This window comes from Oryctolagus cuniculus, chromosome X (genome assembly GCF_051225735.1).
Source record: "Oryctolagus cuniculus isolate XC-2025 breed Fujian yellow rabbit chromosome X, ASM5122573v1, whole genome shotgun sequence".
In the NCBI taxonomy this organism is placed as follows: domain Eukaryota; kingdom Metazoa; phylum Chordata; class Mammalia; order Lagomorpha; family Leporidae; genus Oryctolagus; species Oryctolagus cuniculus.
Genome location: NC_142888.1, coordinates 124,473,237 through 124,545,325, shown reverse-complemented (window position 1 = coordinate 124,545,325; position 72,089 = coordinate 124,473,237). Strand labels below are relative to the sequence as shown.

General features: G+C 39.1%; 1 protein-coding gene across 1 annotated transcript; it reads right to left on the bottom strand.

Moving 5' to 3' along the window:
- Positions 1–51,631: 51,631 nt before the first annotated feature.
- LOC100352616 (RNA polymerase II elongation factor ELL2) lies at positions 51,632–53,419 on the bottom strand. Its single transcript, XM_002720532.5, has one exon. It carries the CDS (start codon positions 53,417–53,419, stop codon positions 51,632–51,634), a length of 1,788 nt encoding a protein of 595 aa, XP_002720578.4.
- Between the last annotated feature and the right edge of the window lie 18,670 nt (positions 53,420–72,089).

Sequence of the window (72,089 nt, the reverse complement as noted above, 5' to 3'; positions counted from 1 at the left end):
GAAATAAAGTTTTTAAAAGAGTACTAAGATTTATAAAAGAGCCAAATAAAACATTTAAAATTTAAAGGGAGAAAACTCTAACAATTAAGACATATTAAAGGTATTTCTGTTTGTAGAAACTGTTGGCTACACTATTCAGTCCAACACTTGAGTAACTAAAGAAGCTGGATCTATATACACACAGACCACATCCTCTGCCACCACAGATTCTTTTTATTTTTTAAACAATTTTTTGTTTATATATGGTAAGCAAATTTCATGTATTTCATATATACAGATTTAGGAGTATAGTGATATTTCCCACCCAAACCTCCCTCCTGCCCATGCTCTCACCCTCCCTCCTCCTTCCTTTCTTATTCTTTCTTTTAATTTTCACAATGGCATACTTCAAGCTTATATTATAATCATAAGATTAACCCTCCACTAAGTTCTTAGAGCATCAAGTAACTAATAAGAAAGTATGGAATTAACAAGCAAAAACTACTGAAAAAAATAGGAACCCTGAAAATAAATGAACATAAAGCTATATTTTTTCTAAAGTCATTTTGTGATTTCAAAACACTTAATCTGAATTTTTACTTTCATGACATCACATAAGTTAAAAAACGTATAACAAGATTGGATTAAGACTGCAGAGTTGGGAGGGAGCTTGCTGCTTGAGTCTAGAAGAGTTTTTAAAAAGGTGGAAAGAGTGCAGTCTCAGGGAAGAGTTAGGGAGAACACAGCAGAGGAAACTCTGTGCAAATCAGAGGGACACAGTAGACCTACACGGAGGGCATGGATGCCCACAACTCAAGACCCCAGCAGCCAAGATCCTCTGTACCAGCATTGGAGAGAGGTGAGACCAGACTGCAGCATCCCAAGGCACTGGCGGAAAAAGCTGCAGGAAAAGCCTTGAGGGAATCCAGCTTGGATCCCCATGGGGGATAGTGTACCCACCAAACTAGAGGAGAAAGAACAAAGGGGGGAGCCCATTTTCTCCCTCCCCAATCATCCTGCAAAGTCATCCTGTAACAAGCTGACAGAGAACAGGTGCCATTTTGGACACACATAACAGCTGTGCCAGCTCATGGCTGCGCCCAGCAACCAGAAAATCAGAGACTCCTGAGTTTCGTGGGGAGAACAGACAGGAAGCTGGGTGCTCATGCCTGTGTGAAGCTTGTGTGCCAAGACTGTGACAGCACTGAGGCTGCATGGGAGGACTCAGGAAGTGACTGGGACATTGGACAGTCACTGTGGGAGGCTCCACATGATCAGGGCTCCCTGGTTATCTGGCGAGGGACATTGCTGGGGAATCTGAGCTTACACTAAGGACTGCACAGATCCCTTGTGTGGTCCTTGTGGCAGAGCAGATGAACAATATACTCACTGGGGCTAGAGCCCAGGCACTGGTCTCTTTAGAGTAGAGGAGCTCAGCTGAGTCTATGCCAACAGACAAGAAGAAACCTCCCCTCTGAGAAAAAAAAAAAAAAAAAAAAAACACCAGGAGTGTCGCTCCCCCTCTTCATGGAGGAACGACACTAAACCCTGCCTAGGCTTCATATCCGAGTCACGGCACCATTATGTCGCTCCCCCTCTTCGTGGAGGAGCAACACAGGACCCTGCGCTGTTATTTCGTCTGCTCGGCCCTCCCCGGGTTTGCTGCTGGTTCTTCCCGGGTTGGCTACTATCCCTTCCACCTCCGTGGAAGGGCAGTTCCCCCTGGCCACATTCCGCACTTCCGCAGGGGAGCGGCACACCGCCGGCCGGCTCTTCTCGGGGGCTGCACAGGTGTTCCTTCAGATAGATGTTCCCCTTAGATGTTCCTGGTGCATGCCGTCTCTCTCCTCCTTTATAGTCCTCCTCCGCCAATCCTAACTCGGCTGCCCACACGCCGAGTACGCTGCTCTCCTCCAATCAGGAGCAGGTCCTACAGTTTATTGGTTGAACTGGAGGCAGCTGCGTAGAAGCTGTTTTCTCCTCTCCCAGCGCCATATTGTGGGAGAGCAGATGCATAGAATAAGTCTTAATTCCAGTAACTCAGTCTAGTCCGGTTTGCTCCCCACAAAGAGAATTACCATGCTAAACCTGGTTGTGTCACCTCAGACACCCTTTACCCTGGAGAACTGAACAGAGCTCCCTGGCCACAGCCAACACATGCATCTAGATATTTCATGAAAGCAGACACTCCACTAATCCACTCAGACACAGTGCAAAGATAAGAGCTGCCACAGCAATAAATAAATAAATAAATAAATAAACCAACAAGTATCTCCACAAAGACTGAATAACAAATGCACCAATTCAAGAAACAAGAATAAGGAAGACAACATGATGCCCCCAAAAGAACACACACTTCAAAACTAGATTTTGATGATGAGATTGAAGAAATGCCAGAAATGGAATTCAAAAAAAAAAAAATTGGTCATAAGATTACATAGAAGTAATCAGCAGCAAATGCATGAACTATGGAAATCCATATGTGACATGAATGAAAATTTCTCCCAAGAAATTGAGATCTTAAAGGGAAATCAAAATGAAATGAAGAAATCAATAGAACAAATTAAAAATGCAATGCAAAGGCTTAACAACAGAATTGGTGATGCAGAACAAAGAATATTGGACTTAGAAGACAAAGCACAGGCATTACACAGTCAGACCAAACACAAGAAGAAGAAATTAGAAAACTGAAAAACAACTGTTGGGAATCTGTAGGATACTATCAAATGACTCAACATACGGGCACCAGGAATACCTAGTATGAAGGTATGGAAAAAGAGAAAGGAATAGAAAGCTTTTTAGTGAAATAATAACAGAAAATTTCCCCACTTTGGAAAAAGAAATGGACAGCCAAGTACATGAAGCACACAGAACTCCTAATAGACATAACCAGAAAAATTTTCACAATGACACATGGTAATTAACCTCTTCACAGTCAAACATAAAAAAAGATTCTAAAATATGCACTAGAGAAATGCCAGATTGCTTTCAGAAGATCTCCAATTAGACTCACGGTGGACTTTTCATCAGAAACCCTACAGACTAGGAGAGAATGGCAAGATAAATATATTCTTAGTCTTAAGAGGAAAAAACTGTCAACCCTGAATACTACACACTGCAAAGTTCTCATTTATGAATGAAGGTGAAATAAAGACCTTCCATTACCAAAAGAAATTGAAAGAATTTGTCACCATCCATCTAGCCCTATGGAAGATGCTTAAGGGTGTGCTGCACACAGAAACACAGAAACACTACAGAAGAAGGTAAATGAAGAGAATCTCCCAATAAAAGCACAAAGGAAATCCAAAGTGAAAAATAGGAGTATTTATGGAAAAATGGTAGGGCCAAGTTGTTACTTATCAATAATCACCTTGAATGCAAATGGGCTTAACTCTCCAGCTAAAAGACACAGACTGGTTGATTGGATTATAAAACAAAACCCATCTATTTGCTGCCTACAAGAAACACACCTCACCAACAAAAATGCACGCAGACTGAAAGTGAAAGGATGGAAAAAGGTATTCCATGCTAACAGAAACTGAAACAAGTGCTGGTGTAGCCATTCTAACATCAGACAAAATAAACTTTCACACAAAAACTGTTAAAGAGACAAAGAAGGACACTGAAATGATTAAGGGATCAATTCAACAAGAAGATGTAACTATAATAAACGTATTTGCACCTAATTACAGGGCAGCTGGCTATTTAAAAGAAATGTTAAGGGATATAAAGGGAGACATAGACTCAAATGCAATTTGAGTGAGTAATGGGTGATTTCAATACCCAACTTTCAACAATGGACAGATCAACCAGACAGAAAATCAGCAAGGAAATAGAGTTAATCGACACTATGGACCAAATGGACCTAACAGATATCTACAGAATTTTTCATCCTACAGTTGCAGAATATACATTCTTCTCACCAGTGCAGGGAACATTCTCTAGGATTGACCACATTCTAACCCGTACAACAAGTTTTAGCAAACTCAAAAAAATCAAAATCATACCATTGATCTTCTCTGATCACAATGCAATGGAGCTGGAAATCAGCAACTCAGGAATCCCTAGAATATGTGCAAGTAAATGGAGACTGAACAACATGCCCTTGAATGAACAGTGGGTCATAGAAGAAATCAAAAGAGAAATAAAAAAGTGTGGAAACAAATAAAGACAATACAACATATCAAAACTTACAGGATACAGCAAAAGCAGTGTTAAGAGGAAAGTTTATAGTAATTGATACCTACATTAAGAAATTGGAAAGGCACAAAATAAATGAGCTATCAATGCATCTCAAGGATCTAGAAAAATGTCAGCAACTTAAGACTGGGTAATACAACATGATGGAAATTAATATCTATAAACTGCAGCAGGGTAGATTTTTTAAGCTTGGACACACAAAAAGCACTAAAAATTAATGAAAATACTAACAAATTCAATAGTATAATGCAGCTAAAAATACAGCAAAATGTCACTCCACTCCCATAAGACTGGAAAATATTAAAACATGAAAAGGACCAAGCAATTATAGGCATGTGAAGTAAGGAGAATACATAGACATTGCTGGAGAGATTGTATACTGGTATAACCACTTCAAAATATTTGATATTATCTAATATGGTTGAAGATGTACATATATGACCCAGCAATAACACTCCTACACATATATTTTACACCAGAGATATCAAAGTGTGGTCTGTGTGGAAGTTTCAACAATAAGGCAGGGGCAGCAAACTGTTACTCTTTTAATTCTTTACTGTCATACACTTGCAAGAAAAAGAAATCACCTTAAGTTAAGAATGTTCTTGATAAAGCAGTAAAAGGTATTAATATATTAAATCAACTTTTGAGTACAATTATTTTTAGTAGTACCTTTTTTAAAACTTATACTAGACATCAAATTCTGATTGTCTTAAGGAACAGTCACGTGACTGAATTGTAATATATCTGAGATGAAAAAGGAGAAACTACAACTGACACAACAAAATACAAATAATCACTAGGAACTATCATGATCAACTATATGCCAACAAATTGGAAAATCTAGAGAGGCCGATGCTGTGCATAGTTGGTAAAGCCATTGCCTACAGTACCAGCATCCCATATGGGTGCCAGTTTGAGTCCCAGCTACTCCACTTCTGATCTAGTCAAAGTGGAAGTTCTCATGGGCTTTTTAGCCAGATCCGAATGCCCTAATGGCTGATTCTGAGGCCAGAGTGTTGTTTAGGGCATTTGCCATTCTATGAGTCTGCTGTGTATCCCACTTCCCATGTTGGATCATTCTCTCCCTTTTTTATTCTATTGGTTAGTATTTTCAGACACTAGTCTTGTATATGGGATCCCTTTGACTCTTAGACCTATCATTATGATCAATTGTGAACTGAAACTGAGCACTTTGACTAGTGAGATGGCATTGGTACATGCCACCTTGATGGGATTGAATTGGATTCCCCTGGCACATTTCTAACTCCACCATTAGGGGTAAGTCCAACTGAGCATGTGCCCATGAGAGTATTTCAGGCATGGAAAGCCAAGACACTGTGGCAAAAAAAAAGTTGACCTAAATGAAAGATCTCTGTGAGTGAGATCCCAGCAGAAAGAACAGGCTCAAAGAAGGAGGTACCTTTCTCTGAAGGGAGGAGAGAACTTCCACTTTGACTATGACCTTATCTAATAAGATCGGAGCTGGTGAACTCAAGAGGCTTCCATAGCCTTGGCAGCTCATGACAAGAGCCTTGGTGATTACTGACGTCATAAATAAGAGTGTCAATTGTTAAATCAACAACAGGAGTCACTGTGCACTTACTCCTCATGTAGGATCTCTATTCTTAATGTGTTGTACTATGTGAATTAACGGTATAGCTAGTACTCAAACAGTACTTTATACTTTGTGTTTGTATGTGGATGCAAGCTGTTGAAATCTTTACTTACTAAATAGATCTTCTGTATATAAAAATAATTGAAAATGAATCTTGATGAAGAATGGGATGGGAGAGGGAGTGGGAGATGGGATAGTTGCGGGTGGGAGGGAGGTTATGGGGGCAAAAGCCACTATAATCCAAAAGTTGTACTTTGGAAATTTATATTTATTAAATAAAAGTTAAAAAAAATAAATAAAAAATAAAAAATAAGAAAAAACAAAAATAATAACTTGATAGTGCTAGACTATTCTCTCACATTATTACATAAACTTCATGAAATTCTATTAAAAATTCCAACAAGGTATTTCATGGAACTTTACAAACTAATTTGAAAATTTACATGGTAAGATCAATGACTAAGGCCAGACTACTTTAGAGAAAAAAGAGGGGAGTAGAGGAACTTTCCCTAATAAGAATTAAGGCTCATCATATAGTGAATAGTTGATAGAAGGATAGAAAAACAGACAAATCTGAGAATACAGAAACAAAAAATAGACTCATTCATATAAATATAAATTATTTATGTTTGATTATGTTATTATATGACAGGGAGGAAATTATGAATTAGCCTACAAATGATGCTGGAGTATATAATTATCTATATGGAAATTAGTAAAATTTAATCCCTACCTCACATGATCACCCCAAGTAAGTCAAGTTTCATAAATTCTCACATTCATTCTTTTTTTTCAAAAGTTATTAAGCTCCTACATTGTGCCAAGCACAGTTCTTGATGCTGATGGCATATCTGATAACAAAACATCCACTCATCTCTGTTATTGTGAAGTTAGCATTCTCACTGGAGGAAGCAGATGATAAAGACGAATGTAACAGATAAGTAAGTTACATATACTATTAGCAGGTTATTAGTGATATTAAAATAATAGAGAGTAAAGTAAGGGGGATTGAGAGCAAAGGCAAGGGGATGAGGAATACTGCATGTATTTATTGGTCACTTAGGAACATGTTAGGGACAAATCTAAACTCCAAAAGGCTCAGAATATGAGAATATTTTTACATGAGTTGTCACAAGGAGGAAATCAGAACACAATATGTTTTCAATAATCACATGAATAAGGCATCCTCATTATGTGAAGATCAGTCAAACCCTATCCCTGGCCACCTCAGTGCATTCTCAGTAAACATAAATGAAAAGAGGTCAAGGTTGTAAGAAAAAGTTGCACATTTTAGCAATATCATGTTCTGTATGAATAATGACATAGATACAATCAAGGTTGACTGAACAATTCATTAGCACCAGGTATCAACCAGAAACGATGTTCTCCCACAGGAAAGAAGCTAGCCACCTGGTATTAGATTGCTTATTTGGGACCCTCTCTAATCATTGAAATGTAAAATAGATAGACTTGCCTTCCCTGCATAACGCTTTTGCCAGCACTGTCAGCTATGTGTTTTCACCACTGTGGAATTTCATAACACATGGATATCAATTAAGTAAACCAAAAGTCAATAAAGGCCAAAGGACTGCACAAGTCTTACCCTAGATCTCAGCACTCAGAAATAACAGGCATTCTAAAAAAAGTATAAGGAACAGGCTGGGGGTTAGTTAAGGCTCCAGCATGATGTGAACCCCTGTGAGTTTGAGATGCTTTGAGCCACTAATTAATGCCAGTATGTGCCATTAATTCCCATAATCAGAATATACATGTCATATATATATATACACACACACACACACACACATATATATATATATATATAAAGTCAACATTATGTCTACTTTTTATGGTCACACCTAATGGCCAACTTGGCAACATTTTTACTTCTCATTCCTGTAACTTTAAGCTCTGTTACTTTAGTTAATTCAGTATGACGAACACGTCAGCATGTGTTTGGATCTTGAGGCAGTAAATAGGATAGCTCTTAGGAGAAAATTGAAAAGAGCCCATAAAATTGTAGGGCAATGAGTAAGACAGAGATTGGCACTAGATAAAGATTTCTCCTTTCTGCAGTTAATCTCCCAATTGCAATACCAAAAATGTGATGCTTTAATTATCATATATTTAAAACATACTTCAATATATGGCATTACAAATTTCCTCTATATTATTCTTATTTATGTAAATGCTCTAATCTCCCCTTAACTGTTTGTGAAACAATTTTTCAAAAAAAATGCTCAAGACCTATAGAGATAATGAATTAATATTAGCATATTTTCTTTATTTTTTTTTTTGACAGGCAGAGATGCACAGTGAGTGTGAGAGAGAGAGAGAGAGAGAGAGAGAGAGAAAGGCTTTCCTTTTTCTGTTGGTTCACCCCCAAAATGGCTGCTTTGGCCAGCGCACTGCACTGATCTGAAGCCAGGAGCCAGGTGCTTCTCCTGGTCTCCCATGTGGGTGCAGGGCCCAAGCACTTGGGCCATCCTCTACTGCCTTCCCGGGCCACAGCAGAGAGCTGAACTGGAAGAGGAGCAACTGGGACAGAACCGGCGCCCCAACCGGGACTAGAACCTGGGATGCCAGCGCCACAGGTGGAGGATTAGCCAAGTGAGCCACGGCGCCAGCTATATTAGCATATTTTCAACAAGGCTTTATATAGACAGACATGTAGGTATTTATACATATCCCAAATATTTTTCTAAGTAGGGAAGATAAATGGTGATAGGATACTTAGCATATTTTTAAGAGAATTTGTATTCTATTCCAGGGAGACAAAAGGTAAAAAGAATAATATCAAAGAATGAAGAAGGATTTACATAAATAATGTAGGGTGATTAGATACAGAATATCTAATTTTATATTGGAGGGTCATAGAAGTTGTATCTTTAAAGGTGACAAGTAAGCTAGGATTTACTGTTTTTTTTTTTTTTTCCCTTGTGATAAGAACAGTTAATATGAGATCAACTCTCAGTATTCATAGGGAATTTTCTCAGGATTCCCCATGGATCCTAAAATCCATGGATACTCAAGTTTCTTATATACAATGGCATGATAGGTCACTGCTTGTGACACTGATATTCCTCTCCCTCTCCCTCCCTCTCTCCCTCTCTCATTCCCTGTTACTTTCTCCCCCTTTCCCACCTCCTGCCTTTCCCTGTCTCATTGTACTTTTCAATAAATAAATATACATTCAAAATTTTTTTCCCAGCAGTGTATATAAAAATCAATTTTCCAAATTCATGCCAATCATGGATAATATCATTCTTTATATATTTCTCCCTGCATGAATTTTTTGGCCTTTTAACTTGTCATTTATTCTATCAGAGTATAATGTAAGGTCATATTGAAAAATTTAGAAAATATAACCAAGAGTACATAAAATAGACACTTAACCTATCACACACAGAGAACTTCACAGAGAATCCACAATTATCAAATATGGCTGATAAGGAGGAGATTCAGGATACTTGTACTTAAATTTAAATAGGTTATAAAATCAATATAAATGTAAAATTATTATAAAAATAGAGTATAAGTGTTTGACAATAATATGGGTCTAAATAATATATTAATAGGATATTAGGATGTAAAAAATTGATAGAAGAAAAATACTCTATATTCTTTGATTTCTGTGTAAGAAGAAAAATTAATATGCAAATGGAATGCCATGAAAACACTGAGGCTAGAATCTCTATTCAGCTCATTAGCCTCCCATTGCTAATTTCTGCTGTGTTCCTGGGAATCTTGCCCTGTTTTTATGCAGTTCTGGAGTTGACCAATCATATATTTTTTTTTTTGTTAAAAACACAGATTTGGAGTTTCCCCTTCTATGATTCTCTTCTCTCTGGTGATTTCACTTCTCATATTCATTCACTGTGGTGGTCTGAAATTCCAAATTCTCCCTCTTTAGTGCAGTCATATTGCCACTTGTTTTCAGCAAATTGGAAGATGTTTTCAGCAAATTGCAAAGGGAAAGGTAAGAATGAGTAGAGCTGTTTATGTGTATTTCCCTTCTTTCAGGGACTATATCCTTTTAACAGTCTTTCTTCTCCAGTCCCAGAACAATTCAAGACACTGTCCATCCAAGCTGGGTGGTGCAGAGAAGAGTGTCAGAGGCTGAGTGCTTATCATGAGGATCAGAAAGCAAATGGTATAATGTGAGTACACATACAAAAGTACTACTGAGTGCAATCTGAGCCCAAGTAGAGATACGATGCCATCCAGAATGTGTTATCAACCTGGTATACTACAATATTTTAGAGACAAGAGATCGAGATCAGATTTCTGACTCCATCTCTTCATCTATAATCTTGACAACATCATGTATCTCTTGGATACTGGCAACAGTTCTGTGTATTGGTAACATTGATATCCATGCTAGAGAGTTGATCTGATATGATCTTAAAATGAAATTGAAATGAATGATTATAATCCAGAATAAGTCAAAGTAATTGGAAAATGGCAAAGCATTATATAATTGTCTATAGATAATAATGATTTATTCAGAATAAACAGAAAATTTTTGCATAACACATCACTAATCAGTACTTAGCTCTTTTTCAAAGTTTGTGTAACCCCACAATAGAAGCACAACAGGCTTTGGAATTTGTATCCCAGCTCTGCCAGTTACATGATATTAGAGAAGTCACTTAACTTTCTAGTTTCAGTTTCTACATTTGAAATAATTATCTAACTTTATTTTGAGAAATAAAGGGACCTACATACACACACATGCACACACACTCAGGAGTAAACGGAAAGTTATAATTATTAATACAAGAAAGCTAATATTATATTGTCAATTTCTAAAATTTTCACTTAGTATCACTGGGGTATTTATGTACAAATTCATTTTAATGTTACATTATAAGGCTATATTTGCAAATGATTTTAATTTTAAAAGCATCTTAAGAAATTCACATATTATGCTTCATTAAAAATTGAGAATTATCAGGAAGATATTATAAAAAGGATGTCTAATAACTGAGTAATACCAATTCAAATTAAGCACAGTACATGAGCAAGCCCAAATTAATAGTAGAGAAATAATATTTTCATATCTATTTGTAATGGCTGTCTTTGTGGAAATAACAAGAAATCAACAGCAATTTACTTAGCCACCTCACTACTTTAGTAACTGTAAGTCTATTCATTTAAAATGTGAAAGGTTGACAATTTTAATCTATAGTTGAAATGTTAATGGTGTGTTAATCTGAAAGCAAGTCATTTCCTATTTAAATGAATGGATTTTGTCCAGGATAGAGGTATAATCTCTAATGATGTGGTAAGTCATTTAGAAATAATTTAAATAGCTCTGGAACCAAAGGACCTGTCACTGAAAAATATCAGACAATAGTTTCAGCAAAATGTTTAATATAAAATATATTGCAGGTCAGTGAATACTTATTGTTCTTGGTTATAATAATAACTATTTATGCTGGTAATATATGTCTTAATAAATATAGACAACCATGGAAAGAAGATGGTAAAAACTGGTATACTTGACTGATCTTCAACAAAAATTTTCCTTCTCTCTGAACTTGGAAATGTACTTGTCAAGAATTTCCTGAATCATTATAATGTCAAGAGGAAATCCAAATGGCCAACAGGCACATGAAAAAATGTTCAAGGTCATTAGCAATCAGGGAAATGCAAATCAAAACCACAATGAGGTTTCACCTCACCCCGGTTAGAATGGCTCACATTCAGAAATCTACCAACAACAGATGCTGGCGAGGATGTGGGGAAAAAGGGACACTAACCCACTGTTGGTGGGAATGCAAACTGGTCAAGCCACTATGGAAGTCAGTCTGGAGATCCCTCAGAAACCTGAAGATAACCCTACCGTTCGACCCAGCCATCCCACTCCTTGGAATTTACCCAAAGGAATTTAAATTGGCAAACAAAAAAGCGGTCTGCACCCTAATGTTTATTGCAGCTCAATTCACAATAGCTAAGACCTGGAACCAACCTAAATGCCCATCAACGGTAGACTGGATAAAGAAATTATGGGATATGTACTCTTTAGAATACTATACCGCAGTAAGAAACAACGAAATCCAGTCATTTGCAACAAAATGGAGGAATCTGGAACACATCATGCTGAGTGAAATAAGCCAGTCCCAAAGGGACAAAGATCATATGTTCTCCCTGATCGGTGACGACTGACTGAACACCAAAAAGGAAACCTGTTGAAGTGGAATGGACACTATGGGAAACGGTGACTTGATCAGCATAGCCCTGACTGTTAATGAACAACTTAATACATTATCCCTCTTAGTAGTTTTTTTGTCTGTTCTACTTAATATGACTGGTTTAATTCTGTAATTAATACACAGTTATTCTTAAGTGTTGAAATTTAACTGAAATGTGATCCCTGTTAAACATAAGAGTAGGAATAAGAGAGGGAAGAGATATATAATTTGGGACATGCTCAAGCTGACTTGCCCCAAATGGTAGAGTTAGAAACATACCAGGGGACTCCAATTTAATCCCATCAAGGTGGCATGTACCAATGCCATCTCACTAGTCCAAGTGATCAATTTCAGTTCGCAATTGATCATAATGAAAGGACTAAGAGTCAAAGGGAGCACATAAGCAAGTCTAGTACCTGCTAACACTAACCGATAGAATAAATAAAGGGGAGAGTGATCCAACATGGGAAGTGAGATACTCAGCAGACTCATAGAATGGCAGATGTCCTAAATAGCACTCTGGCCTCAGAATCAGCCCTAAAGGCATTCGGAGCTGGCTGAAGAGCTCATGAGAGTATTTCAGGCATGGAAAGCCAAGACACTCTGGCAAAAGATCTCTGCGAGTGAGATCCCAGTGGAAAGAACAGGTCTTCAAAGAAGGAGGTACCTTTCTCTGAAGGGAGGAGAGAACCTCCACTTTGACTATGACCTTGTCTAAACAAGATAAGAGTCGGAGAACTCAAGGGGCTTCCATAGCCTTGGAAACTCATGACTGGAGCATAGGGGGATTGCTGATGCCATAGACAGGAGTGTCAATTGGTAAAGTCAACAACAGGAGTCACTGTGCACTTACTCCTCATGTAGGATCTCTGTCCTTAATGTGCTGTGCATTGAGATTTAATGCTATAACGAGTACTCAAACAATATATTTCACTTTGTGTTTCTATGGGGGTGCAAACTGTTGAAATCTTTACTTAATGAATACTAAACTGATCCTCTGTAAAAAAAAAAAAAAAAAAAAAAAGAAAGAAAGAAAAAGAAAAGAAAAGAAACTATCAACTCCCAACTTGACTCTCACTGGGATTAAACATGACAATAGGTCTGATCTGATTTCATCATCATTTAAAAAAAATCATCTATTATTTTTCACTTTATGTTTCTGTGTGGGAGCAAACTGTTGAAATCCTTACTTAAGGTATACTAAGCTGATCTTCTGTATATTAAGATAATCGAAAATGAATCTTGATGTGAATGGAAGGGGAGAGGGAGTGGGAAAGGGGAGGGTTGTGGGTGGGAGGGACGGTATGGGGGGGAAGCCATAGTAATCCATTATTCGTACTTTGGAAACTTATATTCATTAAATAAAAGTTAAAAAAAAAAGAAGAAATGAAGAACAGTTCTTATAAGAGAAGTATGGTTTTAGTTTGATTATAGAAAGTTTAAATGAATGTTTTACCTGTTACTACATCCATTTGACTTATCTCATTTTCTGTTATAATTGGCTTCATTGCAAGTAAAATGCCATAAGGGTATCATGCTTAAGAACAAGGAAACACAGGACATTTTTAAAAATAACAGCATTCCCTTAACATACACTTCATGAAACTTAATTTAAAATTGCTCCACAACTATAGATTGAGAAGGCAAGTGAACTGACTTTTCAACACAGCATTGTCAACATAAGACTTTTTAGCACAAGTATATTTCAAGTATATTTGAGACATAATAAAACTGAAAATCATCGAATATTTATATGTAATTCAAAAATAATGGGCTATTCTGTTTTCTTTTTTATTTGTTTTGATTGCTGCTGCTATTGTTTTTGTTCTGTTTATTTTGCTTTTAGACTAAATCTGCCATCTTTAACTCGGGAACATTACTGTTATTCTATTCTTGGCTTTGCTAGTTGTTACTATTATGATCTTTTCTATAATTTTTAAGATTTATTTATTTATCTGAAATGCAGAGTGACAGAGAAGTGGGGACGAGAGATCTTCTATCTGCTGGTTAACTTTCCAAATGCCCACAGAGGTTGGGGCTAGACTAGCCCAGGGATGGGTCAAGCTGAAGCCAGGATCCAGGAATTCCATCCTGGTCTCCCATGTGGGTGACAGCATCTCAGGTATTTGGGCCATCTTCTGCTGCCTTCTCAAGTGCATTGGCAGGAACCTGGATTAGAAATGGAATATCAGGGACTCAAACTGGCACTCTGATATGAGATGCCAGCCCTCCAAATGGCAATTTAACCCACTGTGTCACAACACATACCCCTAACACTAGGATGTTGGTTTGACCACTTTGTCTCGAGTATGCAAACTTACCAGTTTCCATTTTCATATTTCTACTTTGAGGACTGGGACTATCAGCACATTCAATTAACTACTTCCCAATGAGACATGGCTGCTAAACAATCAATTGATTACTTTAACAAATGTTATAATTTGGCACCTAACATCTAAACTGACTAATACAGCCACAGTTATTTAGAGAAATATAATTATATCAGATTAACAGTAAATTAGAGATGTATTTATTTATCTGAAATACAGAGTTACAGAGAGTAAGAGTGAGAGAGACAGGTCTTCCATCCACTGGTTCACTCCCCATATGGCTGCAACAGCCAGGGCTGGGCCATGCTGAAACCAGGAGCCAGGAGCTTTCTTCACGTCTCTCACATGGGTGCAGGGGCCCAAGCATTTGGGCCATCTTCCACTGCTTTCCCAGGCCACAGCATAGAGCTTGATTGGAAGTGGAACAGCTAGGATTCAAATTGGTGCTCATATGGGATGCCAACACTGCAGGTGATGGCTTTACTCTCTATGCCACAACACCAGCCCCTGTAATGACCTTTTGAAAACAGCCAAATACCCCTCCCAACTATTTATAAAATGTTTTAATTATATGACCCTCTCTGATAATTATATTTAATTATATTATCATTTATGTTATTATTATATATTAATATATTACACTACATTAATTGTATTTAATTCTATTATCCTTCCTGAGGCCCTTTGCTTTGTATACCATAGTCTCAAAGTAAACCATTCTCTTTATTTCCCTGTTGCAGTCATTTTATAGATTCCAGTGTCCTTCTAAGTCATTCTTAAAGATTTTGTCTCTCAGTTCACTGTCACTCTCTCTAGTACTAATTCAGCCACAGCTATTGCTAATTGCTTTATCCACATAGATCAAGCTTCAGATACCCTGGAATGTCACCTCTTTAATGTCCATTTCTCAAGTGATCATTCTTTCAATGCAATCTTCTCCCCCTACTTTCATGAAATATATCCTAGGTTTTGTCATAATAAAAAATATAACTGCTCCAAAGTTTCACTTGCAAGAATCTCATTCTGGCTACCATCCCCTACCTTTGCATACCCAACTCTAATTATCCCATCCACATCAATGCTCATTAATTATTTTTATTAACTATTAATTACCTTCTTACGTCCTCAATTTCCCCTGTACTAAACTCCATAGTTTACCAGTGTTCATATGAATTATAATTAATTATTTAATAGTATCTCTTTTTCCTTGACTTACAGAAACCAAGAAATATCATTCTATACTTTCAAAGTTAGGCAAGGCCTTAAAACTGCTATGATGTCATTTCTATAATTACCTCCTTTCACCACTGTCATAAGAATCTGTTTTGCACATCCTCCTCCTAATTCAAACACCCAGCACTTCCTTCCCAACTTTCACTCTTAGGTGACAGTATTGCTTGGACAATAAAGGAAGAAGACAGAGGGTGAGGGTAAAGAGATAGTAATTACATAGAATTTCATCAAACTAAAGAGCTTCTGACAGCAAAGGAAACAATAAATAGGTGAAAATATTTCAGGCTATATATCTGACAAGTGATTAACATGTATACTATATTCTATGTGATATAATTTGCCTGAAAAAAGACCTTGTTCAGATTATTGGAACATTATAGCCGTTTGTGTTTTTCTTACCTTGTAGTCTGGTTCTGAATTAAGAGAGAAAAAGAAAGTGATTATGATACATTGTAGTTTGTGTGTGATATATGTTGACACATTTTATTAAAAGGACATCTTTTTCCACACACATAAAAAATCCAAATATAAAGAGAATTAAACTAATAGCAAAAAACAAATTTTCCATGTGGAGTCTAAAAAATTGGTGATCCCACAGAAATCAAAAGTATAATGGTAGATACCAGAGGCTGGAGAGGGAGGGGGGAAATATTGGTTAATGCATATAAGTTATAGTAGGAGAAATAAGTACTGGGGTTCTATTGCATGGTAATGTGAATATAATATACAGTATATTTCTCTATTAAAAACACAGAAAGACTAGAAGATATAATTTTGAAAGTTTTCACCATAAAGAAATGTTAAATGATTAAGGAAATAAGTATGTTTCCCTGACTGGATATTACACAATGCATATGTGTTAGCATCATATAGTACATCATAAATATGTACAATTTTATGTACATTACTTTTTTTCAAGACATCTTTTGAGTATTGTTTATAGCCCTTGCATATATTCCTGCTGAACTAAGGTCTTTTTACTTTTTAATTTGTTAAAACTCTTTATTTAGCATAGCATTGTCTTTGACTACAATATAAATTTAAAATGTTATCTTAAAAATTAAAGAGAGAGAGAGGAAGATGGGAGAGAGGAAGGGAAGTATTATATTCTTAAAACTGTATCTATGAACAACATTGAATTAGTTCTCTTTATACTAATATTGCATTAACATGAAAATTGTGCTGTAGTAATTATCATACATTTTCTGTGACCCAGAGAATCTAATGTATTAATAAAGTCCTTAAAAATTTAAAAGAGGTAGAATCAGACATTGATTTTCAGGAAAAACACTCAAGTTAGAACAGTATTTCATGTATTTTCCCACAAATATACATACATATCTAACTTTTTTGTGTTAATATTGGTACATTGCCTGTGATCTATTCTAGGGCCATCTACTCCAGTTTTGCAGAAGTCCTTAAACTAAAACAAAACAAAACAAATAAAACACATCACTCTCTGAACTCTTCCTCTTTCCAAAATCAAAAGTTATTTCTGCATTGGATTTTACCCTTCAATAAGCATCCTATAATTACTTATATATATTTATTAAAGATTTATTTATTTATTTGAAAGTCAGAGTTACAGAGCGGCAGAGGTCTTCCATCTGCAGGTTCACTCCTCAAATGGCCTCAATGGCCAGAGCTGGGTCTATACTAAGCCAGGAGCCAGGAGCTTCTTCAGGTCTCCCATGTGGGTGCAGGGGTCCAAGGACTTGGAACATCTTCTACTGCTTTCCCAGGCCATAGAAGAGAGCTGGATCGGAAGTGGAGCAGCCGGGACTCTAACTGGAGCTTATATGGCATGCCAGCACTGCAGGCTGCGGCTTTATCTGCTATACCACAGTGCCAAACCCAATTATTTATAGCTTAAAACATTTCTGATCCTATTCTTTGCTCTCCTTAACCACAAAGTTCTTTAAATGACTTGCTTGCACTTGAGTTCTTTAATTCCTCACCTCTCATACTTTCAAGGACCCATTCTAGTTGTTACAAATACATTGTTACAAATTAACTTTCATGTACTCATTCCAAACATCATCTCATTCCTTGCTTATTTGCCCTATTAGCAGCTTTTGATACAGTTAACCATTCCTTCTTTCACAATCTCTTCATTTCCATAGCAACATATTCCCTTGGTACTTTCATCTATGGCACCGGCCATTTCTATTCAATCTCCTTTACCAATTCTTTCTCATCTCACTACACTGTCAAATACTGGAGTCCCCCAGAGAATTCCTTGAATGTTCTATCACTTACTATGTGATTATGTTCGGTTTTGCACTCTATATGTAACTATGTATTGATGATTCCCAAACATATATATCCATCCTGGAACTCTATACTGATATCAAAATTTATATATACTCTTGTATAAATAATGACATCTAAAATATAAACTTTATAGTATAATCATTCCATGCTCTGTGTCTTTCACTGATCATGTTCCTCTTTCAGGCTTCTCCATATCAGTACCATTTCTCAAACTCTTTAGACCCAAATCTTGGAACTATCATTAACTCTCTCCTACTCTAAATCAATCCATTAGGAAAGGTATTTCCCATACCTTAAAAATGTCAATTATGTATTCATATCCCCTGAACTTCTCCCACTAATTCTATGCTAATATAAGCTATTATTATGTCTTGCCTTCATTATACAGTTAGCACCATATTTGCTGTCCATATTTTCAGTCTTGCTTCTTAAAGGATATCCAAATTACAGAAGCCAGAGTAATCATTTTACAACTAAACATATCATAACATTAATCAACACAAAGATTCTCCAGTGCCCCTATATTTCACTCAGAAAACAAATCCTTACAATGGCTCCAAAGACATTGCATGATCTAGATATATTTTTCTTCATTAACACTGGCATCTCAGGTATTCTTCAAGCACTTGAGAACTCTTTTGTTCTTTTATGGATTTTGGTTGCCCTTCCCTATGCTTATGAAGGCTAGTTTTCTAGATATATGCACAGAACACTCCCTTGCCTCATGTATTTTGCTCAAGCACCAACTGTAAGAGCTAAATTTTCCCTGACCACTATATTTAAAATTTGAATTCTAGCCCAGTGGTAGCACTTACCATCATCACCCACTCTAATTCATTTATTATTTAAAATTTATCACCATAATTTTAGGTCAACAAGATGGAAGAATAGGATATCTCAGCACTAATTCTCTCACAGAGACATCAATTTAACAAGTATCCAATCATGAAAATATCTTGACATGAGCTAAGGAAATAAGGATATTACAGTACTTGGGTTTAGGACAAAAATAAGATGCATTGAAGGGAATAGTAACTAGAGTCTTACATTACCAATATATTAATGCATGCATATATATAAAACATAAAACACAGTTTAAGTTATAAAAACTGTTAAAAGAGGGGCTGGCATTGTGGCATAGCAGTTTAAGCTGCCACCTGCAGCACTGGCATCTCGGTTGCTCCACTTTCAATCCAGCTCTCTGCTAATGCACCTGGTAAATCAGTAGAAGATGTCCCAAGTGCTTGGGCCCCTGTCACTCATGTGGAAGACCAAGAAGAAGTTCCTGGATCCTGACTTCTGTCAGGCCCAGTTCCAGTCATTGCAGCCATGTGGGGAACCAGCAAATAGAAGATCATCTCTCTCTCTCTCTCTCTCTCTCTCTCTCTCTCTCTCTTTCTCTTTCTCTTTCTTTCTCTTTCTCTAACTGTGCCTTTAAATAAATAAATAAATAAATCTTTAAAGAAATTGTTAAGGGGCTGGCACTGCCCCGAGGCTAAGTCTCTGTTTACAGAGCTGGCATCCCATATGGGTGCTGGTTCTAGTCCTAGCTACTCCTCTTCTGATCCTGGTCTCTACTCATGGCCTGGGAACTGGTGGAAGATGGACCAAATGCTTGGGCCCCTGCATTCATGTGAGAGACCCAGGGCAGGCTCCAGGCTACTGGCTCCAGCCGTTGTGGCCATTTGGGAGGGAACCAGTGGATGGAAGACCTTTCTCTTTGTCTCTCCCTTTCTCTGTCTGTAACTCTACCTCTAAAATAAATAATTAAAATTTAATAAAAAACTGTTAACAGAGGAAAACAGTTTGATTATATAATGATAAATGGATCAATACATCAAGGGAATATAACAATTGCTAATATATATGTACTCAAAATTAGAGCATCTAAATGCATCTATATATAACAACCAAATATTAATAAATCCTTAGGAATAAATAGACGGTAATACAGTAATGGTGGGGCCTTCACCATCTACATTTAACAATTGACAGATCCAGAAAGAAAATGAATAACGAACATTGGACTTAGTTACGTTTTAGGCCATATGGACCTAACCGATATAAGATTATGCTGCAATAGCAGAATGCACATTCTACTCAAGAACATACAAAATTAGATCATATGGTAGGCTACAAAGCAAATCATAAAAATTTAAGATTTAGGGGCCAGAATTGTGGCACAGTGGGTGAAGCTGCTACGTGTAATGCTAGCATCCTATATGGGTGCCTGTATGCATAGTGGCTCTTCCACTACTGATATAGCTCCCTGCTAATGTGCCTAGGGAAGTAACAGAAAATAGCCCAAGTACTTGGACCCCTGCATTCACATGGGAGACCTTGGTTGAGTTCCAGGATCCTGGCTTTGGAATGGCCCAGCCCCAGCCATTGTGGCCACTTGGGGAGAGAAACAGTAGGTAGATCTCTCTCTCTCTCTCCCTCTCTCTCTCTCACTCTCTCTCCTTCTTTCTCTGTAATTCTTCTTTTCAAAAATAAATAAATATATAATTAAATATAAATGAATCTTTTTTAATTACATGAAGATGTTTTAAAAAAGGATGAAATATTACATGTCTTTTCTGTTTATAGTGATAGAAAGCTAAAAATTAATAACAGGAGGAATTTTGGAAAATTCTCAATTACATGGAAATTAAATATACTCTTGAATAGTCAGTAAATCTTGAGGGACAGTGGTTTTTCTACTTATTATTTGTTGAATTCTTTTTTTTTTTGACAGGCAGAGTGGACAGTGAGAGAGAGAGAAAGAGAGAAAGGTCTTCCTTTTTGCCATTGGTTCACCCTCCAATGGCCGCCGTGGCCAGCACACCGCGCTGATCCGATGGCAGGAGCCAGGTACTTATCCTGGTCTCCCATGGGGTGCAGGGCCCAAGCACTTGGGCCATCCTCCACTGCACTCCCTGGCCACAGCAGAGAGCTGGCCTGGAAGAGGGGCAACCGGGACAGAATCCGGTGCCCCGACCGGGACTAGAACCCAGTGTGCTGGCGCCGCAAGGTGGAGGATTAGCCTACTGAGCCACGGCGCCAGCTGAATTCTTTATTCAGTAGAGGGTTAAGCTTGTGATTATACAGAAAATTGAAAGTGTGTCATTCTAAAAATTAAAAGAAAAATATGAAAAGAAGGAATATGAGGGTGGGAATGAGAGAGGGAGAGAGGGTAGGAGGGAAGTAGTATCATTATATTATTAAAATTAGATATATGAAATACATAAAATTTATTATTTTACATAAATAGAAAGTTTAGAAAATCAGTGACAAAAAATTTTAACATATTTTGAAACAAATGAAAACGGACAAGCAAAATTTATGGGATAAAGCAAAAGTAGTTCTAGGTGGGACATATATAGCATTAAAGGGTTTCAAAAAAGATAGAAGGAAATTTCCAAAGAAACAACCTTGTAGAACTAGAAAACAAGATAAATCAAAACTAAGAACCAGCTGTGGTAGGTACTGGAATGCAACAGGTTAAGCCATGTCTTCGAACACCCATATTCCTTATTAGAGTGTCTGTTCGAGTCCTGGCAACTTTGCTTCCAATCCAACTCCTTGCTAATGTGTTTTGGAAGCAGCAGATGATGGCTCAAGTTCTTGAGTTCCTTCCACCTACATTGGAGACATAAAATTGAGTTCCTGGATACTGATTTCTTCCTGTCACAACTGGCAATCTTGTGGCTATTTGGGGAGTGAATTCAGACAGAAGATTGATTTTTCTCTCCCCACCTTCTCTCTCTCACCTCACTCTTTCAAATAAATAAATATATCTTTTTATAATTATCTAACTACTGCACAGATCCCTTGTGAAGTTCTTATGGCAGCATAGACAATTATTATACCCACTGCAGGAAAATATCCAGGCACTGATCATCTTGGAAAAGAGGAGGTGAGGGTGTTATTACACCAACACAGGTGATCAAATCATCCCTTCTTGGAAAAAAAAAAGACAGAAGATCCACCATGCCCACCTTGGATGTTAGCCTGCGTACTCACCCCACACTGACCAGAACTCCCTGGCAACACCTAGCACACATCTCTGGGTATTCACTGAAACAGCAGATATTCTACTAAGGCACAGAAGCATAGCTCAAATATAAAAGCCATCGAGGGGAAAAAATACCAACAAGAATCTCCACAAATGCCTAAAAATAAACTCAAAAGTTCAAGAAAGAAGAATAAGGAAGACAACATGATCCACTCAAAGGGACAGAACACTTTAATATTAGAATGTGAGGATGAAAAGATTGATGAAATACCTGAAATGGAATTCAAAAGATTAATCATAGGATTACTCAGAAGAAATAAGGAGCAAATCCATGAATTAAATAACTCCATACATGACATGAATGAAAATTATTCCCATGAAATTGATTGTAAAAGGAAATCAAAATGAAATATTAGAAAGGAACAATTCAATAGATAGATAAAATAAAAAATCCAGTGGAATGTTTCAACAGACTTGGTGAGGGAGAAGAAAGAATATCGAAGCTAAATGACAAATCTTTGGAACTATTTCAGTCCAGCCAAGAAAAAAAAAGAACAAGAAATTAGAAAAATTAAAAGCCGTGCTGGAAGTTTATGGGAGACTATCAAACAACCCAACATATGGGTCTTAGGAGTTCCTGAAGGCATGGAAAGAGAGAAATGATTAGAAGTCCATTTTTAGTGAAATGATTACAGAAAACTTCCTAAATTTTGGAGAAAGAAAGTGATACCCAAGTACATGAAACATATAGAACTCCTAACAGACATGACCAGAAAACATCTTTACAATGACACATTGTAGTCAAACTTTCAACAGTAAAACATAAAAAAAGATTGTAAAATGTGCATGAGAGAAATGACAGATTACTTTCAGAGGATCTGCAATTAGACTCCCAGCAGAATTCTCATCAGAAACCCTAGAGGCTAGGAGAGAATGGCAAGATATATTCCAAGACTTAAGAGAAAAATACCATCAACTTAGAATACTGAACCATGGGCCAGTGCCGCGGCTCACTAGGCTAATCCTCTGCCTTGCGGCGCCGGCACACTGGGTTCTAGTCCCGGTCGGGGCACCGGATTCTGTCCCGGTTGCCCCTCTTCCAGGCCAGCTCTCTGCTGTGGCCAGGGAGTGCAGTGGAGGATGGCCCAAGTGCTTGGGCCCTGCACCCCATGGGAGACCAGGATAAGTACCTGGCTCCTGCCATCAGATCAGCACGGTGCTCCAGCTGCAGCGCACTGGCCACGGCGGCTATTAGAGGGTGAACCAACGGCAAAGGAAGACCTTTCTCTCTGTCTCTCTCTCTCTCACTGTCCACTCTGCCTGTCCAAAAAAAAAAAAAAAAAAAAAAAAAAAGAATACTGAACCATTAAAAGCTCTCATTTATGAATGAAGGTGAAATAATGAACTTCCATAAAAAACAGAAATTAAAAGAATTTGTGCTCATTCATCCAGCATCACAAAATATGCCTAAGAATGTCCTACACACAGAAACACAAAAACACAAAAAGATAACCATCATTATGAAAGAAGGTGAAGGTAGAAAATATCCCATAAAATTAAAGGAAATCCAAAGTAAAATTAGGAATATTTATGGGAAAATGTCCAGGCCAAGTTGCTACTTATCAATAATAACCTTGAATGTAAATGGCCTCAACTCTCCAGTTGAAAGATACAGACTGGCTGAATGGATTAAAAATAAGATCCATCTATTTGCTGCCTACCAGAAACACATCTCACCATCAAAGAATCATTCAGACTGAAAGAAAAGATGGATATAGGGTCCAGAACTGTTGCCTAGTGAGTAAATTCACCACCTATATTGCTCTCATTACATATGGACACCAGTTCAAGACCTGCATGCTCCTCTTCTGATCCAGCTCTCTACTATTGCCTGGGAAAGTAGTGGAAGATGGCCCAAGTCCTTGGGCCCCTGCACTCACATGGGAGACCTGAAAGAAGCTCCTGGCTCCTGGCTTTGGTTAGGTGCATCTCCGGCTGTTGCAGCCATTTGGGGAGTGAACCAACCGAAAACACCTAGCTCTTTGTGCTTTGGCCTCTCTTAACTCTGCCTTTAAAATAAATAAATAAATCTTGAAAAAACAAGAAAGTGAAAGGTTGAAAAGATATTTCCTGCTAATGGAAAATAAAAATGAGCTGGTGTGTAGCCATCCTAATACCAGAAAATAGACTTTAGCACAAAAACTGTCAGAAAAGACAGAGAAGGGCATTATGTAATTATTAAGGGAACAATTCAACAGGAAGATCTGACCATAATAAATGAAAATGCACACAATTAAGAAATGCTAACAGAGGCCAGCGCCGCAGCTCACTAGGCTAATACTCCACCTCTGGCGCTGGCACCCCGGGTTCTAGTCCTGCTTGGGGTGCCAGATTCTGTCCCAGTTGCTCCTCTTCTAGTCAAGCTCTCTGCTGTGGCCCTGGAAGGCAGTGGAGGATGCCCCAGGTCCTTGGGCTCTGTACCCGCATGGGAGACCAGGAGGAAGCACCTGGCTCCTGGCTTTAATTCAGTGTATTGCACCAACCGCAGCACCTGGCCATAGCATCCACTTGGGGGTGAACCAACAGAAAAGGAAGACCTTTCTCTCTCTCTCTCTCTCTCTCACTGTCTAACTCTACCTGTCAAAAAAGAGAAATGCTAACAGATCTAAAGGGAGACATAGACTCCAATACAATAGTAATGGGGGATTTCAAAACCCCACTTTTATCAATGGACAGATCTACTAGACAGAAAATCAACAAAGAAACAATAAAGATGATCTCCACTGTAGACCAAATGGACCTAAATTGATATCTACAGAACTCTTTACCACACAGTGACAGAATACACATTTTTCTCAGCAATGCACAGAACTTTCTCTGGGATTGACAACATACTAGGCCAGAAAGCAAGTCTAAGCAAATTCCAAACAATCAAAATCATACCATGCATCTTTTCTGACCACAATGGAATGAAGCTGGAAGGCAACAGCTCAAGAATTTTTTTTGGCAGGCAGAGTGGACAGTGAGGCCACTGTAGCCGGTGCACTGTGCTGATCCAAAGCCAGGAGCCAGGTGCTTCTCCTGGTCTCCCATGTGGGTGCAGGGCCCAAGGACTTTGGGCTATCCTGCACTGTATTCCTGGGCCACATCAGAGAGCTGGACTGGAAGAGGAGCAATTGGGACAGAATCTGGCGCCCCGACCAAGACTAGAACCCAGTGTGCTGGTGCTGCAGGTGGAGGATTAGCCTATTGAACTGTGGCACTGGCCAACAACTCAAGGATTTCTAGAACATATGCAAACACAGGAAGACTGACCAATATAATCCTGAAGGAACAATGGGTCATAGAAGAAATCAAAAGAATTTCTGGAAACAAATGAAGATGATAATATAACATATCAAAACTTATGGGACACAACAAAAGCAATGCCAAGTGGGAAGTTTATAGCAATTGTTTCCCACATCAAAAAAATTATAAATGTACAAAAAAATGAGCTATCAATGCATCTCAAGGACCTAGAAAAACATAAACAAACCAAACCCAAAATTAGTATGAGAAATAATTAAAATTAGAGAAGAAACAAAATAAAGAAACACATAAAATTGCTACCTTAGAATAAATTTAATCCAGGATATCAATGATCTCTAGGATGAAAATTATAAAATATGGGCCAATGCTGTGGCATAGTAGGTAAATCCACCGCCTGCAGTGTGGGAATCCCATATGGGAACCGGTTGGAGTCCCGGTTGCTGCATTTCCAATCCATCTCTTTATTTATGGCTTGAGAAAGCAATGGAAGATGGCCAAAGTGCTTGGGCCCCTGATGTCATGTGGGAGATCCAAAAGAACCTCCTGGCTCCTGGCTGCAGATTGATCCAGATCAGGCCATTGTGCCCATTTGGGGAACAAACAAGCAGATGGAAGACCTCACTCTCTCTATGCCTCTGCCTCTCTGCAACTCTGATTTCAAATAAATAAAAAATAAAATACAAAAAGAGAAAATCACAAAGCATTAAAGAATGAAATAGAAGACAAAAAATGAAAAAATTTTCCATGTTCATGGATTAGAAGAATCAATATCATCAAAATTTCCTTACTAGCAAAAGCAATTTATAGATTGTTTGACCCCAATCAAAATATCAATGGCATTCTCAGATCTAGAAAAAACGATGCTGAAATTCATATGGAAACACAAAGGACCCTTAATAGCTAAAGCAGTCTTATACAACAAAAACAAAGCAAGACCCCTCCCTTACACCTTACACAAAAATTCACTCAGAAATGACCAAAGAACTAAATCTATGACCCAATACCATCAAATTACTAGAGAACAATGGGGAAATCCTACAAGACATTGGCATAGGCAAAGACTTCTTAGAAGACCCCAGAAGCACAAGCAATCAAAACAAAAATTGATAAATGGGATTACTTCAAGCTGAGAAGCTTCTGCACTCCAAAAGAAACATGCAGCAAAGTGAAGAGACAAAAGATAGAGTGGGAAAAATATTTGTGAACTGTGCAACTGATAAAGGATTAATATCCAAAATGTAAAAAGAACTCAAAAAGCTCAACAACAAAATAATCTAGTTAAGAAATGGGCAAAGGACTTGAACATGCATTTTTCCAGAGAAGAACTTCAAATGGCTAACAGACACATGAAAAAATGCTGAGGATCACTAGCCATCAAGGAAATGCAAATCAAAACCGCATTGAGGTTTCTCCTCACCCCAGTTAGAAGACTGAGGCCTGGATAGTGAGTTTATGATATATATATATATATATATATACACACACACACACACACACACACACTATGTAATATTACACAGCAGTAAAAAAATGAAATCCTGTCATTTGCAACAAAAAAGAAGCAACTATAAACCATTATACTTAATGATATAAGCCAGTCCCAAAAGATATAAACCATATATTCTATCTGATATCTTGCAACTGATAGAATACTTAAAAGGTAATCTATAGCTATGAAATTGACATGAAATTTAATGATTTTGAATAGCCCTTGTCACGACTGTTGAAGAACAGTGTTTTTTTTTCTTCATACTATTTGTTGAACTCTTTACTTAGTGTAGCGTTAATCTAATGAGTATAGAGTTACATGAATATATATATATATATATCTTTGTAAAAATTAAGAATGTGAATTTGAGAAGGAAGAAGAATGTTGAGAACGTGATCAGGAGGATGGGTATGGTAGGAATTAGTACTATGTTCTTAAATCTGTATATATGAAATGCATGAGGTTTGTATACCTTAAATAAAATTTTTAAAAAATGAACCAACTAAGCCCAAAGGTAGTAAAAGGAATGAAATAATAGATATCAGAGAAGAAATAAGTGAAATAGAGACTAGAAAAATAATAGGAAATGCAAAAGCTTAGAGTTACTTTTAGCAAATATAAACAGAAATAAATTTTTATGTAGACTAAGAAAGGAGAGATGACTCAAATATAAAAGTCGTAAGTTAAAGAGGAGACATTATGGTTGTACCACTGAAATAAAAAGGAGCATGAGACACTATCAACAATTATACCCATAAAAATGTTAACTTTGAATAAACAGATAAATTCTTAACACATAAAATGTACCAAGGTTATATCATGATGAAATCGAAAACCTGAACAAACCAATGATGACTAAGTAAATTGAATCAGGAATGAAATCTCTCCCACCAAAGGATAGTCCAGAACCCAATGGCTTCACTGCTTAATTCTACTAAATATTTAATGATTAATTAATACTAACCCTCCTAAAACTATTCCAAAAAAATGGACAAAGGGAATTCTTCCAAATTCATTATTTGAGTCCAACATTACTTTGATACCAAATCCAGAGAACACTATAGGGAAATAAAATGATAGATCAATATCTCTGATGAACACAAATGCAAAACACATCAATAAAATACCAGGAAATTAAATTTAATAGCACATGAAAAGGATACCTGGATTGGGTACTTGGTCTAGCAGTTAAGATACCATGACCCATATCAACGTGCCTTACTGTGATATCAAACTGCACTCTTGATTCTGGCTCCCTGCTAATGCTGACTCTGAAAGGTAGCAGTGATAGCTCAAGTAATTGGTTTCCTCCCACACACATAGGAGACCTGGACTGAATTATGGGCTCCAGGATTCAGCTCCAGATGAGGGCCATTGTAGAAATTTGGGTAGTGAACTAATGGATGGAAGTGCTCTCTCTCTGTCTTCTGCCTATCAAATACATACATACATACATACATAAATTTAAATCTAATTTACTATGTCATTTTGAAAATTCCCTCATATACATGGTTTTCACAACTGTTTTGTACCAAAATAAGCTTTTCTTTTGATTCCATTTTCCATTAATTTTTTGAAGTACCCTTATATATGTATATCAAAACATCACAGTGTACACAGTAAATAAACAAAATTCTTTCTCAATTTTATTTTAATAAAGCTGGGAGAAATAATATAAAATAAAAGCACAGAAACAGACACACAGTGGATCACACTTCCAGGCTGAACCAAGTCAGTTTTGATGTTGCAACAGCTCCTCATTATCCAAAGGTCAGTTAGGGGCATCTCACTAGAACTTGAATGTTACCCTCAGAGGGGGGAAACAAAACAAGGCTCAGGAGCGAGAACATCTTACACCCCCAGGGAACAACTGGGAGCCTTCCGCATGCAGGATGACCTAAATCCACCCCGAACATTTCACACCACACTGATGCTCAAGGTCCTGGGGAAATAAGAGTGGTATACAACACTCTTGAGAGTTGAGCCTGGGGGCCAGCACTGTGACACAGCAGGTTAAGCACTGCTGGCATCCCATATGGGGGCCAGTTGGAGTTCCAGCTGCTCTGCTTCTGATTCAGCTCCCTGCTAATGGCCTGGGGAAGCAGTGGAAGATGGCCCAAGTGCTTAGGCCCCTACACCTATGTGGGAGACCCAGAAGAAGATCCTGGCTTCCTGTTTCAGCCTGGCCCAGCCCCAGCCCTTGTGGCCATTTGAGAAGTGAATCAGCAGATGGAAGATCTCTCTTTCTGTTTCATCTCTCTTCCTCTCTCTCTCTCTAACTCTTTCAAATAAATATATACATGTTTATTTTTTTAAAAAAAATACAGATTTGAGTCTGCTTTAATGAACCTTGTATTAGGAACTGAGTAGACACTATCTTTTAGTTGGTGCTGGGTTCTGCACATGTACATTTCTGCATATTTGTAATACTGTTTGTTAGTCTTCCTGATGCTTATCCCAGACCTGGACCCTCAGGTTGTATTACTATTACTTTTCTCTCCCCTCCCCTCCCCTCCCCTTCCCTTCCCTTCCCCTCTTGTCCCTTCCCTTTATCACTTACTCTCTCTATCTCAGTCCTCTCACTCTCTCTTTCTCCCTTTCTTTCCCCTCCCACATCCTTCCCCACTCTTTCTCTCTCTCCCTGATCTCTACCCTCATCCAAAGTACCAATTTGTGTGTGAGAGACAATGTGGCTAAATGAGAATGCAATCAGATTAAAAGTCAGGAGGCTTAGATTCAATTTCTACATTTGACACAGTTATGCCATGTAACTTAGACCAGGGCTGCTCAACCAGTGGCTATTTCCCCCTAGGGACATTTGGCAATGTCTGGAGACATTTTATATAATCACGACTGGAGTGTTTGCTACCGGGATCTAATGAGTAAAGACAGAAATGATATTCAACATTTTACAGTGTGCAGAACATCCCCACCCCCATAACAAGGAATTATGCAGCTCAGCCTGTCAGTAATGCTAAGACTGAGAAATTGTAACTTAAGAAAATTGCTTCATTTCTCTGGGCTCAATATTTAAAATATTTAATGATGCTTTACCAATAAGCTCAGCGATACAATGAACTGCACTCAGGGAAGAGTACCAAAGCATTCAATGTGACTCAAAATAGTTTAGAAATTCCATTTACTTTCAAATTCATTTCAGAAGAATCTGAGATAGGGACAGGGAAAGCGACTTGCTTGAGAAAACTGGCACAGGAATAGTGTGCTTGTCTCTGGAGTCCCTAGTCAACTGGACTGTCAGCCTCATCACATTGCTTCCAAGAGGCAATGTGACATTGTGAAAAAATGCCTGGTTGGAAATATTTGCTGAAGTTTTGGTTACAAACTACAAAAAATATTTTTTCTAATTCTTTCATCTCTATGGAGTAGCTGAAGTTTTTCATCTCATTTTAGCGTTCCCTTCAAAGATCTCAGGAACTTGAGCACATTGAACAATTTGATTTTTCATATATTATTAACAACTGTTTCTTTGTAAATCCCATCATAATACCATTAAATAATTGATTATATAACTTTACCTGTTGAGTTTTACAGGTCGATATCAAACATTTCATGTCCCATAGTGATTGCTTGAAGTAAATGATAACATTGTGCAGCATATTTTTATTCATCTAGTACTGACTTAATTTATTATCAAGGAATGAACCATATACTCAAAATCCTACCAATCACAGCCATTGTAAAAGCACTTTCAGAGGTAAACATTCAAATACACTGGCTCCCACCACTGTGCAGTCTGAAGGCTAATGAAGACACACTTTACAAAGGCTAGCTGTTCGGAATACGTTCATACTGTTTACATTCATGTTGGGGGATACAGATGGAAAGGCTTTGGGGTCTGTCAAATGTAAGTAGCCAACTTTTCTCTGACAGTGTCACAGGAAGCACAGGTTACCAATTATCATCTCTATATCGGAACTGAATTACTTTTTTTTTTTTTTTTGACAGGCAGAGTGGACAGTGAGAGAGAGAGACAGAGAGAAAGGTCTTCCTTTGCCGTTGGTTCACCCTCCAATGGCCACCGTGGCTGGCACGCTGCAGCCGGCACACCGCGCTGATCCGATGGCAGGAGCCAGGAGCCAGGTGCTTTTCCTGGTCTCCCATGGGGTGCAGGGCCCAAGCACTTGGGCCATCCTCCACTGCACTCCCGGGCCACAGCAGAGAGCCGGCCTGGAAGAGGGGCAACCGGGACAGAATCCGGTGTGCCGGTGCCGCAAGGCGGAGGATTAGCCTAGTGAGCCGTGGCACCAGCTGGAACTGAATCACTTTATCAAAGGCTAGAACAGCCTTGAGCTCAGTCAAGGTAGTGATCACAGATTTTCCATGGGCCAGTTGTGCCAAATACTTGGTTTCAATTTGAAAGTCACTCATTATTTGACAAAAAATGTCACTCGAACAGATAGGTGAGACATCATGCTTTTCTGTTTTATTTTTTCCTAAAACTTAATTTGAACTGTTGTAAAAAGCAAAGGCAGAAGCCATATTTTCAAGTTCAACACATTTAATGAGTGAGAAAAGCCAATTCTGCACAACTAAGCACCGAACTATACAATTGGCAGGCAAGCACCTGGATCTGCAAAGGTTCTTTTAAGTCAGATTTTGATATCTCAAGTTCTTGAGAAAGAGAATTCATTGAGAGAATAGCTTGTTGCACTATTTATAAGCTATACCTGGAAAGTACTCATATATCCACAATAAGAAAGATAGGACATAAGTCATCAAGTTTATGATAAAAATTGCTACAACTTTAAGAAATAATTAATTAACTTCTAAGTTCTAATGCTGTATTTTGCAGATGAAGCATCTGGGCTGCAAAGAGTGTATTACTCAAACGCTTTACGGGCTTGCAACACACCAGAGAAGCACTGTTCGACCAATGCTCTAACAGGCACTTTAAGGGGCAAGGAGTGAATGTGAGAGTAGAAAGTATGTGCCTAGCAACTACAGAATATAACAGATATTTATCCTGCCAATATCTCAAAGTTCTTTTCTGCTAGATAGTTAACAATACTTTTTCACTTTATGCTCAGGATGCAGGACTGGTTCATGAGCAAAAACAAAAATCATGCATATTTGTGATGGTAAAAATTGCAAAAATGGTGGTGCCATTATGTAAAACAAAGCCAACACCCACATTCTGGATTTCAGAAAATGTTCACTTTTCCCATCAGGATATTCTAACCTGGGATAAATGATTAGCCTAGTGGCTAAGATGCCAGTAAAGATTCTCACATCCCATTTCAAAATGTCTAGTTTCAAGTCTTGGCTCCAGCTCCTAACTCAGGTTTGCTGCTAATGCAAACCCTGGGACACAGAAGTGATTACTCAAGTGACTGGGTCTTTGCTATCCATGTGGTGATCTGCATTGAGTTCCCAACTCCCATACCTGCCAGCTTCAGCCCCAGCCACAAACCATTTTAGGCATTTGGGGAAGTGAACCAGCAAATGGTTCTCTCTCCCTCCCTCCCTCTCTTTCCCTCCCTCACTCTCTCTCTTTCCCTCCCTCCCCTCCCCTCCCCTCCTCTCTCTCCCTCCCTCCCTCCTTTCTCTCTCTATTCCCCCTCCTCCCTCCCTTTTTCTCTTCCCATCCCTCCATCCCTCCCCTGTCTGTATGTTTTCCTCTCAAGTGAAGAAATATTTTTTAATCTACTCTAAGAAATAAATCTTCATGTACTGTGTGAAAAATAGAGTGTTTTAAAAAACCATGTTTTTATATACTTCAAATGGAAGCAATAATATCACAAAGCATTCCAGACACTTAACTACATTGGAATCCAATCCAATTAATTTTAATAAATTATCATCAATTAAATTATACAAATTTCATGTTAAATCCAGATATTCAGTATATGTTTAATGAAATTAATCTACTGAAAGTCTCTGGAGCTGAAATCAGTGTATACTCTTTATTTATTTCTTTATTTTTGTTGGCAAAAGCATCAGGAATCCTAACATAGTTGTGTGGAATTCCCATAATTTCGCATTTTTCACATGTCTCCTAGGCACTGACGTTCCCAACTCTTCTGCACATTCTTCTTCTAGCTTTTGTTTCTCTTGTTCTCTTCTAAATATCAGGACCTTCCACAAGATTGGACCAATCATTTGCTCTTTTCTCTATATTGTCTCCTGTTGCAGTGAATTCGTTTCTGGGAGGAGGAGCATGGTGGGGGCAAGAGGCACAGAGTCACCACACAGACCCTGGGAGTCGGGTGAAAGCAGGCCTGAGGCAAGCAGCCCACAGACTTGTTTATTTCAGTTGCTACAATAGCTTATATAGCCAAGGCAGTCAATCTGGTCAAGGGGCAGTCTATGCCCTAACCAATCACTGCCTGTTGCCAGGCAGTTTCTGAAGCCATCCAATCACAGCCTGTTGCCAGGTAGATTCCGCTGTCATGTGGCTTCTGAAACCATCCAATCACAGCCTGTTGCTAGGCAGACTCTGTTGCCAGTGGCCATCTTGGCATGGCCTTCTCATTCCACCACATTTCCCCCTTTTTGTTTATTTTTGAGCAACGGGAGGCATGATTCTTGGCCATACCATTGTTGATCCTGTTTCCATGTGGTCTCCGTATGTGGCTGTGCCTGTCTTAGATTGTCCCCCAGGGGATCTTACCCCTCATTGACTAACCAGTGCTCAAAATGAGAGACCACAGGAGTGCTTGCTCAGATGGGGGTAGGAATGAAGAACAATGTTCATCAGGGGTGGCATGACTGCACACAGGCTGTGGGCCATTTGAGTGGCTAACCAGAGCTAGTGGGGTATAAAACAGTAATGGATGTGGCTATGGGCAGTTCCTCAGGGTAGGATGATAGGGCAGGTGCGTCTGCTAACAAGGCAGACTCTCAGTCCTGTTCAGCTGGTTCTGGTTGGCTGTCAGTTGCAGGCTTGATGTTTCTGGCTGGTACCCAAATGGGCTGTCCTGCAGTCTCTGGAAACACACAAGCATATCCTTGGCCCTTGGTTAGCAGAAGCCTTTCTAAGGGCGCTGGAATCCAGGGCCTGAATTCTGCATCTGCTCCTACATTAACAGCAAACATGCAGGTGGGATGGGGTCTAGTGGCTGCCTTGAGAGCCTGGGGTGCCTGGGGATTGCCATAAATGTGGGAATCCTCACTGGGTGCAGATGGGATGACCTCGCATGGGTTATTGCCTCGAGGTCATCTAAGTTCATCCCACGAGTATTTGGGAGGTGCTGACCAGGCATTGCTACCTTGTCTACTGTCATGTCATTTTCACTGTCAGAGCTATCTCTCCTTAAGTCATCAACTGTTGTCTGTGAGACAGGGACCTGGAGTGACAGGCTCTTATCACTCACAGATTCACTATCTTTGGTAATCTGTGTGGGATTCTGAGAGGGGGTATCTTTCCCATGTTTGAGCACCCAAGAGTGGCACGCCACGCCACCTCTAGCCAAAGGAAAGACACACACAGCACTGCTGCCATGACAATACAAATTCCTAGCACTCTGCAGGGGGTTCCCTATGTTAGACAGACAGTGGTGTATCAGATCGTAAGTATGTCCTGTGCTTAGTGGGGGACTTCCTTGATTCACTAGGTCAAGGTCATATGCCCACACGGTGTCTCCGTGTCTCCGGGGCGTCACCTCTCTCGAGTGAGGGAAGATGACTTGGTTCCGAATTCTGGGGTGATCATTCCCTTATGTGAATTCGCTGGGCAAACCGAAAGTAAAAGGAAGAGCCAAGAAGCGACATACGCTTCTGGGTGGTGTGTGCCTAGCATGGGGTCACTTAGACCGAGGACAAGGACAAGGAAAAGGGCGTAGGAGGGGGTTCTGTGCTCACCCTCATAGAACCGAACAGCACACAAAACACCGAGGGGCCTTCTTGCCAAAATCCAGGGGGGACCTTGTCAAGTCCAACACGCTGTCTCTCTCTCAGTCACGTTGGCGCACCAGATGTTGCTGTCATTTACAACGCCCATAAATGACCTTACTATGCTAAAAAAGGCTTCTCAAGAGTCAGGCCCTGACTCTCCCTACATTGAACAGATACTCATACGATGGGCAGCGAACCTGCAAACTCATTTTGACTGGGTTGCACTGCTCAAAGCATGTTTGTCGAGACCACAGTTTTTACAGTGGAAAGCCTCCTATGAGGAAGAGGCTGAAACCGTGGCTAGGAATAATGCTGCCTATGGAATAGCAGTGACCTTGGATATGCTTACAAGCCTCAGCACCTACATATATCCTCATGAACAGACCCACATTGGAGTGGTTGCCTATTTTGATCAGGTCAGAGATTTGGCACTTAGGGCCTTAAAAAATATAAATCCTCCTAATTATAGTCAGCTCTTTAGAAACCTAGTTCAAGACCCTGGCGAATGGTTCCCCGATTTCCTCACCAGAGTCTTGGAGGTAGTAGAGAAAAGATTACCGCCTGGCCCCGATCAAGACAATTTGGTCAAACAATTAGCTTGGGAAGGTGCTACCAAAGAGGCAAAAGCAGCAATTGTCCCAGTCCGTAATGATGACATTTCTAAATGGATAGTAGCCACAAAGGAGGTAAACCCTGCCGATACACCCATACAGGCCCTAACTGCAGCCATTAACAAGCTGAACACAAGCAAGTCTAATGACCCTCCAGTTTGCTGGGAATGTCAGGAAATGGGACACCTACAGCGAAACTGCCCAAACACTGACAGACGGGCAAGCCCAAAGGCTGTGTCCCAGGTGTAAAAAAGGCTTTCACTGGGCAAAAGATTGCAAGACCAAGCCTTTAAACTCCCAGTGGGGCGGCCCTCAGCCCAGCAAGTAAGAGGTAGTCCCACCACCATTAACTGGTCGATGCCTATCTTCAATCTGAGGCCGAAATTGACGCTATATTTAGATGGCATTGCCTTTGTGGGTTTAATTGAAACGGGGGCAGATGCCACTGTCTTAAAAGCTAGGGATGCGAGAAAAATGCAACATTGGAAGACAGCACCCGGGCCCGACCTCCAAGGTGTTGGAGGATTAAAATTGGCTGATCAGGTCATCACGCCTATAATGTGGCAAGATGACAATGGAGATATGGGAACCATCTTTCCACTAATTGCTGAGGTTTCCATGACTCTATGGGGGAGAGATGTGCTCTCACAAATGCAAGCGGTCTTTACTATGGATCACAAATCTCCACAAACCAACAGCTTTAATGGAGAGTCTACAAGTAGCATTCACCCCCAATTCTAGGGGCCACTGCTCACCTCATACAAAAGCCAGACCCAATCCCCATTGAATGGGAAAAAACAGGAAACATCTGGGTAGAGCAGTGGCCAGTATTACAACCCAAACTTGGCATCCTTAGAGAACTGGTACAGGAACAATTGGAAAAGGGACACAGAGAGCCCTCCACTAGCCCTCACAACACACCCCTTTTTGTGATACCAAAGAAACAGGGAAAATATAGGCTAATACAGGATTTGAGAGCCATCAACAAAATCATAAAAAAGATGGGAACATTCCAGGCTGGCATTCCCCTTCCAGGGCCATTCCTAATGGATACCACATAGTTACCATTGATATCAAAGATTGCTTCTTTTCCATTCCCATCGCAGGGCAGGATAAGGCCTACTTTGCCTTTACAGTATGGGAGCCCAATTTCCAGCTCCCTGCAAAAAGATTCCAGTGGGCGTCACCCACATTAACTCCTTTGGTAAACTTAAGTTTGTCCGTGTGGTGGTAGATCCTTATTCAAAGGCTGTATTTGCAACAGCCCAATCCAGGGAAAAGGCTAGTAATGTGGTAAAGGCAGTTAAATCAGCCATGCTGGTCCTTGGTGTCCCCTGGACCATAAAGACTGATAATTGGCCAGCGTATACATCACAGGAATTTAATTCTTTCCTGAAATCCTGGAAAATACAGTCTGCCACAGGTATCCCATACAACCCACAGGGACAGGCCATCATTGAAAGAACTCATAGGACAATTAAAGATCTCTTACAACAACAGAAAAACAATCATATGCCCCCAGACCCACAGCTTGCTTTGACCGAGGTCCTTTTCACTATCAATTTTCTTAGTTTTGATTCCCAAGGGATCAGCCCAGCTTATAAACACTGGGGATCCTTTCCATCCCAGATCCCAGGCCCTATGGTTAGGTGGAAAGGCCCCCTGACAGGAGAATGGAAGGGACCATACCCTCTGCTAACCAAAGGGGGAAATGTGGTGGAGTGAGAAGGCCATGCCAAGATGGCCACTGGCAACAGAGTCTGCCTAGCAACAGGCTGTGATTGGATGGTTTCAGAAGCCACATGACAGCAGAGTCTGCCTGGCAACAGGCTGTGATTGGATGGCTTCAGAAACTGCCTGGCAACAGGGTGTGATTGGTTAGGGCATAGACTGCCCCTTGGCCAGATTGACTGCCTTGGCTATATAAGCTATTGTAGCAACTGAAATAAACAAGTCTGTGGGCTGCTTGCCTCAGGCCTGCTTTCACCCGACTCCCAGGGTCTGTGTGGTGACTCTGTGCCTCTTGCCCCCACCACGCTCCTCCTCCCATAAATGAATCCACAGCAACAGTCTCCTTTAGCAATTATGTTCTCTTATATTACAGCCTCAATTATTACTACTATCAGAGATTCTTCCCTCCTGCCAACCCACACAGTTAATACATCTAGACTACTTCTTATGTTCTATGTGGTCAGTACTATGCTGTGAGATTGTGAGATCAACATATCCCTTTTAAACAGCTCATTTGAAAAAGCAAAGGAAAATGGGAATACTGGTTCCCTAAGTGTCAGCCTCATCACACTTTCTTGAAGAGGAGATATGACACTATAAGAAAAATGCCTGACTGGTATGCTTGACATAGGTCTTTGTCTTGAACTAGAATAAAATCCGTTTTTATTCTTTTATCTGTATAGCCTAAAGGAAGCTTCATTCCACAAAATCAGATTTACTTCAGAGACTCTCAACACCTGAGTCCATTAAACAATCCATTTGACATCTTTGCCATGTTGCTAGCAATAGTGTTTCTTTATTAATTCCAAGTCATAGCAAATATTCCTTACTCTGCAGACAATTTGAAGGCAACTCCACACTGGCCATTGACTTACTTGTATTACACTCTTGTCCACTTTTGTTGCCCATATCTGGACAGGGAAAGTAACCTTAACAAACTCTGCTCTCTTTTACTGAATGTTTCACCTTGTACCAGACATAAAACCCTGTGATGTATTATTATTACCAAACTATAGATAGGAAAATCAGCAGTTAGATTCATCATGTAACTTGTCCAAAAATACAAATGAAGCGACAGAGCCAAGATTCAATCCAACTATGAATACAAAACTTAGTGTACTGCCACAATGCTATAGAAGACATCAAGTCTTTCTTGCTACCTATTTTGATAATATGTTCATATGGAGTATCTGTCAGTAGCAAGCATGCTTGGACTCCTTTTAGTTTTTAAAGTTTTATTGACACAAAATTGTACATATTTATTGAATACAATATGATGTTTCTCTTCATGTATACATTGTGTAATGATAAAATTTGGCTAATTAAAATATTGGTCTTCTTAAATATCACTTCTTGGTGATGAGAATGTTCAAAATCCTCTCTTTAAGGCATTTGGAAATTAATCTTCAAAAGATGATCTCACAGAAATTGAGAATAGAATAGTGGTTACCAAATGCTGGGATGAGTAGGGGGAAGAGGCAAAGGGAAAGAGTTGGTCAACAGGTATAAGGTTACAGTTTAAAGGAGGAATACATTCTGGTGCTAAAGGCTAAAAATAATGCAATATGTAACTCAACCAGTTTTAAATCAGGCAGAACTGGGTTTTAGCAACAGCTATTATTATCTCTCCCCACAACTTTGATCAAAAAACTACAACTTTAGAAGGCATAATTTTCTCATTTATAAATTGGCAGGTGAGGGCTGGCACTGTGGCACAGTGGGTTAAAGCCCTGGCCTGCAGTGCTGGCATCCCATATGGGCTCCAGTTCTAGTCCCAGCTACTCCACTTCCGATCCAGCTCTCTGCTATGGCCTGGGAAAGCAGTAGAAGATGGCCCAAGTCCTTGGGCCCCTGCACCCACATGGAAGACCCAGAAGAGGCTCCTGGCTTTGGATTGGCACAGCTCCAGCCGTTCTGGCCATTTGGAGAGTGAACCAGTGGATGGAAGACCTCTCTCTCTCTCTCTCTCTCTCTGTAACTCTGTTTTTCAAATAAATACAAAAAATTGGGGCATGTGGTACATATCTCATAGTATTTGGGTTATGAATTCAGTCAGACAACTATAATAAAGAACCTAGTATCATGCCTGCAGTGTATGTACTGTATGAAAGGTGCTTTCATGATTATTGCTTGCTGTCCTTGCCCTCTTATTATTATTGCTCCCTATCATTGCCCCTCAGCCTCTTCAGCACCCCATTGATGAAGCACATATTACTTCTTTATTTACAGTGATATCTCCCTATAAATATATATCCCTGTAGATACCCTGTGATATTTCCTAAACTAACCAATTTTCTCAATGACCCAACCCACTGCCTGGCACTCAATACTCTTTAGTATCATTTTCCTCCCAACGGCCATAGAAGACATAAACTGGGAATGAAGTTTCTACTTCTGCGTGTTTAGTATTTCAGACTATACTTACCCCCATCCCAGGTGTTTGGAAGCTTCTCAGCCTTTTAGCTAATGGAACATTGAAGGTTGCCCAACACTAACATTTCCAACCAGTCTCTCCTGGCAGGACCTTCCTGAGTAGTTGTAACCCCTGAAACTCAATGTAAAATGATACGCCCCACTATGAGGCAAGACATTCCCTATGTAAAGAAATGCTCAAACAGCATAGCTGTGAACTATAAGAACCATGCAGAGATTGCAGGGTTCACACACTCAGGTACAGCTTCTTGAACTAAATTTATAAAGCTTGAATGACATCAGACTAAAATTCATCTTGGAAAAAGAAGGTCAAAGAATATGGCTTGTCAAACTAAATAAGCTATCTTGCCCTTTTAGAAATAACACAAAGGTTTTGTTAAGCACACAAAACAGTTTTAAGGTCACTTCTAGGAAATATAAATATAAATGCAAATAAATGAATGTGTAGCCCAGAGGAATTTATATTATCCCTGATGAATAAAATGATACAGAAGGGTGTATTTTTTGTTTTTATATTATTTTTTTTATCTTCAGCTTTCTAAAAATTTAATTTCATAATAGTTTTTTTTATTTTTTTCCCCAAAGAAACCTTTTATTTAATGAGTACAAATTTCATAAGTATAACTTTAGGAATATAGTGATTCATCCCACCATGCCTGCCCTCCCACCCCTACTCCAACCCTACCTCCTCCTCCCTCTCCCATTCCCAATGCCATTCTCCATTAAGATTCATTTTCAATTAACTTTATACACAGAAGACCAACTCTATACTAAGTAAAGAGTTCAACAATTTCCACACACACACATACACACAAAAAATGCTTTGAGAACTGAAGAGCCAAAGTGGCTCCATTTTAAAAGACAGCCTCCATTTTCCTGTAGCAGGCCTGAGCCCTTGTAAAAGCAGACATTCCAGGAATACCAAAGCTTGCCAAGGACAGCTTAGTGGAGGTTACCAAATAAGGTAACTCTCTGAACCTAGGCCAGTTGGAGACCACCTCACCCAACTAAGAGTACCCGGAACAGCCCTGTCCAACCACAAAAGACCCCATACTGTAAACCCCTGCTGACTTATTTTCCCTTTAAAAGCATCCCCTAACAAAGCCCAGGGCTTCCTCCATCCTCCGCTGCACTGGTTGGTTGGATGAGGTCCCTGCCGCGGGTTGTACTTTCAAAATAAACCTTGCTTTTGCATTTCGGAGTGCTTGAGTTGCTCGAGACTTTTTGGGGATCCGTGATCTGGGCACATCAAGAACAAGTTTTGGGGCTGGCTCTGTGGCTCAGGGGGTTAATGCCCTGGCCTGAAGCACCAGCATCCCATATGGGCGCTGGTTCCAGTCCCGGCTGCTCCTCTTCTGATCCAGCTCTCTACTGTGGCCTGGGAAAGCAGGAGAAGATGGCCCAAGTCCTTGGGCCCCTGTACCCACGTGAGAGACCCGGAAGAAGCTCCTGGCTCCTGGCTTCAGATCGGCGCAGCTTCAGCCATTGCGGCCAATCGCGGAGTGAGCCATTAGATGGAAGATCTCTCTCTCTGACTCTCCTCTCTCTATGTAACTCTGACTTTCAAATAAATAAATCTTTTTTTTAAAAGAACAAGTTTTGCAGTTAATTCTCATAATGTAACTCACTGAAGACAGAAGTCCTGCATGAGGAGTAAGTGCAGTGACTCCTGTTGTTAACTAACAATTGACACTCTTATGTATGACATAACTGATCACCTGAGGCTCTTCACATGAGCTGCCTAGGCTATGGAAGACTTTTGAATGCACAAACTCTATCAGTATTTGGACAAGGCCATAAGCAAAGTGGAAGTCCTCTCCTCCCTTTAGAGAAAAGTATACCCTTCTTTGATGGCCACTTCTTTCCAGTGTGGTCTCTCTCACAGAGACGCTTCATGTAGGACATTTTTTTTTTTTTTTTGCTACAGTGTCTTGGCTTTCTGTGACTGAAACGCTTTCATGGGCTTTTCAGCCAGACCAGGAAGACCTCAGGGCTGATTCTGAGGTCAAAGTGCTATTTAAAGGGATTGTCATTCTATGGGTCTACTGTATGGACTGCTTCCCATGTTGGAACATCTCTGCTTTTTAATTCTATCTATTATTATTACCAGACATATGATCTTATTTATATGATCACTTTAACACTTAATCCTATCTATATGATCATTTTAACATTTAATATGTTCAATTTAACACTCAAGATGGCATTTTTACCAACCAGCTTTATGGGATTTGGGGTCCCATGGCAAGTTTTTAAACTGTACCCTTAGAAGTAAGTCCGTAGGAATGTATGCAGAACTATACAGCTTTAAAGTATAAAATTACAAAACAAAAATTGTGAGGTAGAAATACAAAGAATTCCCATATACTCCTTACCTCTTTTCTCCTATTAACATATTAGTTTCTTTGCCACAGTGTTTTTTTTTTCAGTTGGATCATTCAATAAGTGACAACAATATTTTCATTCTAAAAGTGAGGGGGCTTTAATCACATGCTAATAACATTATAATGATATTCCTTAAAAATTTATTGACTAAAAGACAGAAATTGAATCAAAAAGTTTTTTTCCAAGATCATCTATAATATGGCTTTTAAAAAAGATTCCTTCCTTCCTTCTTTCTTTTCTTTTCTTTTCTTTTCTTTTCTTTTCTTTTCTTTTTTCTTTTTTTTCCCTTCCCTTCCCTTCCCTTCCCTTCCCTTCCCTTTTCTTTCTTTCTTTCTTTCTTTCTTTCTTTCTTTCTTTCTTTCTTTCTTTCTTTCTTTCTTTCTTTCTTTCTTTCTTTCTTTCTTTCTTTCTTTCTTTCTTTCTTTCTTTCTTTCTTTCTTTCTTTCTTTCTTTCTTTCTTTCTTTCTTTCTTTCTTTCTTTCTTTCTTTCTTTCTTTCTTTCTTTCTTTCTTTCTTTCTTTCTTTCTTTTTACAGGCAGAGTGGACAGTGTGAGAGAGAGACAGAGAGAAAGGTCTTCCTTTGCCGTTGGTTCACCCTCCAATGGCCACCGCGGATGGTGCGCTGCGGCCAGCACACTGCGCTGATCTGATGGCAGGAGCCAGGTACTTATCCTGGTCTCCCATGGGGTGCAGGGCCCAAGCACTTGGGCCATCCTCCACTGCACTGCCTGGCCACAGCAGAGAGCTGGCCTGGAAGAGGGGCAACCAGGACAGAATCCGGTGCCCCGACCGGGACTAGAACCCTGTGTGCGGCGCCGCAAGGCAGAGGATTAGCCTAGTGAGCCGTGGTGCTGGCCAAAAAGATTTCTTATTTTATTTATTTGTGAGGTAGAGTTACAGACAGTGAGAAAGATCTTCCTTCTGCTTGTTCGCTCCCCAAATGGCCACAATGGCCAGAGTTGGGTCAATCTGAAGCCAAGAGGCAGGAGCTTCTTCTGGGTCTCCCACGTGGGCCATCTTCTACTGCTTTCTCAGGCTACAGCAGAGAGCTGGATTGGAAGAGGAGCAGCAGAGGCTAGAACCGGTGCCCATATGTAATGCCAGTGCTGCAGGCGGAGTATCAACCCACTGCACCACAGTGCCAACCCCAATAATGACATTTTAAAGCTTGATTTGAGAGACATTTTCCAACTTTACAGAAATTGACATTTGTGTAATATGCATTGTCAAAAGGCATTTTACAAGACAATGACCTTCTGGGAGCTAGTGTTGTCATGTAGCAGGTTAAGCTGCTGCCTGTATGCCTGCATGCCATATGGGTGCTGGTTCGAGTCCTAGTTGTTTCAATTCTGATCCTGTTCCCTGCTAATGCACCTAGGGAAGCAGCAGATGATGGCTCAAATCCTTGGACCCCTGCCACCCACATGGGAGACCCATATGGAGTTCTGGTTCCTGACTTCTGCCTTGCCCAGCCATAGCCATTGCAGCCATTTTGGAGTGAACCCGTGAATGGGAGATCGCTGTACCTCTGTATCTATGTATCCATGTATCTATGTATGTATGTATCTATTTTTTAAAAATAACCTTTTTTATGCAGTATTGAAAGGGATGATCTAATATACTGTGGTTAAAAGAGATAATACCAAATTACCAAATAGTGGTTATCTGAGAATTATTTCTGAGTTTCTTTTTTTTTTTTTTGACAGGCAGAGTGGATAGTGAGAGAGAGAGACAGAGAGAAAGGTCTTCCTTTTGCCGTTGGTTCACCCTCCAATGGCTGCCACGGCTGGCGTGCTGCGGCCAGCGCACCGCGCTGATCCGAAGCCAGGAGCCAGGTACTTCTCCTGGTCTCCCATGGGGTACAGGGCCCAAGTACTTGGGCCATCCTCCACCGCCTTCCTGGGCCACAGCAGAGAGCTGGCCTGGAAGAGGGGCAACCGGGACAGAATCCGGCACCCCAACCAGGACCAGAACCTTGTGTGCCGGCGCCACTAGGTGGAGGATTAGCCTAGTGAGCCGCGGCGCTGGCCCTGAGTTTCTTACGGATGGTGGTGTTCATGATAGACAGACTATCAGACAGCACCCCAGTATCCCACCTCCTGGTATTCATCCTTGTAGAATCATCTTCCTTTGAATGTTGGTAGCATTTGCGACATCTAACGAATTGAAAATGGCAAAGGTAATAGGATATCATTTCCATCATTACATTATGTAAGATTATAACTTTCATCTTGCTAGCAGATTTATCCCTTGCTAGCTTTAATGAAGGCAGATTCTAAGTTATGAGTTGCCCCATGGATGTTTCTACATGGCAATGCATTAAGGTCTATCTCCATCCAATAACTTGAGTGTGGCTGAAGCTCAAGTCCAAACCCCAAAAGAACTAAATGTTGTCAACAGTTCCATAAGTGAGCCTGGAAATGCATCTGAGTCAAGCTTTGGATGAGAAACCAGCCCTGGCCAATATTGTGACTGTAGCCTCATAGGAAATCCTGAAGCAGAGGAACAATCTAAACTGTACCAGGATTTCTGGTACAAACTGTCATTTAGGTAGTCTGTCATTTTGGACTGAAAAGGTTGCGGTAATGATATATAACAATAGAAAAGTAATATTCTAAAATAACAGTAGTGATTGCATTCATGATTTAATGCCATTAGGCACTCTGGTAGGTGATAATATAGCTAGCTAACTGTAAATGCATGAATGGATGGATAGATAGATAGATGATAGATAGACAGATAGAGTAAGCTATAGTTTGGAAATTATTTCAATACGTAGCCTAAGGTTTCACGTCATGAGGTTTGATCCCTATCGTTACTTAGTAAGAAAATGGACAGACACTTAATCTATGATGTTTAGAGGTAGAGCCTTTGTAAAGTGGTTAATATTTGATTAGGTCAATAGGGTGGAACCCTCAGGGTTTTATAAGAGCAGAGACCAAAAGAAACAGACATACACTTGAACACCCTGTCTCTTGCCCTGTGTCACTATGGACTCCTCTCAGGAATTTGTCAGCAATAAGACCATTAGCAGATGTGAACCCTTGACCTTATACCTCCAGAACCATGAGCCAAAATAAACTCTCTTAATTTATAATTAAAGTAGATTGAATCAAGTATTTTTATAGAAATGAAAATTGATCTAATACAGAATGATAGTTGCTAAATCTTCAAAATAATCTCATGAGTTAAGAACTGTTATTATTCTTATACACATGAAAAATCTAAGACAGAAAAAAATTATTTTTTAAAGGATTTATTTTTTTGGCCAGCGCCGTGGCTCACTAGGCTAATCCTCCACCTGTGGCGCCGGTACCCCAGGTTCCAGTCCCGGTTGGGGCTCTGGTTCTGTCCCGGTTGCTCCTCTTCCAGTCCAGCTCTCTGCTGTGGCCCGGGAAGGCAGTAGAGGATTGTCCAAGTGCTTGGGCCCTGCACCTGCATGGGAGACCAGGAGGAAGCACCTGACTCCTGGCTTTGGATCAGTGCAGTTCCGGCCGTAGCGGCCAACAGAAGGAAGACTTTTCTGTCTCTCTTTCTCTCATTGTCTAACTCTGCATGTCAAAAAAAAGAATTTTTTTATTTTTTGAAAATCAGAGAGAGAGGGAAAGAGAGAGAAATGGATTGAGAGAATCTTCCATCCTCTGGTGCAGTCCCCAGCTGGCTGCAACAGTCAGTGCTGCGCCAGGCTGGAGCTTCATCCAGGTTTCCCACACGGGTGGCAGGGGCCCGAAACCTTGAGCCATCTTCCACTGCTTTTCCCAGGCCATTAGCAGGGAGCTAAATCACAACTAAAGCAGCTGGGAATTCAAACCAGCACCCATATGGGATGCCAGTGTTGCAGGCAGTAGCTTTACCTGCCGTGCCACGATGCAGGCCCTAGAACACTGTCTTTTATCTAAGGTTCCGTAACTGCTGTTTTCCTAAGTCCATACTGATGATTTCCTCACTGCATTATATTAGTTGTTATTTAGCAAAAAATAAGGTAAATTGATTACAGAGTAGGGTAGAAATGAATGAACTAACAAATAAATGAACAAAGCCAAAAATGTGATAAATTAGATAAAATTTTTGAAGGACTGGAGGTACTTGGCTAAGCTTACTACAGGTTCTTCCCTCCATGGGTGAAAGAATTCAAACTGGAGGGATAAACATGTACAGGACAGCAGGATTTATTTGGAGCAAGACAAAAATGCAAGCTCAAAAACCAAGTCATGCATGAACCAAAAAGCTAAAAAACAAACAAAAAATTCAAAAAGGCCTCTATGAAAAGTTCCTCTGCAAGGAAAAATGTCCAACAGTGAAAAGCAATCCATGATGGAAAAAGCCCTGACAAAGCAGAAAGCCCCCTTGAACCAAGAAAAAGTGATTTTTAAAAAGCCCTATAAACTAGGTTAGAGCTTCTCTTTACACCCTCTATAGGCATTAGGGATGTCCAGGGTGGAGTCTAGTCGAATATTCAGAGGGATATAATTATGCTTGTGGCTGGAGCACTGCCCATTTCCATGCCCACTTTAGGAAATAGCAGAAGTGTTATGGTGTCAGGTGCATAATAGGAGTAGGCATGCCCCACGGTAGTTTTATCATAATGACATTATAATGAGTTAATGGTCATGGAGGGAGGGAGAACACATCCTGTAGCCACGTTTGTTATTTCTAGTTAGGGCTGCATGCAGTTTTGTAGCATTGTAGAACTTGCGTTTTTGCTGCTGGGCTGGGGCAGCAGTTTGCTGGGGCATGGACGCTGGGCCTGCACCGTGCACAGAAAGGGAAGCCAGGCCTGTGCATAGAAAGGAAAGAGAGCCCGGATGGAGCCCAGAAGGGGGCCCATCACGTAGGCCAGGCCAGGCTGTCCTATGGGCCAACTGAGTACGCGTTGCGGTGGAAATCATTTTCTGGAGCTGTCAACCCAGGACCTCCTCCGCAGCCGGTGAGGAGCTGTCGGCCTGAGGGCTCAAACACTCGGGAGGTTTGACTGGGGCTATCAGATCGCAGTTCTGCCCCAAGCGCCAAAGCCCAGCTCTGCTGGAGCTATCAATCACCAACCCATTCCTGTTGGGCAGGGTGAGCTGGAATGTCAGACCTTAGCTTTTCCCCATAACTAGCCGCTCCCCCAAACAAAATTGTGTCTGTCAGTTTTCCTGTGCATAATCTAATGTGCTGTCATACAGGTATTAGGTTGTATTATTCTAAATACATTTAAGATGAATTTGCTTTGTTTTTCAAAAAATTATTTGTGACACTAACAGAAATAAAATCACTAAATCAAGAGCTTTTTCTTTTCAAGCAGTGATTTTAAACATCATTTCTTTGGTATATTATCTATTGACATTTTCAGATTGTATTTATACCTAACATCTTTGTCTCCCATTTCCTATCTCTGTACCACCAATCTGAATTATTACAAAATTAACTATAAAGAGCTCAACATCACTATCCATAAGGGAGATGCAAATCAAAACTAGAATGAGATATCACCTCACCCCTCTAAGAATGCCTAAAATCCGAAACACAGAGAGTAAGACATGCTGGTGAGGATGTTGAGAAAGGGGGACACTTATACACTGGTGGGAATGTAAATTAGTGTGGACACTGTGGAAATTGGTGTGGAAATGTCTTTAAAAAACTAGAAATAGACTTCCCATATGATCCAGCAATCCCACTACTGTATATACACCCAATACTGTGTATACATCCAAAAGACTTGAATACAATGTATCAAAGAGATATCTGAACCACCAAGTGTATGGCAGCACTGTTCACAATGGCCAAAATATGGAATCAACCAACATGTCCATCAGCAGATGAATGGATAAAGAAAATGTGATACACACACACACACACACACACACACACTGGAATATTATGCATCTATGAAAAAGAATGGGATTCTATCATTTGCAGCAAAATGGACGCAACTGGAGGACATCATGTTGAGTGAAACATGCTGGACCCAGAAAGACAAATACCACATGTTCTCCCTTATATGTGGGAGCTGAAGTTTTAAAAAAAATGTTTCTGTGTATCAGTTTGTTGCAAATATAATTCTGTAAAATTTTCTTTTATACCTTTGTGAGACCAATGGTTAAGAATGTTATACTTAGTATAGTTTTGATGATCTGTGATTACTTTAAAACTTACTGTATATGGGTGCAATGGCCATTTTTCCATTCAATTATTGTTTATAGCCATTATCTGCATTCCCAATAAACTAGGGTCTTTTTTCTTTTTACTTGTTAAACTTCTTATTTGGTAAAGTATTAAGCCTTTTTCTCTGTAATGTACATTTAAAATATGTTCTCTCAAAAACTAAAAAAAGAGAAGAAAGGGACAAGGAAGGAGAGTGGGAAGGAAAGGGAGGGTGGAAGGGAGTATCGTGATGTTCTCAGAATTGTAGACACAAAGCACATATGTTTATTGAAAACTAATTTAAAGAAACATTTTTCTGATCAAATTTGCAGCCTACTACCAAGAAAAATAATGGGAAAATTAGAATATAGGTCAGTAGAAAATATATAGATTGAAATATGGGGAGAAAGAAGGATAGAAAATTGAGATGATCTTAAGAATCATCAGGAAATTAAATGATAAAGTATGTAGAATATGAGTAGAGATTTTTCCGAGTCTAATGGAGTATCAGAAATCATTTTGAGAGTAGGCATTTGGTATCGTTGTCACAACACCACTTGGGACTCCCATGTCATATTTTAGAGTGTCCAATTCCTGCTTCCTGCTGATGAACACTGAGAGTGAGCACGTGATGGCACAAATAGTAGAGTGCCTACCACTCACCTAAGAGATTAGGATTGTATTCTAGGCTAGGATTGAGTTCCTGGTTCCCGGCTTTGGCCAGTTGTCCAGCCCTAGCCATTGCAGGCATTTGGGAAGTGAAGAGTAAAGCAGCAAGACTCAAAATCTCCGTCTGTCTTTCAAACTCACTACCTGTATATTTCTTTCTCTCACTTTCTTTCTCATAAAATAATTTTAAAAAAATAAATCACTCTCAACCCCAAGCAGAGTAAAGAACAAAAATTGCACTAGATACATATTAATAACTTTCCAGAAAACAAAAGACAAGAACAAAATCCTACTACAGCTAGAGAAACAAAGCATGTTATTATCAAAGGAAGAACAATGATATCTATGGGTAATTGTTCAACTAAAATAAAGAACCCAAAACAAAGTGTAATTATATTTTATATAACACCAGAAGAAAATAACTATCAACATAGAATTCTAAATCTATTTAACATGCCCTTCAAAAGTCAATTAAAATTGTATGCACAAAAAAAGCTAAGAAATTCATTACCAGCAGAAAGATATAAGAAAATATAGGGAGCTTTTTAAGAAGGAAAATTATTTCAGTGTGAAATGAGAAAACAAAGGAAGGCCTAAAAGGCAATGAGGGGCTGGCTCTGAGGCTCACTTGGCTAATCTTCCGCCTGCGGCGCTGGCACACCGGGTTCTAGTCCCGGTCAGGGCGCCGGATTCTGTACAGGTTGCTCCTCTTCCAGTCCAGCTCTCTGCTGTGGCCTGGGAAGGCAGTGGAGGATGGCCCAAGTGCTTGGGCCCTGAGCCTGCATGGGAGACCAGGAGGAAGCACCTGGCTCCTGGCTTCAGATCAGCACAGCGCGCCAGCAGTAGCAGCCATTTGGGGGATGAATCAATGGAAAAAGGAAGACCTTTCTCTCTGTCTCTCACTTTCTCACTGACTAGCTCTGCCTGTCAAAAAAAAAAAAAAAAGACAATGAGGCTAGATAAAAATTGGCCATACAAATATAATAAAAATGTTTTGTGGGGTTTGAAAGAGAGAAAATTTAAATATATAAAAATTAGAGCACAGGAAATGGGTAAAAAAGTACAAAAATATATATCAACATTGTAATAGCAAAAACTTAAAGCAACTCAAATTCTAAAAACTAAAGAATGGGTAACTAAATTATCTTAGATCACATTAAAATCAGAAAATGAATGAGCTATAGCTATACACTTCAGCATAAATAAACTATAACAGTACAAGTTTGGCTTAAACCCATGCAAAGTTTTTCATAGTTCATATTTTCCATGAACATTTTGAAGTGGCCCTCACATAACTGTTAAAATCAAGAAGTAAGAGAAAGATTAAAAATAAATCTGGGAAGCATTTTGCACTCTAGAAGAAGCAAGGGCATAGGTAGATGGGAAAAGCTCAAAGGCCATTTCAATGATATTGGAAATGTCCCAGTTTCAAAGCTGGTTGGTGAATTCCTATGTTTACATTTTCTTATTACATTTCCTAATTGTTACTTATATTCTTAGCCATTTACTGATTTTCTTTCAGATAGTGGAGATAAATATTTATTAAGACAACACAATAGAAAACATTCAAAAATGCAGATTTTTAAGTCTAATGCTTTACATTTTGTTTTTCTAAATCAAAAACAAAAAACAGAAACATCTTGTGTGTCAGTTTCACTGCAAATATAGTGTTTTGTCAAACCTGTTGTATTTTTTAAAGTTGTACTTATTTGTATGAACGGCAGAGTTATAGAGAGATGCAGAGACACAGAGAAAATCTTGATCTGCTGGTTCACTACCCAGATGACTGCAACAACCAGGGCTGGGTCAAGCCAAAGCCAGGAGCCAGGAGCTTCATCTGGGTCTCCCACATGGGTGGTAGGGGCCCAAGCACCTGGGCCATCTTCCACTGCTTTCCCAGGCCATTATCACAGAGCTAGATCAGAAGGGAAGCAGCCAGGACACAAACCAGTACTCATATGGGATGCCAGTGTCTCAGGTGGCAGCTTTACCAGCTTTACCTGCCACGTCACAATGCTGGCTACTCAAGCTTTGTTTTATTTTTAGTATTTTTTTACAGTTTATTTATTTGAAAGGCAGAAATACAGAAACAGAAGGGGGGAGAGAAAGAGAAAGAGAGAGAGAGAGAGAAAGAGAGAGAGAGAGAGAATCTTCCTTCTGCTGGTTCACTCCCCAAATGGCCACAATGGCAGGGGCTGGGCCAGGGTGAAGCCAGGAACCAGGAGCTTCTTCTGTGTCTCCCATATGGTTGTAGGGCCCCACATACTTGGTCTATCTTCCACTGCTTTCAAAAGTCATTATCAGGGAGCTGGATCAGAAATGGAGCAGAGCCAGGACTCAAACTAGCACCCATAGGGTGTGGCAGCATTATAAATGGAGGCTTAACCTTCTATGCCACAGTGCCCTCAATGCTTGTTTTAAATCGTTGTCAAACAAATTGTTACAAATTATATACTGTAATAGTTTATGATCTGTGACTACTTTAAAATTTATTTTATATGAGTAAAATTGACATCTTTTCCTTTGATTATTCTTTGGTCTATATTCTGCTGAACTATGGTATTTTTACTTTCTCTTTGTTGAACTCTTTATTCATTGAAACATTAAGCCATTGACTATAATGTAAAGTAAAAATGTGTTTTCTCAAAAATGAAAAAAGAAAAAAAGGGCAGTATTATGAAAAGACAACACAAGTGAGTCAACGTTACTTTGTAATTGTTACATATGTGATGACATACCTTGTGTAATCCCAACATAAACAAGCAACACTTTCAAATACAGTATTTTGTGAAAAATTCTAAATGTCATATTATAAGGATATTTGCAATTAGAATGACTAAAAAGAGGTTATATTTATACATAAACCTTTCCTCTTACTCATTATAGGTTTTAATTTTTCATATATGCACAGTTTTGATTCATAGAAACTGTTTCCTCAATAGTTTTAAATGGGAGTGAAAGCAAGTACTGGGGGTTAATGGACCAGTTAAAACAGATTTGACAGTGCAGAAAAGCAAGATAAAATGAAATGAAAATCACATAATAAAAAGTAAAAGTTGAAAGTGGGAGAAAAATTAACATTAAAAGAATGTTGAAAATTTCAACTAACAAGTTCCAACCCTTTTGAATCTTAGAGAAAGTTACTCGGAATTTTAAATAAATAAGCTTCAGTCCAAGTGCTAGTTCAAGCACCATTCTAGTGCTCTCGATTTATTTGCTGCTGGTCAAAATCATTTACTAACTTCTTAATGTGAACTAGCTTGTTATACAGATAGAGGCACCTTTGCTTTTCTGCCTGATAGCAGGGGTTCCTCTGTCTCAATTTTCTATATTCTCGTGCAATTTCCTTATTAGTATCCTGATATTCTTTTGAGTCTGGAGGAAAGCACTTTCTTTTCGAATCTAGGTCAAGAAATATTCTAGATAAAGTCAGAATCTTGGAATGCAAAGCCTGATATTCCCCATATTCAGCTCTAAATTCCTGCTCATAATAATAACGTTGCTCATAGGAAGCTATAGTGAAATACTTAGTCAGATAATCTGGAATCTCCGATGTTTCAAAAGTCTTCTCAGAGGCAGTACCATCGTCTTCAACTCTAAGGCTGGAGTTCAGACTTGCCTCTTCGCCTGGTCTTGTAGAATCAGTCCGGTGCTTTTGTGTCGTGTCAGTATGACGCTTTGGTCTCTTTGCTTTGTGTTTTGCAGATTTATGTTTGGACTTATACAATTTCGAATGCTTTTTCTCCACGAAGTTTGGATACTGTGTTTGAGTTGAAACAGAAGATACCATTTCAGAGGAAGTATGCTCCTTCGGCTGGCTCTCAAAGGTGCTGCTGTTTTCACAGAGACTGTCAACATACGGATCTTGAGTCTCAGGTTGTCCTTCACTGCTACAAGAATCATCGTCCGAATTAACAAGCTGAGTGGTATTGGAAATGTTAAAGTGGGCTGCAGGCAATGGTGGAGAGACAGGATTGTCAGTAGCTGCAGCGAGTGGCAGGAGGCTCATAGAAGAGTTTCCACTGGTTTTATTCAAATGGGTATTTGATGTAGAGCGTGCCATAGTCGTTAGGTGAGATATTCTAACTTTCTTTTTCACTAACGTACTAACACTAACTGAATTGCAAAGCTGTTTGTCAGAAAATGATGCATCATCTGTAGTAGAAAGTGTAGAAGATTCTGAATTAGAACTGCCAATAGCATTCTTCGATGGATCTTCTTTTAGGGAAAGCACCAACTCCAATGACTGCCTGTCTATGTCATTGTAACCAGGCCAATCTTTTTGGATCTCTTTAAAAACATCATCATTTAAGGTATATGAAAGATTTGAGGTATTCAAATGGGCTACCTCTTGTAGAATTTTTTCAAGAGAGTCCCGGTCATTTATTTGGGTGCTGTCTTTCTGGAGACGGATGAGCAGTTCAGATTTTTTGTAGTCTCTCAATGCCAGTAAGTGAATTACCCTGTCTCTAAATGGACGTGCGTGCACACTATGGGAAACACGTGACTTTCGAACTGTATATGCAGGGTTAATAGGGGTTGTCCTTTTCCTTTGAGGCACTGGATCTGGAACGGCTTGAGGTGCTCTCCGAATCGGCACTCTTCTCTGTATATGTGGTCTTATAAATTTTTTCCATCTGTTACAAGTCTCTTCTTTTGGCTGTGATACTATTTCTTTAGTCATCGGATGGGAGTCGATTGGCGTATTCGTCATCACTTCATCTTCTGATTTTAGGCAAGCGAGCTGTGATGCATTACAGCTTGAGACAGTTTGTTTGCTATCGTCAAATAGATCTTGGCGATTGTCTTTTCTCACATTTGACAATTGATAGTTCAAGCTGCATACACTAGGAGGCACCTTGTTAGAGGGGATTTTGAGAAATCCTTGGAGTCCTTGGATTTGCATAGGAATTTGAGGAGGTATTGCATTCCTACTGCTCTGGTTAGAGTAAATTGTCTGGATAATTGGACTGTTAAGTCTCATGGGTATTCCAGTGACATAATGTTGACTTGGTTGTGTGATGTTTGCTGCCTTAAATATGAACTGTCCTTCCTGGTATACCAATTCCCCTACTACTCTGCCTCCAAGGGAATCCACACATTTATATCTGTAAAGATCAAAGTTTAAAGTAAGTTTAGAAAATAATGACCCTCCTTAGCAAGAATTATCTTTATTACTATTGACTATAAAACTGCAACCCTAAAAGATTTTGTCTCAAAGGAGAGAGAGGGCTGATTGAGACAGACTTAGGTAAAGTTGGTTATAAAGATCTAATTACTTTCGGTTTACATTTTGTTTCTCTTCTAGAGGAATTGTTAACCCAGAATGGAAAATGCTAAACTATTCTCTGAGATCATCTCTTTCTAATCAATCCAACATTAAATAAAGGTACTTTGTTGGGAGATCAATAGGAGCCCCAAGCTTTTGGAAACTGGAGTAGAAGGTTCCCACATTCCATGCTTAGCATCAAAAAACAGTCTTCCTTACATTCACTCTGACGTGTAAGTGAATTCTTGAGTCCCTGAGGTTGGAGCCTGGCCTATCTACAGGGGCTCTCCTTCAATAGCTATGCATTTCTTGAATTAATAATAGATAAAAGTTTAAGGAAGTTCTATATCTCTTTCTCAATAACCTAATCACTCAAAAAATGGAAGTGATTTTGATCTCCTTAGCTTGCCATTTAAGTCTACTGGTCTGTTCCTTTGCACTACTCCACCAGATATACCTCAGAAAATCACAGCTTTATCCAGATGCTTAAGTGTAACATTACCTATGCTGAAAGAAATCTTGAAGCTAGCTGTGTTTGAAGCATACATTTAGTCACAAAATGTATGCAGATTACTGGATATCAGTTCCAATCAGTTTAACTCCCAAAATAATAAGGCACAATTCTCCCTCCCTACCCCCCTTCATATTCCCAGTCTGTTCTCACTCGTCCTTCCCTTAACAGTCATACAAATAGGAAAACTCTGTCATCCTTACTATTCCCTCAAACATACTTCACATTAATTTCCCTTGAAAACCTTTAGTCAGCCATCAAGGTTTACAATAATCCAGTAGTGAGATATTGAGCAGCTATCTTGTGATGGACAATGTTCTCACTGTTTGGCTACATTGCTATGAACAAAATAGAAACAAATAAATATCCTTGCTCTCATGAAGGCTGCATTCTTCTAAGGTTTTTCTGGATAACAGCTCAAGTCCTTAACCCTTATCCCTTGATCATTGTCCTAAATTGGTCTGAGACCATGTTAGCCTATGGTATGCATTCTTCTAATAGTTGGATTTCTTATCTATAGCTTTTTCCTGGTCTAAACCATCTTTCATATTGCCAACAATGATCTCAATCGACTTTTCTTCCCACTAATTAAAGAATAAAATAAAACTCTTTGTTGAGCTATACAATGCCCTTATTATCCAGTCCTCAATTTAGTTTGACGCCTTTGCCATGTATCTAAAAGTTACTTTAATCTGTTTCATGTATTCTGAATAAGCCCCCAAGTTTGTTCCTGCATCAGCCTTTTATTTGTTATTGTTTCACCCCACTGATACTCTTGCTTCTGATCTTTGTCTGCATTGTTCCTTATTTAGACAGCCCTCTATTCCCATTCTGTCTAAAATAATGCACCACATGCACACCCACTCAAGAACTGTCTTTCCATTATCATGTTTTATTTTTCTTCAGAACATATCTACTATTTGAAATGTTATTATATATAATTATTTGTTTAATATGAGCCACAGCCATCAATGAACTCAATGAGAGTTTGGATTTTATCAGTGCTTTTCTTTGTTTTGTTTTGTTTTGTTTTTTTGCACTTTCATGTCTCCAGTAGCTAAAAAAGTACCTGGTATACATAGTAGCTCTCAGTGAGTATTTATTGAGCAAATGAATATATCAATATTATGTTTTCAATATTATTTGTGATGTTTTTACTCCTAATACATATCTACTTAATCTTAGAACTTCATATCTTAGTCACTTCATATACAAGCTTTATCCTATTCAGAACTAATACTTCCCTTCATTATAATCACAGAGCATTTTGCATAGCCTGTTAAGAAAAAAATCATATAGCGCACCATAATTACATATGTGTTTGTCTCCTCAACTGGACTATATAACTTTAACACCAATGGCATCTACAGTCTATTCAAATTTGTATGGCCCATCATTTTGTCCCCAGTACCTCACTGTAGAATTAGCAGGTACATAGCAGAAGGCACCCTTTAAATGTTTGTCAAAAGAATGAATAATAGTATTTTGGCATTTCTCCTGGCAAGAATATATTACTGCCACATCAAGGAGTTACATTAAGCATGTGACTATCAGAGATAAGCTGTATTCCTCTTTAAGAATTCTCTCATGCTTCTATTAACTTCACAATATGATTGTATTTAAAAAATGAAAAATCACTGACACATACAGAAAATAAAATCCTTTAGGAAAGCAATGAATTATTAAACTATATTCAGCAATATTGTCTTCTACATATGTGTACAAATGGTTTGATTTTTTCCTAGAGATCTCTACTAAACACAGAAAGAAATAATCTATCCTTAAGTATTTTTATCTTTTCTTGAATCTTTTGGAATGAATAAAAGATGTCTATGATAGTCCTATTCTGAGTATAAATAATGCCAACAAAATAAATGTATTGGCAAGAGATTAGAAGGAGGAACATACCATAAAAGACTAAAAAATGATATTGATAGACATAAAAGACTTGAAAACAGGAAAAGAAATTTCATGACCTCTTAGAAGGAAACTAAATATTGTAAGGATGTCAAACATTTCCAAATTAACAAACACATATAATACAATTTCAATAAAACACTTCACACAGATATTTTTCTTTAAGTCTGTCAAAACTATTCTAAAATTCAACTTTAATGAGAACTAAAAGACTTTCACAAAGGAGGATAACAACAGGGAGCCACTCTCACTGATGTTACAACATAAAGCTAGAAAATAAACAAAGTGAAAGACTAGTATAAGAAGAGATAGAAAATGAATGAATACAGGAGGTAAACAGACAAGTAATTTAACAGATGATAACGAATATAATCTGTAATCAATGCAGAAATGGTAGATAATCACATTAACACTACTTAAGACAAGATGCCAACATTGTAGGAAGAATATTGAACTAGAGGTGCAAGACGACTGAATAATCAGAAGGCACACGAAGTCAGCCATAAAAAGATATGAGAAAAACAAAAGAAGGACCATGTTTCCAGGGGACTTGCTGACAGAAATTTTCAGTGGATAAGTTACAGAACAGAAACTGTAGGACAGAAAGGAAAGAGAACAGAATGCTTTTACAGTTGGCCAAGTCTGCAGTGCGCTGCCTGCTGGAAGACACCATCTAAGTCAAGGTAGGAAAAAGTTGCCACGCTCTCCCTAACTGGCAGCTTCATCTGAGGCAGTATTCCACAGTACTGCACTGCCTTTAACTCTAGCCTGGAGAGCTGGCTGGGCCTGAGCAATTGCTTGGCTCCAAGAAGGAAAGCCACACTGCCTCCTGCCCCTCTGACATTTTGCAGAGCGTTGATTCAGTTGGCTGTACAGACTCACACAGCTGATCTCTGTTCTGCTGCTACCAGAAGTGACCAAAGCCAGAGTCAGAGCAACTTGCATGTTAGAGGGTAGATCCACTGCATCACACATATGTGGGAGTTTTGAGGCATTGGTCCCAGAGTCGTGGTCATTCTATGTGATTCAGAGGAGTTCCCTTCACTTCACTTCTTGGAGCTAGTACCAGCAGCAGCCTATAAAAAATCTAGACTGCTACCTAAGGAAGTTCCATTCATACTTCCTAGCTCATGACACGGGGAGCCCTAGGCACAAATTCCAGCACCACCCTTGCATGCTTTGTGAAAATTATGAGCAAGTTCATCCAAGCCATGCAGAACCAGGAATCTTGATGTTGATAAGATAATTGTTGGGGTAACTTACACCCACACATTTTGTCTGGAGTGCCCTATCTGTATCAATCTTCATCAGACAAGGCTACCAATACCCCAAAAACTGGTTCCCACCATAGAAGATCTGTACCCAGCAACACCAGGACTGTAAGAATTAGTACGACTCATACCCACTGGAATCTACCCAGTGGGACCTAAGGAAGAACTTGCCTACATTCCAACTCTGTTTACCCATACCAGCCAGTGAAAAATCACCTAAATAACTTGTAGTCACGCTGTAGGACTTGAGCAGGGTTCAGTTCACATCTACCAGTCCTGGGACTAGGACTGTTGATATTATAAACCCCAGCACATTTTGCCTTCTCCTGACAGGAACTGAGGAAGGCCCTGTCCAAAACACACAGTCCTAGAGCCCTAGTGCTTGATGCCACAGACCCAGAATCATTTAGGATTTCCAGTAGGACAAGGGAACAATCATCTCCTCCCCCCTAGCATCAAGAAAAAGGCATTGGCTATCACAGTCCCCAGTGTAACTGATATCAAACTCTCTGGGAAATGAACATATACATCCCAGGAAGCCCACATTCACCTCAAAGTCACGCCTCTACCCCTATGAAGTGCAGCAGCGTATATGACTGTGTCACTTACGGACACAGCTGACAGGGATTACAGTAAAAGTAATCACTCAGAAGTAATTACTCAAAGTAATACTTCTGAGTTCAGCTAGAACCAAAGACAATGCAACAAGCAAAGTGGTGCCTTGCATTCCATTTAAACCATGCACACTTTTCCAGTAAATTCTACTCCATAAAGAAGTGACTACTACACCATGTGCACTATGTGCACATGCATTATCAATATACAAACACAGGAAACATGAAGAAGCACAGTAGCATGATACCTCCAAAAGAACACAATAGTTCTTTAGATTTGGATCCTAAAATGAAGGAAATGTATTAAATGTGAGATAAAGAATTCAAAATAATGATTGTAAAGAAACTCAATGTGATACAAGAGAATGTAGAGAGAGCTTAAAGACATTTGAAATAAACAAATCAGACAAAAGAAAGAGAAAATACGGAGCTCCAAGACGGCAGAATAGGGAGGGAGCTCATTGATAGTCTGGGAAAAGACAGTTTAATAAAAGTGGAGGTAGTGAAGTCTCAGGGAAGAGTTAAGTAAAAAACTGCAGAGGAAACTCTTCCAGAACTAGTGGGACATGGTGGACCTACATGGAGGGCATGGGCACCCATGGCTCGCGACCCCAGCCGCCGAGTCTATGCACCAGAACTTGAAAGGGAGGTGAGGCGAAACCACAGTAAGTCTGAGACACTGGCAGAAAAGCAGCAGGAAGAGCCTAGAGGGAATGAGGCTTGAAGCTCCGTGGGGGAAAGTTCACCAGCCTAACTAGAGGAGAAAAAAAAATAAAAGGGACGGGTACAGACACAATTCTCTCTCTCCACACACCTTACAAAGGTGAGCGAGACAATAGAGCAGGTGCCATTTTGGACATATGTAACAGCTGCGCCAGCTCAGGGCTGTGCCCGCCCTCAGCCAAGCAGAAAAACCTGACTCTGGTGGAGAAAAATAACAGGAGGTTGAGACCTAGTGAATGTGTGAGCTTATGAACTGGGACTGTGAAAAAAAAAAAAAAAAAAACTGAGGGTGTGTCGGAGAACTCATGGTGTGGCTAAGACCTGAGTAGTCTCAGTGGGAAATGCCGCAAACTCAGTAACCTTGGCAACCTGGTGGGAGACATTACAGGGGAATCTGAGCTTACACTGAAGACTGCACAGATCCTTTGTGTGGTCGTTGGGACAGAGCAGACAAATATTATACCCACTGGGGCTAGCACTCAGGCACTGATTGCCATCAAGGAGAAGAGCTTAGCTGAGCGGAATTACTTCTCTTCTGAATAAAGAGAGAGACAGAGATTGATTTACCATGTCAAACTTGGGTGTGTCACCTTTGGCACACCCTTAACCCTGAAGAACTGAACAGAGCTCTCTGGCCACACCCACTCACCAAAAGCAGACAGTACACTTAATCTAGAGTCATACTATAACGAGAAAAGCCACCACAGTGAGGAAAAAAAAAAAAGAAGAAGAAACCAAAGAATATCTCCACAACGCCAAACAACAAACGCAAAAACTGAGGACACAAGAATAAGGAAGACATTATGACACCCCCAAATAAACATGATACTCCAATACAAGATTATGAAGATGATGAGACAGAAGAAATGCAAGATACTGATTTCAAAAAATTTATAAGAACCTTTAAAGTAATCAAAAACAAATTCATGAACTACAGAAATCCATACTGGACAGGACAGAAAATTTCTCATGAAAATGAAATCTTAAGGAATCAAAATGAAATGAGGAATTTAGTAGAGCATGAAATTGATATATTTAAGAGAAACCAAAATGAAATGAAGAATTCAATAGAAGAAATGACAAACACATTTGAGAGCCTTAAAAACCAATTGGCTGATTGGCTTAAGGAACAAAAACCATCTACTTGCTGCTTACAAGAAACACATCTTTCCAACAAAGATCCATACAGACTGAAAGTGAAAGGCTAGAAAAAGATATTCCATGCCAACAGAAATGAAAAAAGAGAGGGCATAGCTATCTTAATGTCGGACAACATAAACTTTACCACAAAAACTGTTAAGAGAGACAAAGAGGGGCACTATATAATGATTAAGGGATCAATTCAACAGGAAGATATAACGATTATCAATGTATATGCACCTAATTACAGGGCACCAGTTTATCTAAAATTTTGTTAAGGGACTTAAAGGGACACTTAGACCCCAACACAATAGTACTGGGGGACTTCAATACTCCACTCTCAGAAATAGACAGATCAACAGGACAGAAGATCAACAAGGAGACAGTAGATTTAAATGACACTATAGCCCAAAAGGATCTAACAGATATCTACAGAACTTTTCATCCTACACAGAAAGCATTTACATTCTTCTCAGCAGTACATGGAACCTTCTCTAGGATTGACCACATACTAGGCCATAAAGCAAGTCTCAGCAAATTCAAAAGAATTAGAATCATACCATACAGCTTCTCAGACCATAAAGGAATGAAGTTGGAAATTAGCAACTCAGGAATCCCTAGAGCATACGCAAACACATGGAGATTGAACAACATGCTCCTGAATGAACACTGGGTCATAGAAGAAATTAAAAGAGAAATCAAAAATTTTCTGGAAGTAAATGAGGATAACAGCACAACATACCAAAACTTATGGGACACAGCAAAAGCAGTGTTAAGAGGAAAGTTTATATCAATAGGTGCCTACATCAAGAAATTGGAAAGGCAACAAATGAATGAGCTTTCAATGCATATCAAGGATCTAGAAAACCTGCAGCAAACCAGACCCAAAACTAGTAGAAGAGAAATAATTAAAATAAGAAAAGAAATCAACAGGATTGAATCCAAAAAAAAATTACAAAAAATCAGCCAAACGAGGAGCTGGTTTTTTGAAAAAAATAAACAAAATTGACACCCCATTGGCCCAACTAACTAAAAGAAGAAGAGAAAAGACCCAAATCAATAAAATCAGAGATGAAAAAGGAAACGTAACAACAGACACCACGGAAATAAAAAGAATCCTCAGAAATTACTACAAGGACTTGTATGCCAGCAAACAGGGAAACCTATCAGAAATGGATAGATTCCTGGACACATGCAACATACCTAAATTGAACCATGAAGACATAGAAAACCTAAACAGACCCATAACTGAGACAGAAATTGAAACAGTAATAAAAGCCCTCCCAACAAAGAAAAGCCCAGGACCAGATGGAATCACTGCTGAATTCTACCAGACATTTAAAGAAGAACTAACTCCAATTCTTCTCAAACTATTCAGAACAATCAAAGAAGAGTGAATCCTGCCAAATTCTTTCTATGAAGCCAGCATCACTTTAATCCCTAAGCCAGAGAAACATGCAGCATTGAAAGAGAATTATAGACCAATATCCCTGATGAACATAGAAGCAACAATCCTCAATAAAATTCTGGCCAATAGAATGCAACAACACATCAGAAAGATCATCCACCCAGACCAAGTGGGATTTATCCCTGACATGCAGGGATGGTTCAATGTGTGCAAAACAATCAATGTGGTACACCACATTAACAGACTACAGAAGAAAAACCATATGAGTATCTCAACAGATGCAGAGAAAGCATTTGATATAATACAACACCATTTCATGATGAAAACTCTAAGCAAACTGGGTATGGAAGGAACATTCCTCAATACAATCAAAGCAATTTATGAAAAACCCAAGGCCAACATCCTATTGAATGGGGAAAAGTTGGAAGCATTTCCACTGAGATCTGGTACCAGACAGGGATGCCCACTCTCACCACTGCTATTCAATATAGTTCTGGAAGTTTTAGCCAGAGCTATTAGGCAAGAAAAAGAAATTAAAGGGATACAAATTGGGAAGGAAGAACTCAAACTATCCCTCTTTGCAGACGACATGATTCTTTATTTAGGGCATCCAAAGAACTCTACCAAGAGACTATTGGAATCCATAGAAGAGTTTGGCAAAGTAGCAGGATATAAAATTAATGCACAAAAATCAACAGCCTTTGTATATGCAGGCAATGCCACGGCTGAGAAAGAACTTCTAAGATCACTCCCATTCACAATAGCCACAAAAACAATCACATACCTTGGAATAAACTTAACCAAGGATGTTAAAGATCTCTACGATGAGAATTACAAAATCTTAAAGAAAGAAATAGAAGAGGATACCAAAAAATGGAAAAATCTTCCATGCTCATGGATTGGAAGAATCAATATCATCAAAATGCCCATTCTCCCAAAAGCAATTTATAGATTCAATGCAATACCAATCAAAATACCGAAGACATTCTTCTCAGACCTGGAAAAAATGATGCTGAAATTCATATGGAGACACAGGAGACCTTGAATAGCTAAAGCAATCTTGTACAACAAAAACAAAGCTGGAGGCATCACAATACCAGATTTCAGGACAAACTACAGGGCAGTTATAATCGAAACAGCATGGAACTGGTACAGAAACAGATGGATAGACCAATGGAACAGAATTGAAACACCAGAAATCAATCCAAACATCTACAGCCAACTTATATTTGATCAGAATCCAAAACCAATCCCTGGAGTAAGGACAGTCTATTCAATAAATGGTGCTGGGAAAATTGGATTTCCAAGTGCAGAACCATGAAACAAGACCCCTACCTTTCACCTTAAACAAAAATTCACTCAACATGGATTAAAGACTTAAATCTATGACCTGACACCATCAAATTATTAGAGAACATTGGAGAAACTCTGCAAGATATAGGTACTGGCAAAGACTTCTTGGAAAATAACCCAGAAGTACACACAGTCAAAGCCAAAATTAACATTTCGGATTGCATCAAATTGAGAAGTTTCTGTACTGCAAAAGAAACAGTCAGGAAAGTGAAGAGGCAACCAACAGAATGGGAAAAATATTTGCAAACCATGCAACAGATAAAGGGTTGATAACCAGAATCTACAAAGAAATCAAGAAACTCCACAACATCAAAACAAACAACCCACTTAAGAGATGGGCCAAGGACCTCAATAGACATTTTTCGAAAGAGGAAATCCAAATGGCCAACAGACACATGAAAAAATGTTCAAGATCACTAGCAATCGGGGAAATGCAAATCAAAACCACAACGAGGTTTCACCTCACCCCAGTTAGAATGGCTCACATTCAGAAATCTACCAACAACAGATGCTGGAGAGGATGTGGGGAAAAAGGGACACTAACCCACTGTTGGTGGGATTGCAATGTGGTAAACCACTATGGAAGTCAGTCTGGAGATTCCTCAGAAACCTGAATTTAACCCTACCATTCAACCCAGCCATAGCACTCCTTGGAATTTACCCAAAGGAAATGATATTGGCAAACAAACAAGCTGTCTGCACCTTAATGTTTATTGCAGCTCAATTCACAATAGCTAAGACCTGGAACCAACCCAACTGCCCATCAACAGTAGACTGGATAAAGAAATTATGGGACATGTACTCTATAGAATACTATACAGCAGTCAAAAACAACGAAATCCGGTCATTTGCAACAAGATGGAGGAATCTGGAAAACATTATGCTGAGTGAATTAAGCCAGTCCCAAATTGACAGATATCATATGTTCTCCGTGATTGATGACAACTAAGTGTGCACCAAAAAGGAAACCTGCTGAAGTGAAAGGGACACTATGAGAAACGGTGACTTGATCAGCTCTTGTCCTGACTGTGATGTACAACTTAATACTTTATCCCTTTCATTATTTTCTCTGTGTTTTGTTCTAGTACTATTGGTTGAACTCTGTGATTAACACACAATTATTCTTAGGTGTTTAAATTTAACTAAAAAGTGATCTCTGTTAAATATATAGTGGAAATAGGAGAGGGAGGAGATGTACAATTTGGGACATGCTCAAGCTGACTTGTCCCAAATGGTAGAGTTAGAAATGTGCCAGGGATTTCCAATTCAATCCCATCAAGGTGGCATGTACCAATGCCATCTCACTAGTCCAAGTGATCAATTTCAGTTCACAGTTGATCATAATGATAGGTCTAAGAGTCAAAGGGATCCCATATACAAGACTAGTGTCTGCTAATACTAACTGATAGAATAAAAAAGGGAGAGAATGATCCAACATGGGAAGTGGGATACACAGTAGACTCATAGAATGGCAGATGTCCTAACAGCACTCTGGCCTCAGAATCAGCCCTTAAGGCATTTGGATCTGGCTGAAGAGCCCATGAGAGTATTTTAGTCATGGAAAGCCAAGACACTCTGGCAAAAAAAAAGGACCTAAATGAAAGATCTCTGTGAGGAGATCCCAGTGGAAAGAATGGGTCATCAAAGAAGGAGGTACCTTTCTCTGAAGGGAGGAGAGAACTTCCACTTTGACTATGGCCTTGTCTAAATAAGATCGGAGTTGGTGAACTCTAGAGGCTTCCATAGCCTTGGCAACTCATGACAAGAGCCTAGGGTGATTACTGACGCCATAAACAAGAGTGTCAATTTGTTAAATCAACAACAGGAGTCACTGTGCACTTATTCCCCATGTAGGATCTCTGTCCTTAAGGACACTTAAGTGTTGTACTCTGTGAATTAATGATATAACTGTTACTCAAACTGTACTCTATACTTTGTATTTCTGCGTGGGTGTAAACTGTTGAAATCTTTACTTAGTATATACTAAATTGATCTTCTGTATATAAAGATTATTGAAAATGGATCATGATGGAGAATGGGATGGGAGAGGGAGTGGGAGATGGGATTGTTGCGGGTGGGAGGGTGTTCATGGGGGGAAAAGCCAGTATAATCCAAAAGTTGTACTTTGGAAATTTATATTTATTAAATAAAAGTTTAAAAAAATAAAAAAAAGAAAGAGAAGATACTTCAAAACAGTGGAGAAAGTCTACAGGAAAATGAGATACCATTAAATGTCAAAATATTCATATTATGGGGATTCCTGAAAGAGAAAAAAAAGAAAAAGGCATTGAGAATACAATAAGTGATTTAGTAGTTAAAAATGTCCCAGGTATTCAAAGAAACCTGGGTATGCTGACACAGGAAGTTTAAAAGACCCCAAGCAAATTCAAACAAAAAAGACCTTCTCCAAGGCATTTTTTTTTTTTTTTGACAGGCAGAGTGGACAGTGAGAGAGAGAGACAGAGAGAAAGGTCTTCCTTTGCCATTGGTTCACCCTCCAATGGCCGCCACGGCCGGCGCGCTGCGGCCGGTGCACTGCGCTGATCCGATGGCAGGAGCCAGGAGCCAGGTGCTTTTCCTGGTCTCCCATGGGGTGCAGGGCCCAAGGACTTGGGCCATCCTCCACTGCACTCCCTGGCCACAGCAGAGAGCTGGCCTGGAAGAAGGGCAACCGGGATAGAATCCAGCACCCCGACCGGGACTAGAACCCCGTGTGCTGGCGCCGCTAGGCGGAGGATTAGCCTAGTGAGCCGCGGCGCTGGCCTCCAAGGCATATTTTAATCAAATTATCAAAAGTTTAGGACAAGGAGCAATCTTAAAGATAGTAAGAGAAAAGCAACAAGTTACATATAAAGGAAAACTAATTAGACTAACAGCAGAATTTTCAGTGGAAATTGTACAAGCCAGAAGGGAGTGGAATTATGTATTCAAGGTCTTAAAAGAATTTATATCCAGTGAAACTATCATTTAGCAGTGAAAGAGAAATAAGGTATTTCCAAAAGAGGCCAACAACTTAGTACATTCACCACAATCAGACCAATCTTACAAGATATTCTGAAGGCATTCCTGCATTAGAAGTAACCATCATGACAACACATGACACTACCAAATTCCCTAACACAGCAAGTATAACCAGGAAGCAATCAACAAAATGACAGGTTTTAGTTATTACCTGAAAATACTAACCCTGAATATAAATTGATTGAATTTCCCAGGCAAAAGACTTAGGTTGGTCGAATGGATAAAAGTCCAAGATCCCACTATATTCTGCCTATGTAAAACACACTTCAGAAGTAAAAGATACACATAGACTGAAAATGAAGTGCTAGAAAAAGACTTACCAGGCAAATTAAAACCAAAAGCAAGCAGGAGTATCTCTGTGCATATCAGATAAACAAATTTCAAATACAAAATTTCAAAAATAGAAAAAGAATCACTCTATATGCTGATAAAAATATCAATTCACCAAGAAGATATAACAGTCATAAATATATACACATCCACACAAGACCACCCAGATATATAGAACAAACACTATTTTAGACTTAAAGGGAGAGACACATTCTAATACATTAATAATAGGTGACCACTCTCATCAATGGACAGATGATCCAGGCAGAAAACAAATAAAGATACACCAGACTTGAAACATACTTTTGAATGAGTGGGCATAAAAGACATTTGTGGGATTTTACCCAACAGATACAGAACACATATTCTTCTCTTAAATACATGGGGCATTTTCTAGGATAGCCCATATATTGGGGCACAGATCAGCTCTCAGTGAATTTTAAAAAGACTGAAATATACCATGTGTCTTTCCAGATAATAAAGAATAAAACTAGAAATAAATAACAAGAACAATAGCAATATTCAAAAATACACGGAAAATAAGCAACATGCTACTGAATGACCAATGGGATATTGAATAAATTAAAAAGGAAATCAACAACTTTCTTGAAATAAATGAAAATGAAAACACAATATATCAAAACGTATGGGATACAGCAAGAGCAGTATTAAGAGGAAAGTTTATAGCATTAAGTGTTTACATTTGAAAAACAGAAATGTCTCAAATAAATGATCTAATAAAGCATCTCAAAGGCTTAGAAAAGCAACAATAAACCAAACCCCAAATCAACAAGATATGAGAAATAATAAGGGTCAGAGCAGGGGTCTGTGCTGTGGCACAGCAAGTTAAGCTGCTGTCTGCAATGCCAGCATCCCATATGGGTGTCGGTTTGAGTCCTGGCTGCTCTACTTCCAATCCATCCCCCTGCTAGTGTGCCTGGGAGAGCAGTGGAGGATGGACCAAGTCCTTGGGCCCCCATACCCATGTGAGAGAACCAGAAGAAGCTTTTGGCTCTTGGCTTCGGCCTGGCCCAGCCTGGGTCATTGCAGCCATTTGGGGAGTGAACCAGCATATGGAAGATCTCTCCTCGCTCTCTCTCTCTCTGTCTCCCTCTCTCGATGTAACTCTGACTTTCAAATAATTAAAGATCAGAGAAGAAATAAATGAAATTGAAATTAAAAATATACAAAAGATCAACAAAACTAAAAGGTGCTTGTTGAAAAGAGAAGCAAAATAGACAAACCTTTAGCCAGATTAACAATTAAAAAGCAAAAAACTGCAAATAAAACGAGAGTTGGAAAGGAGACATTATAATTGTCACCACTGAAATACAAAAGATCATAAGAAACTACTATGAAAAAGTATCTGTTAAAAACTGGAAAACTTCGAATAAATGGATAAATTCCTAGATACATATAACCTACCAGAATTAAATTAAGAAGATATAGAAAATCTATATAAATGCATAACAAGGAGATCGAATCAGTATTTAAAAGTCTCCTATCAAGGAAATGTCCAGGACCTGGTGGCTTTACTATTGAATTCTATTTTTTATTTTTTTTTATATTTTTTAATTTATTTATTTTACTTGAAAGTCACAGTTACACAGAGAGAGAAGGAGAGGCAGAGAAAAAGAGAGGTCTTCCATACACTGGCTCACTCCCAAGATGGCCACAACAGCTGGAGTTGTGCCAATCCGAAGCCAGGAGCCAAGAGCTTCTTGCAGTCTCCCACACGAGTGTAGGAGCCCAAGGACTCGGGCCATCTTCTGCTTTCCCAGGCCCATAGCAGAGAGTTGAACCAGAAGTGGAGCAGCTAGGTCTCGAACTGGCACCCATATGGGATGCCGGCAATGCAGGCAGCAGCTTTACTCACTACACGACAGCACTGACCCCTTTACTATTGAATTCTATGAAACATTTAAACAGGAACTCTAATACTATTCCAAACTATTGAAAATATGCAACTCTGCCAAACTCTTTTTATGAGGCCAGCATCAATCTGATAATAAAAATAACAAAGAAATAACACAAAAAGAAAACTAGAGACCTGCATTCTCGATAAACATAAATGTGAAAATTCACAAAAGAAAATATGAGCAATCTTACCCCTAAACCACACCAAAAAGATCATACATCACATTCAAGTGAAATTAATTTCATATATGTAAGCATGGTTCAACATTCACAAGTCAACAAATGTCATAAATCACATCAACAGAAAAAAGAACAAAAACCATATGGTCATCTCAATAGATGCAGAGAAAAGTATATCTTTGGCATTTTGATTGGTATCGCATTGAATGTATAAATTGCTTTTGGGAGAATGGGCATTTTGATGATATTGATTCTTCCAATCCACGAGCATGGAAGATTTTTCCATTTTTTGGTATCCTCTTCTATTTCTTTCTTTAAGATTTTGTAATTCTCATCGTAGAGATCTTTAACATCCTTGGTTAAGTTTATTCCAAGGTATGTGATTGTTTTTGTGGCTATTGTGAATGGGAGTGATCTTAGAAGTTCTTTCTCAGCCGTGGCATTGCCTGCATATACAAAGGCTGTTGATTTTTGTGCATTAATTTTATATCCTGCTACTTTGCCAAACTCTTCTATGGATTCCAATAGTCTCTTGGTAGAGTTCTTTGGATGCCCTAAATAAAGAATCATGTCGTCTGCAAAGAGGGATAGTTTGAGTTCTTCCTTCCCAATTTGTATCCCTTTAATTTCTTTTTCTTGCCTAATAGCTCTGGCTAAAACTTCCAGAACTATATTGAATAGCAGTGGTGAGAGTGGGCATCCCTGTCTGGTACCAGATCTCAGTGGAAATGCTTCCAACTTTTCCCCATTCAATAGGATGTTGGCCGTGGGTTTTTCATAAATTGCTTTGATTGTATTGAGGAATGTTCCTTCCATACCCAGTTTGCTTAGAGTTTTCATCATGAAATAGTGTTGTATTATATCAAATGCTTTCTCTGCATCTGTTGAGATACTCATATGGTTTTTCTTCTGTAGTCTGTTAATGTGGTGTACCACATTGATTGTTTTGTGAACATTGAACCATCCCTGCATGTCAGGGATAAATCCCACTTGGTCTGGGTGGATGATCTTTCTGATGTGTTGTTGCATTCTATTGGCCAGAATTTTATTGAGGATTGTTGCTTCTATGTTCATCAGGGATATTGGTCTATAATTTTCTTTCAATGCTGCATGTTTTTCCAGCTTAGGAATTAAGGTAATGCAGAGAAAGCATTTGATAACATTCTTTCATTCTAAAACAAGAAACCTCTCTATAAATTATGTATAAAAGGAACATACCTCAAAATTATAAAGTCTATGAATGACAAACAAATAGCCAATATCATACTGAAAAGAAAAAAGCTATAATCATTTCTCCTCAGATCTGGAAAAGAAAAAGATGTCTACTTTCATCTTTCTTATTAAATATAACACTGGAGGTATTATAAAGTGCAATTGGGGAGGAGAAATAAATAAAGATCATAACAATTTGAAAAGAGGAAGTCAAAATATCCATGCTTGCAGATGACATGTAAACATTCTACAAAAAAGCTGTTACAACTGATAAAGAATTCAGTAACATTGCAAGTGACAAAATACACATATAAAACTACTAGCTTTTTTATACAATAATGATGAACTCAGTGAAATAGAAATTGGGAAAGAAATCCCATTCACAATGGCCGTAAAAATCAAATATTTAGGATTAAACTCAACTAAAGAATTGAATATCTCTACAATAAAAATTATAAAACATTGTCAAAAGAAATCATCAAGGGAGGGGCCAGCACTGTGGCGCAGTGGTTAATCCTCTGCCTGCAGTGCTGGCATCCCATATGGGCTCCGGTTCTAGATCCAGCTGCTCCTCTTCCAATCCAGCTCTCTGCTATGGCTTGGGAAAGCAGTAGAAGATTGCCCAAGTCCTTGGGCCCCTGCACCCATGTGAGAGACTGGAAGAAGCTCCTGGCTCCTGGCTTCAGATCAGCCCAGCTCTAGCCATTGCGGCCATCTGGGGAGTGAACCAGTGCACAGAAGACGTTTCTCTCTGTCTCTCCCTCTTACTGTCTGTAAATCTACCACTCAAATAAATAAATAAACTCTTTTTTTAAAAAAGAAATCATCTAGGGAATTAAAATGGAAAGTAATCCTTGTTCATGGATTGGAAGAATTAATATCTTTAAAATGTCTATATTACTTAAAGCAATCTACAGATTCAATATAAGCCCTATTAAAATACCACACACAGTCCTTACAGAATTAGAAAAACAACACGTAAATTCCTGTGCAATTACAAAAGACCCAAAATAGCCAAAGGTATCCTGAAGGGAAAAAAAAGAAAAGAAAAACAAAACCAAGATGAAGGCATATAAAGATAATTGAAAATGAATCATGATGAAGAATGGGATGGGAGAGGGAGTGGGAGATGGGATGGTTGCAGTTGGAAGGGAAGTTATGGGGGGTAAAGGCCACTATAATTCAAAAGATGTACTTTGAAAATTTACATTTATTAAATAAAAGTTAAAAAATAAAGTATTATGGCTGTATATTTTTGCTCAATAAATATTGACCAAATTAAAAAAAAAAAATTCTCAAGCTGACTTACCTCAAACGGTAGAGTTAGAAACATACCAGGGGATTCCAATTCAATCCCATCAAGGTGGCATGTACCAATGGCATCTCACTAGTCCCAGTGATCAGTTTCTGTTCACAATTGATCATAATGATAGGACTAAGAGTCAAAGGGATCACATAAACAAGACTAGTGTCTGCAAAGACTAGCTGATAGAATAAAAAAGGGAGAGAATGACCCAACATGGGAAGTGAGATACACAGCAGACCCATAGAATGGCAGATGTCCTAAACAGCACTCTGGCCTCAGAATCAGCCCTTAAGGCATGCAGATCTGGCTGAAATGCCCATGACAGTATTTCAGGCATGGAAAGCCAAGACACTCTGGGGGAAAAAAAAAACCTAAATGAAAGATCTCTGCAAGTGAGATCCCAGTGGAAAGAATGGGTCATCAAAGAAGGAGGTACCTTTCTCTGAAGGGAGGAGAGAACTTCCACTTTGACCATGGCCTTGTCTAAAAATTATCAGAGTCAGTGAACTCAGGGGGCTTCCATAGCCTTGGCAACTCATGACAAGAGCCTAGGGTGATTACTGAGGCCATAAACAAGAGTGTCAATTTGTTAAGTCAACAACAGGAGTGCACTTACTCCTCATGTAGGATCTTTGTCCTTAGTGTGCTGTACATTGAGATTTAATGCTATAACTAGTACTCAAACAGTATTTACTTTATGTTTCTGTGTGGCAGCAAACTGTTGAAATCTTTACTTAATGTATGCTAAACTGATCTTCTGTATATAAAGAGAATCGAAAATGAATCTTAATGTTTATGGAGGGGAGAGGGAGTGGGAAAGGGGAGGGTTGCGGGTGGGAGGGACATTATGGGGGGGAAGCCATTGTAATCCATAAGCCGTACTTTGGAAATTTATATTCATTAAATAAAAGTTTGAAAAAAAATGTAAACTGTATTCAAGAGAAAAAAAAAAAGATTGAGGCATCATAATGCCTGACTAGAGAGTACACTATAAAGCTAGAGTTATTAAAAAATCATGGTACTGTTTTCCAGCACACAGATCAATGGAACAGAAAAGATAACCTAGAAATTAATCCACATACTTATAGTCAGCTGACTTTTTACAAAAATGCCTAGACAATACATTGAAGAAATGATAACATCTTCAATAAATGATGCTGGCAAAACTGGATGTATGGCTGTTAGAAGAATGAAATTAGATCCATTCTTCTCACCATATACAAACATCAAGTCACAGTGGATCAAAGATCCAATTGTAAAACCTGAGACTTTGAAGTTACTGGAAGAAAACATAGGAAAAGCATTCCAAGACATTGGTATGGGTGATGACTTCTTGAATAAGACCCCTAAGTACAGGCAACAGCAGCAAACTAAACAAGTGGAATTATATCAAATTCAAAAACTTCTGTAAAGCAAAAGAAAGATCAATAGAGTGAAAAGACATCCAAAAGAATGGGAAGAAAATATTTACAAGCTAGCTAA

Coding starts and splice junctions, on each gene's coding strand:
- LOC100352616 (XM_002720532.5), bottom strand. CDS start 53,419: ATGAGACTTAACAGTCCAATTATCCAGACAATTTACTCTAACCAGAGC.